The following is a 67,149-nucleotide window of genomic DNA, read 5'->3' as shown; positions in this document are numbered from 1 at the left end:
TCTCTGACCGTGAATTGTGCTGAGAGTCTAAAAATTTGAGTTTGTCCTTTTCATTCCTAAATGCTTCAATGTGCTCAGTAGTAGTCATCCCTCCCATTGACTAAACAAAGCTTGTGTTGCGGATATCATTGTTGTCACACAGGTAAGTGCCCCAGCCACTGGGTCCTCCAAGGCCCTTGCTTCAGTAGGTACTTCCTCACAATCAAACATAGGTAATAATGTGGTTAATATGCCGTGGATTATTGCATCCTGATTCATTACTGTCAAGGAATTCAGCACTACATTCAAGTCAAAGGACATAACCAAACCAACTCCCAAATCTCTTTTGAGTGTCATTTCTGTGGACCCTTTCTTGCACCAACTTCTGCATCGGTCAATGTCTAATCAGGAACTAGAAACCTGGGATCGTGCTCCCTCCTGGCACAGGCCTCTGAAAATATGGCAAGCCCGGCCAGTGTGGCTCAGTGGATTGAGCATCATCCCATGCACCAAGAGGTCACTGGTTCAATTCCTGGTCAGGACACATGCCCAGGTTGCCAGCTCAACCCCCAGTAGGGGGTGTTCAGGAGGCAGCCAACTGATGATTCCCTCTCATTGATGTTTCTATCTGTCCCTCTCCCTTCCTCTCTCTCTAAAAGCAATAAAAATATTTTAATCATTTTAAATTGTTGGTGAGGTATCAAAGACACTAAAAAGACCAGAAGAGATCACAAAATATCAGAGGTAGTAACTGCAGAAGGAACTACCACCTCCAGACAGAGCTGAAGAGACAAAGGAGAGAAACTGGGATTATTGAAGACATTTGCTGCAGCAATACTGACAGAAACAGGATTATTGAAGACATTTGCTGCAGCAATACTGATAGAAACAGGAACTAAACAGGAAGAAGCAAGCACCTTCTTTTCCTGGCTTCTGGATGGCTTTTCAGAGTCCCAGGCCCAGCATCAGAAAGCAGAGCATAAAAGAATGGGTTTGAGGTGGAGAGAAAATAATAATCAACCAGCATTTTTTAAACTCATCTAAATGCCACTCCCTCCATAAAGGCTTTCTTAATTTTACCTCAGGATAAATATGTGCCCTGTTTCCTTTGACTCGGTGTAACTTGGTCTCTATTGGTGTCACTTGGATTTTGACCTCTACTAGAGTTATACCTGTACTTGTCTTAATCTGTCCCATCACCCTCCTCCGTATATGGTCACATACCTCACTTATTTCCACATATCCTGCCACTTCTCAATACCCTGTCATTGAATTTACTCACTGCTGAATCCCCAGTGCCTACAACTGTACCTGGCTCATAGTAGGTATATATTCTATATATATATATATATATATATATAAGCCTAAGCAACTGGAACGACTGGTCAACCAGTCACTATGACATGCATTGACCACCAGGGAGCAGACATTCATTGCAGGAGCTGCCCCCTAGTGGTCAGTGCACTCCCACGGCCAACCTCCCGCAGCCCCTCCCCCCCAATAGGCCTTGATCACCAGCCAGGCTGAGGGATCTCACCCATGCACGAATTCATGCACCGGGCCTCTAATTTTGTAATAAATGGCTAAGTGAGTTAGTGAAGGAATTTAACTGAACTGAATATCAATCTTGGGACATCAGGCTTAGGAGACACCAGGGATTTTTTAACATGGGAATGCCTTGGTTAAAGGGCATGCTGTCTGGGGAGACAAAATGTCTTCTTTGTGAAGTGACTGACCTAATTTCAAACTCCAGAAGCTTCTCACTGCCTTCCCCCCTTCTCCCTTTAACCATGTCAGAAGCAAGATGTGTGCCCAAACCCCATGGACTTAAGTGGACCCACACCCTGAAGCTAGTTTCACATAACGCAACGAATGTAGAGTATGTGTTTTGCAACCTGTACTAATAAAAAAAAACGTATTTGGCATAGATTTGCCTGAAGAGATAAACATAGCATGTTAAATTCAAAACAAAGGAAGAATGACTCCGAACATTCCACTGGAAAGAGACACAGTCAGTCCCAAATCCCAGGGTACCAAAGAGCTTGCAATCCCCTGGCAGATGAATTAATCACTGTTCTGTATTACTTATAAGAAAACACTTAGAAAGGGGACGAGTTTTGTCAACATTTACTTATGGAGCTCCTGCTGAATACTCAACTCTTTATTGAGTGTTGGGGAGAGTTAAAGTAAAAGTATACATATTGGTCTCTGAGCAACCCAGCCCTGGAAGTCTACAATGTCAGGTAGTATGGAACATAGTACTCAATCTATGGGGACTCAGCAGCAATATATGCAGGTGTGAGGAAACCTTCTTGAGGAGAGTGACATGTGATAAGGGTCTTGAAGCATGCACAGGACTTGTATAGAAATAATAGGCGTGGAAAAGTCCTCCACCCCCGATTTCAGAGGCATGTGCCAGGAGGCAGCACGATCCCAATCAGAGATGAGAAGAAATATGGTGTGTGCGATAGGCATGAGGGTACCAGACATCCTGCAGACAGGGCACATCCAGAGAATTTGTGATATCAGTAAAATGAGGCAGAGTTGAATGCCAGGGGAAGCCACTTCAATCCCTTAAGGAAGGGCACAACATAGTGAGTGATTTAGGAAGAATAACTTCCAAAAGCATCTGAGGCCCCAGCTCCAGAAAGGAAGGGGACCTATTCTGACCCTTTTGCTTTCTGGATTGAACAGCTTGGCCTCCTCTTGGCTACCTGGACAGGTCACTACAAGGTCTTCTTTGTCTCCCTCCCTCTCTCCCTGGGATAAGACAGAACCAAACAGACATAAGCCCAGGCAAGGGAGTGAGAGAACATCTCTGTGATGACAGCAGGCCTGGAGAGGTGACAGAATGAAGCTCGGAGGTCTAGAAATCACAATAAACCTATAGATGTTTAAAAAAAAATTGTGTAACCGTATCATGTTATCTGGACTAAGGTAACAAGGCCCTGCCATAGGCATTTCCTGGAATTGTGAAAGAAATCCGTTTTAAGATATTTGGGTTCAAGAAACAGAGGTCAAATAAAAGATTGTCAATTCATTGCCCTTATACCTTTTATTTTTTTGTTTTACAAAATTAAGTGATATATGCTTGAAGAAAACGAAATCTTACTATACGGGTGCTTTGACATAAACTTCTTTCTGGCCCCATTCTGACAGATGCTTCCTCAGCAGCCACTCCTCACATTGGGGAACCCTTGTGCCCCCCAAGCAGCCCTATTGAACAGGAGCAAATATGACCTCATGTTAGCTCCCTAGGGTGCTTCACATCTGGCCTTTAGGAAAACATGCTTGGGCCGGACAGACTGGGAGTGCAGGCCAAACCCAACACAGAGCAGCTCTCCTTCACAGCTGGCCGGCCGAATCTCATCGTCAGATTTCTCAGGCAGCCTCTGGTAGATGAAGGTCCCTCGGCCCCCCTAACTTCTCTCCAAGTGGCCTAATTGAGCCCCTCGTCCTATTTTGTTGGCCATCAACAGGTCTTTTGATCCCATTTCTCTGATGGGAAAGGGACACACAGCACACCAGCAGCTTTTTCCGGAAAGATCCACTTCAAACACTCCAGCTCCACATTCTTGACCTGCTCATACTAAAACTTCCAATTTAACAAGAGGCTCTCAGCAGCCACGTTAAATTACCTTCTTGATGGTGGGAGACACACAGAATAAGGAAGGTCCTCCTAAGCAGTTTAAGCATATTTGTGTTGCCTTTGGCTTATATTTTCTATCTCCGAAAAGGTTTACTGAGGTTTACTCAATAAAGTCAGAGATTCACAGAATGTTGAAAGGACTATAGTAATTACCTACTTCAATTTGTTCATTTTACAGATCAGAGAGCTCACATCCGTAGGAGTTAACACAAAATACACAACCCATAGGATACATCATCCCTGAATATTTACTGTATTACTATTGGAAAAAAATAGGAATATGTTTAGGTATTCTGAGGATGTAGGACTGGCCTCCATTTAATGCCACATGACCCAGAGTGCTGGACACTGTCTAGTGACTCACCTCCCGTGGACTCCCTTCTGCATCGCAAGGACTGAAAGGCTAAAAACTATATTTTTAAGCGTTTTCAGTAAGATAGACATCTGATCTTGGAAAGCAAAGGGAAGCAGACACCAAATTTTTGAGGCTATTGATCGGCAAAAATGTTTGAACAGCTGTGTTTACATCAGCCAAACCCCATGGCCCACCCTTTGGAAGGGCCTCTGGTGATACATCCTAGTTTCTTCTCTCTAGACCTTCCATCTATGCAGACAACTAATTCCCTGTACTGTATGGCTTTCTTTGTGAAATAGATGGTCTCTGCTTCCTGTATGAAATCATGAATGGTATGCATAATAATCCTAACACAGACTATTAAAGATGGAAGGATCTTCTTTGAGGCATCAAATCCATATTCAGTCATCAAGTTTCCAAACATCTATAATCAGTCCCCAAAATACCTCCTAAATATCTCTTATGTCCAGTCTCCGAGCTCTATCCCCTGCACTGCTCTACTTTAAGTCTTTGGCTTCTCTGGCCTAGACTATTGAAATAAGCTCCTGGGTTTGGAGATCCCTGATTCTGCTTACTGTTCACTCTCACTATCATCTGAATCTGATCTTTTCTTGTCACTTTTTTGAAGAGATCACCATAACCTAGAAGACAGTATCCAATCCCCTGAAAGTGGCACTTCAATATCGTTTATCATCTGGGTTCTGCATGTTCAATTCTGCTGCTCCCGTCTGTGGAGGAGAGACATAACCACTGCCGGATCCCGAGCTAGACTCAGGCCAGAATAGAGGTTGCTTCTCATAAACCCCCTCTGAGGCTGTCTGATAATAATCAATACTCTCCTTGTGACATAAGCCAGTTCCTCTCCCCTGTATCTCATGGCGTGCTGGCTCCTAAACAGGGCAAGCATGTAAGGCATTTCCCATACTTGGGTCTGGTCACATACTCCCTACCCGCCCTGCTCTGTTCTATATAATTCCTTGGTGCCTGCTCAGCAGTATGGAGGATAAACAGTTCATCTTGCAGCTGCCTAGGATGTGCCTCCTACGGAAATGTCCCTTAATAATCTCTGTTCATTAACAGGCTGGAGTGGCCTGTCTTTGGCCTTTCCCTGCCTCTGTTCACAAAAGTAGATTCACAGTCTCAGGGCTTTTCCATGGGTCTGCGTGCACGAACACCCTATGGCTCAGCAACACAGAACTAACTGCAGCTTGCTCTATCATGTTCTTACTTCTCTGTGCATTTGCACATATTTTTCTTTTAGGCGGTTCTGTTTTCCTGGCCCACTGTCTACCTGGAAAGTGTCAATTCTTCCTTCAAGATTCAGCTCTCTTCTTACTGCCTTTGGAAGCCTCCCTTATTCCTAGATGTTTCTTCCTAACTGTGGGCCCTGCACTGATTCATACTTCCATTGCAATACTGATCATCTCTCCCTCCATGTGTTGTATGTTTCTAGAGGGAAAACACTGTCCGCTCATCGTTGAACCTCTGAGAGATTACTCTGATGCATGGCCTGTGGTAGGCACTCAGGGAAATGGACTGAAGGGAGGAAGGGAGCAGGGGGATGAGGGAGGTGTACAGAAATAGGATGAGCAGGTATAAGAGTGAGAGGGAGCCAGACAAGTGACTTCACAATCTTGTTCCTTGGGCTCGCTAGTTACACAAACTCATCATCTCCAAGAGTTCGCTCAGTTCCTCAAATCAGGTGCTCTTAAAGTTCCAGAAAATTGAGCTTTTCTTTTTAAACTGTTGGCACAAGAAAACCTTTCCCTGTAGTCCAGGTGCATAGCCTTTGTTATATATTCTATAATCCCAAAGCAAAAATAAACAAAAGAACCATTTTTCCTTTAATCTCCCAGGGGCTCACCTTACAGCTCCAGTGACCATATCCGTGACTGCTTTAATTTTGGGAGCCAGGACCAGGGATCTCATTCTTGCCCTTTCCCCACCCTTTTCTTCCTCTGCTCCCCATCCCTATCCCTGCTCTCTACCACACTCAGTGCTTCTCTTCCGGGTTTTATCAGGGCACTCTACCATAAAAAATTCAAAGACAAAGGAATTTTTACTTTAAGAATAAAGTAAAAGAGTGCCCTTTCCCAATCATTACATAAAAAGACATTCTCTTCTAAACTATGGCTGTACTCTAATAAGAGGTGGAGTGCCCTTGCTCCCAGCCACAGACTGGATTTACTGAACTGCGCAGTCAGCTTGAAAAAAAAACAAGAAAAGTATAGCTGGTTGGACATATTTTATCTAAGGATCACTGAAGAAACAACATAGAGACTGGTAAGAGCGGGGGAGTTGTGGAAAGGGGGAGTCGCCCTGAAGCCGGTGTTCGGCTGCAAGACCCAAGGGTTAGTGGCTGCAAGGCTTTCTCCCGTTGGGAGTGTGAACTGGCATCCAAACACAGGGATCTCAAACCCTGAGTGAGGGGGGTGAGAAGGAGAGCCTGTGAAGCGTTGGGCAGAGGGATCCAGGGAACAGTCTGCCTGCCGGGTAGCATCTGTACCTTCCAAGTGCAAGAACGTGCCTGATGGCAGCAGCCCGGGCAGGAGAGATTCACTCGGAACTCTGGCCGCAGGAAAGGCTGTGCCATGGTGTGTGGCTCCAGAATAGCAAGGGGCCTGAGGCTGCACCCAGCAGTGACCTAAAGGGATCCTCTGCTTTCCTGTAAGGCATTGTGCAGAGCCCCACAAAGCATCTAAATTGTGTGGCGTGGGAAGGAGAAAGAGGGCCCTCCTGGAGCTGCCAACAGGGCAGATGGGGTTTTGGGACCTGCACTGAAGTGAGCTTGGATTGTGAGTGGGGCTGGGAATCTTGGCCCCAGCTTTACTGAGATCGGCTGTGCAGGAGACCTGCCTCGAGCTGAGGGGCAAGGGTGGCGGGTTCTCTCAAGGCAGGTTGCTGCTTGTTTGTTTCTTTATGTTTTTGATTTTTGGATGGTGCACCTGGCATCCACTGGGAAGGTTTATGTTGGGGAGACAGACCAGCGAGAGCTGGGTTTGTGTCTGCTTTGTGGAGAGGCTGAGCCGAGCGCCCTGTGAGTTCAGCCGGCCAGAACTGAGAAAGGAGGGGTGGAGCTCTGTCTACCTCTCCTGCAGGCTCGGTGCACCACCTGCAACAGGAAAGGGGCTACATCAACTCTCTGAAGCCCCAGATACTCCAGCTGGGCACAGTTTGGTAGGCAAAGGGAGAACAGCTAAGAGGAAGACATTCCTAGAGTAAGACTATTGTTTTGTTTAGCTTGTTTGTTTGTTTCTTTTCCAATATTTTCTTGATATGCTCTGCTTTACTTACAAACATTAAGGACAAAGAGAGAATCTTAAGGGCCATAAGAAACTATCAGTGACCTAACCAGGAGCTCCCAAAAGGCTGTCAGGTGATTTCTCAACAGAAACACTACAGGCCAGAAGGGAATGGCATGAAGTATTCAAGGTAATGAAAAGCAAGAATCTGAAATCAAGACTACTCTGTCCAGCAAGGCTATCATTCAAAATAGATAGTGAAATAAAGAGTTTACCAGACCAAAAAAAAAAGGGTAAAGGGGTTTATTACCACCAAGTCAACATTGCAAGAAATGTTAAAGGGACTGCTGTACTAATAAGAAGAAATATATATAGAAACATAGGCATAAAGAATAAAAATGGCAATAAATAAGTACCTATCATTAATAACCTTAAATGTAATGGATTAAATGCTCCAATCAAAAGACATAGGACAGCTAAATGGATAAAAAAAAAAATATGACCCACATATATGGTGTCTACAAGAGACCCATTTCAGAATAAAAGACTCACACAGCATAAAAATGAAGGGAGAGAAAAAATTTTACATGCAAATGAAAAAAAAATCAGGGGTAGTAATACTTATATTTGACAAAATAGACCTCAAAGCAAAGACCATAACAAGAGACAAAAAAGGACACTACATAATACTGAAGGGATAGAGCCAACAAGTGGACGTAACCCTGGTAAACATATATGCATCCAAAATAGGAGCACCTAAATATATAAAAAAGCACTTAGAGATCTTTAAGGGAGAAATCAACAGCAATACAGTAATAGCAGGGGACTTTAACACTCCACTGACATCACTGGTTAGATCATCCAGACCAAAAAAAATCAACAAGGAAACAGAGACCTTAAATGACACACTAGATCATATATATTTACTTGACATTTACAGAACATTTCACTCCAAAGCTACAGAATATATATTCTTCTCAAATGCACACAGCACATTCTCACATGTTAGGACACAAATTAAGTCTCTACAAGTTCAAGAAGATTGAAAACATATCAAGCATCTTCTCATACCACAATGGCATGAAACTAGAATTCAGCCACAATAAAAACACTCAAAAACATTCAAACACATGGAGGCTAAATACTATGTTATTAAACAATGGATAGGTTGTCAATGAAATCAAGGAGGAAATTTAAAAACTTCATGGAAACAAATAAAAATGAACATACAACAACCCAAAATCCATGCAACACAGCAAAAGCAGTCCTGAGAGGAAGTTCATAGCATTACAGGCCTACCTCAAGAAGAAGAAAAAGCTTTAGTAAACTATCCAACACTACAACTAAAAGAATTAGAAAGACAAGAAAAATCCAACATATATAGAAGGAAGGAAATAATAAAGATCAGAGCAGAAATAAATGATATAGAGACTAAAAAAAAAATACAAAAGATCAATGAATCCAAGAGTTGGTTCTTTGAAAAAATATACAAGATTGATCACCCATTAGCCAGACTCATCAAGAAGCAAAGAGAGAGGGCCCAAATAAATAAAATCAGAAACGAAAGAGGTAACAACTGACACCACAGAAATACAAAGGAGTATAAGGAAATATTATTAACAGCTACATGCCAATAAGCAGGACAACCTGGACAAAATGGACAAATTCCTAGAAAAATACAATCTTCAAAATCTGAATTAGGAAGAACCAGAGCACCTGAATAGGTCCATAAAACTGACAAAAAAAATCAACAAGGAAACAGAGTTTTGTCAAACATTCAAAGAACTATCACCTCTCCTCCTCAAACTATTTCAAGAAATCCAAACACTTCCAAGCTCTTTTTATGAGACCAGCATTATAACAATTCCAAAACGAGATAAAGACAATACCAAAAAAAAGAGAATTACAGGCCAATATTCCTGATGAACATAGATGCTAAAATCCTCAACAAAATATTAGCAAATCGGATCCAGCAATATCTTAAAAAGATCATACCCCATGACCAAGTAGGATTTATTCCAGGGATTCAAGGCTGGTATAATGTTCACACTCAATAAATGTGATATATCACATAAACAAACTGAAAGACAAAAACCAGATGATCATATCAAGAGGCAGAGAAAAAGCATTTGACAAAATCCATCATCTATTTTTGATAAAAACTCCCAGCAAAGTGGGAATAGAGGGATCATACCTCAACATAATAAAGGCTATATATGACAAACCTACAGCCAACATCATACCCAATGAGCAAAAACTAAAAGCATTCCCCCTAAGAACAGAAACAAGGCAGGGATGTCCGCTTTCACCACTCTTATTCAACATAGTACGGAAAGGACAGTGATTAGACAAGAAGAAGAAATAAACGGCATCCAAATTGGAAAGCAGGAAGTAAAACTGTCCTTATTTGCAGATGACAGGATACTGTACATAGAAAACCCTAAAGACTCCACCAAATCACTACTAAATTTAATAAATGAATTCGGCAATGTAGCAGGATACAAAATTAACACCCAGAAACTGATGGCATTTTTTAAAAACATATTTTTATTGACTTCAGAGAGGAAGGGAGAGGTAGAGAGAGATAGAAACATCAACAATGAGAGAGAATCATTGATTGGCTACCTCCTGCACACCCCACACTGGGGATTGAGCCCACCACCTGACCATGTGCCATGACCTCCTAGTTCATAAGTCAACACTCAACCACTGAGCCACGCCAGTCAAAGTTATGGCATATAACACCAATAATGATATCTCAGGAAGAAACTAAAAAGACAACCCCATTTACCATTGCAAAAAAAAATTAAGATATTTGAGTATAAATTTAACCAAGGAGATAAAAGATGTATACTCGGAAAACAGGCTATTGAATAAAGAGACAGAAGAAGATATAAACAAGTGGAAGAATATACCATATTCATGGATTGGTATATCAACATTATAAAAATGGCCTACAATGAATCACAACAGAGAACCCAGAAATCAATCCAAGCCATTATGCTCAATTAATACTTGACAATGGAGACAAAAGTATACAATGGAATAAAAACAGTCTGTTCAATAAATGCTGTTGGGAAAATTGGACAGGTACATGCAATAAAATGAAACTAGACCACCTACTTACACCATACATAAGAATAAACTCAAAATGGATAAAAGGCTTAAATGTTAAGTCATGAAACCATAAAAATCCTAGGAGAAAACATAGGTAGCAAAATATCAGACATCTCATAAAGCAGAATTTTCACAGATACATTACCTAGAACAAGAGAAACAAGAAAAAAAATAAACAAATGGGACTGCATCAAACTAAAAAGCTTCTGTGCAGCAAAAGAAACCAGCATCAAATTGAAAAGAAAACCCACTGTATGGGAGAACATATTTTCCAATGATACATCTGATAAGGGGTTAATTTCTAAAATATATAAAGTACTCATACAACCCAACAAAAGGAAGACAACAATCCAATTAAAAAATGGGCAGAAGACCTAAATAGACACTTTTCCAAAGAGGACATACAAATGGCCAAGAGATATAGAAAATGCTCAACATCACTAATTATCAGAGAGATGCAAATTAAAATGACAATGAAGGCCCTAACCGGTTTGGCTCAGTGGATAGAGCGTTGGCCTGCGGACTGAAAGGTCCCAGGTTTGATTCCGATCAAGGGCATGTACCTTGGTTGCGGGCACATCCCCATTAGGAGGTGTGCAGGAGGCAGCTGATCGATGTTTCTCTCTCATCAATGTTTCTAACTTTCTATCCCTCTCCCTTCCTCTCTGTAAAAAATCAATAAAATATATTTTTAAAAAAATAAATAAAAAAGAAAAATAAAATGACAATGAGGTACCATCTCACACCTGCCAGAATGTCTACCATCAATAATTCAATAAACAAGTGCTGCGAGGATGTAGTACGCTGCTGGTGGAAATGCAGACTGGCACACCACTGTGAAAAACAGTGTGGAGCTTCCTCAAAAAATAAAAAATGGAACTGCCGTTTGACCCAGTGATCCCACTTCTAGGAATATATCCTAAGAAGCTTGAAACACAAATCAGAAAGAATGTATGCACCTCTATGTTCATAGCAATGTTATTTACAATAGCTAAGATCTAGAAACAGCCCAAGTGCCCATCAGTAGATGAATGGATTAAAAAAACTGTGGTATATTTACACAATGGAATATTATGCATCTGTAAAAAAGAATGATCTCTTACCCTTTGAGAAAGAATGGAGGGACCTGGAGAGTGTTATGCTAAGCAAAATAAGTCAGTCAGAGAAAGACAAGTATCATATGACCTCATTTATATGTGGAATCTAATGAACAAAATAAACTGATGGACAAAACAGATCCAGAGACACTGAAACATGCAACAGACTGACGTATTCCAAAGGGAAGGGGTGAAGTGGGGAGGGGAGAGATTAACCAAAAAAATTATATGCATAGCCCATGGGCAAACAATAGTGCGGGGAAAGCCTGTGGAGGGGGTGGAAGCTGGGTGGAGGGGGGTCAACAGGAGAAATAAGAGACATCTGTAATACTTCCAACAATAAAAACCATTTTCACAGACATTCTCTTCTACATTTAGAAAACTGTTGGTTCTCTGGGGGAAAGGAAGGCGTTGAAATAAGAGTAAGGTCCCTTTAAGCCAAGCATCCAAAGTGTGCAGGGGTGATGTGGTCCTATAGATTGCATGCAGAAGGCTTGAGTTTTCGTTCTGACACCTTTACTTGTTGGCTCTGAGACCTTGAAGAAGCAATTTCTAATCTTGGAGTGACCATTGCTTCATTTTTCATTGAGAGCACTGGATTGATGACCTTCAAGTCCTTCCTGCTCTAGCAATCACTGTCTCGGCTATGTTTGGCATCTTGAATAATTAGGAGAAGAAACCAGATTTAGAATCTTACTATCGCAAAAGTGGTTTAAAAAATAATAATAATGATGAGCCTAAACCAGGGGTCCTCAAACTACGGCCCGCGGGCCACATGCAAATACAAATATTGTATTTGTTCCCGTTTTGTTTTTTTACTTCAAAATAAGATATGTGCACCGTGCATAGGAATTTGTTCATAGTTTTTTTTTAAACTATAGTCCGCCCTCCAATGGTCTGAGGGACAGTGAACTGGCCCCCTGTTTAAAAAGTTTGAGGACCCCTGGAACTGTTAATGTGCTTCTCTAGTTTCTTCTGTTAAGGTGACGATCCTGACACTTAAACCTCGGCCTGCCATCCTCGGAGCAACAACAAAGGTAAGGATAACGGCTGGGGAAAAGCGCTGATAAGGAAAAGCTCAGCTCTCAACTCTAAGGCTCTCAACTGTAGTGCCTGGAGATCTGGCTCATCTCCCTAGTACCCTCACATTGAATCACTTGGCTTTGTGAAATGGGTTGCTTTCAAATGCCAAACCAAGACTTTGTATACAAGGCTTGCAGTAAAGTGCATGAGACTTTGGAACTTGACTACTGAAGCATTTTATTCTGCTAGTTATTGAATTACCACGGCTCTAGAGTTTGAAGCTAAAGACTCTTATCTTTTACCCCATTGAAGCAGCTCTGACTGATTAACCCTGTGGACAGGAAAGCATGGCAAAGAAGGTGGCAGTGATTGGAGCTGGTGTCAGTGGCTTGGCCTCCATACGGTGCTGTCTGGAAGAGGGGCTGGAGCCCACCTGCTTCGAAAGGAGCAATGATGTTGGAGGCCTGTGGAAATTCTCGGTGAGTGGCACACCACTGGAACACCAAGAGAAAGGAGATGGGTTATACAGTAAATTAAATCTAATCAGTTCTAATTCGGACTTGGAGGAAGGTCACAAAAGTTCCAGATCTGGAAAGTAAAATCTCATCTCTCTCATTTCACTAATGTCCAATCATTCAGAACTATTTCACACCAGCAGGGCTTATTGTGAAAAGACGTCTCCAGCTTATTAAACACTAGAGGCCCGATGCACGAAATTTATGCAAGAGTAGGCCTTCACAGCCACGATGGCTGCCTGGATCCCTCCCTCGCAGCCACGGCGGCTGCCTCGATCCAGCAGCTGCAGGCCCGGCTTCATCCGGAAGGTCGTCCGGAAGGACGTCCAGTCTAATTAGCACATTGCGCTTTTATTTTTATAGATTGTGACCGGTCTGACAAAGCCCAGCTCTCCAAGCTGCAAAGAGTGCTAATGTCAGTAATTAGACAAAAATCACCCCACTGCCTCCCCGTGTGACTGACAGGATTCTGAACCTATTGCTCTTAAATCCTAGGAACCTGGAAGAAAAGGAAAATAAAAACCTAGTTGGGGTCAGAAGTCCCAAGTTCTAGTCTCAACTCTTAGGTTTTCTGGGCAGATAGATTTTAGGCAAGTCACTTTTCTTTCTGGACCTCAAGTGCTCATTTGTCAAATGCAGAGGTTGGAAATTAAGTAATCTCTAGTGTATCTTCCAGTTCTAATGGGTTGATTCTATAATTAACTCATGTCTACTGGGAAAGCATTATAAGCTTTTATAAATGATTGTGTGTGTTGGTTGTGTGATTATTGAATACTCTGTGAATTCCAAATCCAGATTTCCTCTGCCATTCAGCCTCATTGTTGTAGAAATAATATAATAAGGAAATATTCATTATAAACACAATTTTTAAATTTCAAAAGCCAACTTTGGAAAAAAATCTAGCTTTTCTGTTGTGAATTCCCCAACCATTGTTATTGGATGTAGATGATATGTGTTTGGCTTAAAGACATTAATTATATCCACATCATTCACCTTGTAAATGTATTCTCCCCTGGTCTGTTATAACCCAACCTGCAACAACAGGTTGCTATAATAGAGCGTTATCAGTGCGAATTTAGAACACATTTGTATTCACCTCAAAAGCTTATATATAAAAAATTGGGGTCCTGGTCAGTGTGACTCAGGTGGTTGATTGTTGTCCCACGTACCAAAAGGTCACTGCTTCAATTCCTGGTCAGGGCACATGCCTAGGTTGCCGGCTCAATCCCTGGTAGGGGACATGTAGGAGGCAGCCGAATGATGTATCACTCTCACATCAATGTTTCTCTCTCTCCCTCTCTCTTTCTCCCTCTCTAAAATCAATAAAAACGTATTTTTTAAAAATTAGTGGTCCTATAATCCTGAAAATATTACATAAGTTATAAGATCATTAATTTTTATTTTTCATTGGGAAATCATCAAGAGGTTGTTATTGTCTTTTAAGGATTCGCTTTTCTGCCCTAGCCTGTTTTGCTCAGTGGGTAGAGTGTTGGCCTGGGGACCGAAGGATCCCAGGTTCAATTCTGGTCAAGGGCCCTGGGCACATGCAGGAGGCAACCAATCGATGTGTTTCTCTAAAAATCAATGGAAAAATATCCTCAGGTAAGGATTTAAAAAAAAAGAATTCCATTTTCTTATTTTTCTTTTTTCAATATATTTTTATTGATTTCAGAGAGAAAGGGAGAGGAAGCGAGAGACTGAAACATCAATGACAAGAGAGAACCACTGATTGGCTGCTGCCTGCACGCCCCACACTGGGGATTGAGCCCACAACCTGGGCCTGTGCTCTGACCATGATCTCCAGGTTCAAAGGTCGATGCTCGACCACTGAACCACGCCAGCTGGGCCAGTTTTCTTTATTTACATTTTCTCAGGGAGATATGGCCAGCTTTGCCTAAATCATGAAATGGTTCTCTGTTATCTCATTAGCAACAATTAAATGCTGCTTGAGCATCTATTTTGGCAGAGTTGTGTACTAGGTAGTAAGATGACTAATATAGGTGACATAGTCACTCTACATAAATAGTTTCTGCTCCATCTGGTGAAGTAAGCCATCATTTAGGTCCACAATCATTTTATCAAAAATGGGCAAAAAGCCCTGACTGGTTTGGCTCAGTGGATGGAGTGTTGGCCTGCGGACTGAAGGGTCCCAGGTTCGATTCCGGTCAAGGGCATGTACCTTGGTTGCGGGCACATCCCCAGTAGGGGGTGTGCAGGAGGCAGCTGATGGATGTTTCTAACTGTCTATCCCTCTCCCTTCCTCTCTGTAAAAAACCAATAAAATATATTTTAAAAAATGGGCAAAAGCTCCTTTGATAGCAAATGTGTCCTAAAGTCTTACAAAGCATGAGCTGAACCCACAAGGCTATTTATAGTCTTCACTTGTTCCACTTTGTGTTTCTTTGCAGAATTTATTGCATTTTATTTATAGGGTGCTCCGTCCACCCACCCAGATCTCAAAAGGAGTGTTATGGAAAATCATCCCCAAGTCTATAAATTCTAAAATATATGTGGCCACAAGAGTTTCAAATATGAGATTATGGAACCTTACAACAACTAGATTGTCAACGTGGTGACTGTTAACTTAATGAGCAAGTGCCTTGAGATTTAGAAGAGGGTGGACTACTGAAATCTCAGCAGGTTAGGGAAAACTTCCTGCACAGATGGCTGTTGGCTGAGACTTGAAGGATGTCCACTGTGTGGCACACTGCAGAGAGTGCCATTCCCACTGTAGCCTGTGAATGGCACCCTGCAGATGCCCAGTGTCCAACGGGGTGACAGTACCAGGTGGAAGAGGTTTCTAGATAGGGTAACCAGCACTCCAGAGAAGGCACTGAACATGGTGGACCCAGGGGTCCAAATTAACCAGTTGCAGCCAGATCAGATGATAGGTCGGTAAGATGCAAAGTCAGACTCTGTGCTATCCTTTCCATGAGGTCATGTGTATAAGCAAAATTATATCAAAGGCCCTATGTGGCTATACACATTACAAATACTGTAAACTTTAGCCCCCTCCGCATATCACAATCCTTCCTTCTTTTCAAAGAAAAGTGGCTTGGTACAATGTATGATCAGAGAGGGATTTTTGAAAAATGTATTATATAAGCTATCATGTTGCAAGTCCTGTTAGGCAAAGGTGTTCCAGAAGAAAGAAACCTGATCATTCTGAACTTTTCACTGTGTGCTTTTCCTATAAAATAAAAGCCAAATTGGGTTTACACACTAGCAGGTTGAGTATGAGCATGTTTTAAGTTTCACATACTCTCTAACAGGGCCTCCTGGCCTCAAACAATTTTAATCTGCTGAAATAAGAGCTTGATCAACAACCTGAGTACAATAGGTCAGAATATTTTGGCTGTAAAGGGGGGAAACAGAACTATCTGAACTTTTGTTCTATTTATCCATTCATTTATTCATTCAACAAATATACATATTTGTGTAATTATGTATATGGCACTGTGTTAAGTATAGCTGCAGATTAGAGGTATGGCAGGCAGCTAGTATTTCAAAAGCAGAGAGAAAAGAAGCATTAGGATAGCTATACACAAGTGAACATGTGAGGAGGGCAGTGAAGACCATCAGAGCATGGGGGAGGGAGATGATTTCCAGTTGGTGAGGGAGAGGGCAAGGAAAGGCATGAGGGAGGAGGCAATTTCTGAGCTGGACCTCAAGGATACATTTAGATCAAGAGAAATGAGACTGATAAGCAGAGATGGAAAACGAAAGGAGATCAAGGCAGACTACTAAAATGCACGTACAGCATTCTTGAACTTGCCTCTGACCTTGCCCTCAAGTTGCTTATGTTCTAGCAGCAAAGATGAGACATGGATGCAGTGATAACTCCAGGCAGGCGGTGAGAAATTGCCTGCAGCTGCTTGGATCTCTGGGTTTAGGGCAAGCTCTCTCAGCCAGAGGCGGAGTCTGAGCTTCATTTCTGCCTTACTGAACCACCCAACATATTGAAATAATGAAAATGGGAGCTTTCTGGAGCAACTGTCTGTTGTTATACAATACATCTATTTCCTTTTGTTTTGGAGAACAGCCTCTTAGGGGGGAAAAAATCCAAGGAGCTGTGGGACAAACATTCTTCTCCCTGTGTTCTGATTGGCTGGGGTCCAGGGGCCAAAGGGCATAGATTCATTCAACATGGAAATAATTCAAGAGCAGAAGCTTACATTTTTTTTAACTAGTCCCCAGCCTGCAGCTCAGCCCTCCCTGCCTTCAATGGGCAGCTGAGAAACCTCCTTCAACCCTTCTTCTCTTAACTGTCAATGAAAGGCACCAGCTGTGGGGAACAGGGAAGACAGACGTGAGAACATCCCAAGCATGAGCCTTCTCTTTCTGACCTTAGCAGAAACTTCCAACTGAGGTTTAAAAAGTTAAAATGTGAGCGTACAGCAGCCATGAGAAGACGAAGTGTTATTTCCAACTTCAGGGAAAACACTGAGGCCTCGGGCAGCCCCAAGAGACACAATCTTCCCAATTCTTTCCAGTACTTTTTGTCTCAATCTTCCCGACATCAGTTGGGGCTGGCAGGAGACAGACATCTTGAGTCCAACAGCAACATGACATTCCTTTCTTTTCCATCATTCCATGGGAGTTCCCTCAGGATTTGGGGAAGCTGGGGCTGCCAACTTTTGAAGGTACTTCTAAGGCAGCCTATTGTGTGAACTTCTGCCCTGTGCTTGCAACAGAGAGGAAATGTTGACTTTTCAATTAAGCCTTCAACCACTTCTCAAAAGAAGCTGCTTTTCCATTACACAGTGACTTTAAAGTGAAGTGCCCATGGAACACAAGTGCTATGGCTTCTGGTTTCCTATGTTGCCTGGTAAAGAGTGAAACCCGCTAATTGGTGAGCTAGGGAACTCCTCAAGCACAGAGTTCACTTCCAAAAAATGCGGTCCCTGGACGAGCCACATCAACAATTGCCTAACAGTTGGAAATGCAAATTCTCAGGCTCCATCCCAGACACACTGAGTCAGAAATTCTGGGGGTAGTACCAGGAATCTATGGTCTAAGGTGATTCTGATTTCACCCAAGTTGGGAAACCACTTCAACAGAGGGTTCTATTGCTGTTGAAGAGTTTGCTGAGCACCATATAGTCAATTAAGTAGGCTAAAAGCTGCAGCCTCCTTTGGATGAGAGAGAGAGAGAGAGAGAGAGAGAGAGAGAGAGAGAGAGAGAGAGAGAGTGTTTAACATAAGTGTCAGATCAGAATCACTGCTCTGATTGAAAAAAGAAAGAAAACCCTATGGGACTGAAAAAACAGAGCTGATACTGGGGGTTATTAGAATAAGAGGACTAAGGTTGACAGTGGCCCACTCTGAGCCAGGGGCTATGGCTTTCTTTCCAGATCTTACAGAGACCTGTTCATTTTTTTCATGGGTCTTTGGGAGGTTTTATTATTTTCTTTTACATATTAAAAAGCTTTCAGTCATCGGAGCACTGAATGTCCACTAAGGGCCACAGCATTCTTGTTTTCCTTTTGAAGCTTTGTTCTTCTTCCAGGAACATGTAGAAGAAGACAGAGCCAGCATTTACCCGTCTGTATTCACCAACTCTTCCAAGGAGATGATGTGCTTTCCGGACTTCCCGTACCCTGAGGATTACCCCAACTTCATGCACCATGGCAAGCTCCAGGAATACATAAGGACATTTGCTGAAAAGAAGAATCTTTTAAAATATATACAGTTTGAGGTATGAGCCTTGTAACTTGTGCTGTTGACATCAAAATGTGTATGGGTTAGAGAGAAAGCAAGGGCACAGCACTCACCTAGAGAAATCAGAGCCAAATGGTTGGACACCGCCCCCACTGGAGGTAAGCTGTGTTGGTGCAGACTGTAAAGTATTCATGCATTATTGATGTGTTTTGTTTTGTCCTTGTCCCTAAACATGTTCCCCATGAATCTCTGAGAGCTGTGAAAATGCCACAGGAAATGCTGTCACAGTGTGCATTCCACCCTCGTGCTCTCATATTTTAGCAGCAATCTCAAATTCTCTAGTTCTTATTTGTGTCAATACTTTGTGGCTCAAGAAAGCATGGCATTCATTAGAAATTCTTCCATTATGAAGAAAGTAGCAACTTAAATGAATGATTAATACAGTTTTTTCCAGCATTGTCCACCCACTTAGCTCCTTAGACCAGGAGCCTTGGGAATTATGGCACCGAGGCACTGACTCTGTAAGTAACATCAATGCTTTACCTGTGTTTAGAACTCTTAACCTCAGTTCTTTACTGTTAAATACAGAGCACAGATACATCAAAAAACAATCAGAAAAATTATGATGTTGGATTACATATATAATTTTATTTGTTGTGTCAAATAACAGTAAATAAAATTATATTATCTATTGTCCCAATTATGATTATTAATTATAATAAATGTTATAAATTAAAATTAATTAATTATAATAAACATGATTGCAATTGTATATAATATTTGATTTTTACATATACTTACATAATAATGATACTGTGAAAGTGGCTAATATTTCCAAAGGAAGAGTAGTATCTATTCAGAGCAAAGGAGAGACTGTCGTGAACCCTAAGACATTCTCGTACATATGGAACAGATGGGAAGTGAGAACAAAGAGGAAGAAGTCATGAACGTCGTGGAGGATGGCAGACTGCAAATGGCGTTTTCCTCCAGAATACCCACTGTTAGATATCCCAAATTTACTAACTTCTTGTCAAAAGAGTAAAGATACCCCAGTAAGGAATTCTCCCCGTGAGATTTGCAGATTCACTGTGACTCCTATTTGAATGTCTTCCCATATATGTCTCAATGACCAGGAGAGCTCACAACAGTTATTTCCTCCACAGAAACACGGCTAAAATGTTAAATACAGAATTAAAACTAGAATAAATTTCTTTCTGATTTTCTTTAAGACCCTGGTTACTAGTGTAAAGAAATGTCCCAGCTTCTTAGTTACTGGCCAATGGGAAGTTGTTTCAGAAAAGAACGGGAAGCAGGAATCAACTATTTTTGATGCTGTAATGGTTTGTTCCGGACATCACGTGTACCCCAATCTGCCAAATGATTCTCTTCCTGGTAAGTTTGGGAAATATGTAATAATTTTGGGACTTACACACAAACATCAATGTTGAAATAGATCTTTCCATAGATTGTATATTGATTATTCTTAAGGTCTCAAAGATTTCAAAACAGAATTTTTAAGTTTGATGTTATGTGAAATGTAGTAATAATTGGCCTCCTGGACCTCTATACTAAATGGATCAAGGACCTGTAAGTCAGAGTTAAGATGAAGACACAGGTCATATCTTAGACTCGAATGTAAGTCCTGACAGCACATGGGATCTCTGAGTGAAGTGATACATTCACAAAAATAGAGTCCAACTGCAAAATTGTTTGAAGAAAGTCATTTTCTTATTTATAACATAAACACACTTGTTATTTATAGAGGAAATTTGGGTTTGCTAATTTCATATATATCCACATTTTGCAAATTAACTTTAAAATTCTCAGTGTGCGTGCGTGTATGTGCGTGTGTGTGTGTGTGTGTTGGCACACTCCATTACTATACAAAAGTAGCAAATGTCAAATAATACAATACATAAACAGCCTTTCTTCCTTCCTTCCAACAGAAACACATGTCCACTCAAAAATATTAGAGTTCCCAACTCAAGGCATGATGTTCATAGGCCAAGATAATTAAAAGAGTAGAGATTCTGGGAAAATAGGTCAAAACCACTAATGTTAAGAGGCAGTATATATCCTTTAGGCTTACAATAGTGTAGGCTTAGAACACCTGGCCTCAACTCCTTATTCCACTGGTTCCTTACCACGTGAATTTAGTAAGCCACTTATTTGTCTCAATTTCCTTGTCTTTTAAAATTGAGATAATACCAATGGCTATCATTCAGAAATGTTATCAAGATTAAATGGTTAAAATATATAAAGCCTTTAGCAGAAGGCCCAGCCCACAGTAAGTTCTCAATAAATATTAGCTATTATCAAAATAGACGTCTCACCCTAGCCAGTTTGCTCAGTGGTTAAAGTGCCAGCCCACAGACTGAAGGGTCCCAGGTTCGATTCTGGTCAAGGGTGTATACCTCCATTGTAGGCTCGATCCCTGGGCCCGGTCTGGGTGCATGCAGGAGGCAACCAACTGATGTGTCTCTCTCACATCAATGTTTCTCTCTCTCCGCCTCCCTCCCACTCTCTCTAAAAAATCAATGTTGGGGGCGGGGGGATGTCCTTGGTGAGGATTACCAAAATAGAAGTTCTCTTATCTTAAGGGTTCCTTAAAGGCACTAATAGTAACTATTTGAAGGTTTCTTATCAAAAACCATCAAAAGGATAAATGCATTTCAAATAGGGACTGTTTTTAAAAATTAAGACTGCTAATAGGAGGTTTAAAAATAAAAAATATCAAAATATGTGAGTCTTTATAATTTCTTCTCAAATCAACTCAAACTATTCCCCATGTTCTACTTAGGCCTAGACCAGTTTCAGGGCCACTACCTCCACAGCCGGGAGTACAAGGGCCCAGAAGCCTTCAAGGGGAAGAGGGTCCTTGTGATTGGCCTGGGGAACTCGGGATGTGACATTGCTGTGGAGCTCAGTCGTCTGGCTACACAGGTAAACGAACAGAAAGGTTTGGGGAAAACACACCTGGAGTATGGCTGTGCTACTAAACCAAACACTGAGGATGGTGTTTGCCATGTCTTACCACAAGGAATCCCCCTGCTATATATGCCCATTAAATCAGGGGAGACTATAGACATTCTCCCTGTGAAGCAAGGTAATGCGGCCATGCTCATATGGAAGTGCATTCTGCTGGAACCAGAGGTAAGTGCGTGTGCTATACATATATGCAAGTGCGCATTTCTTACTAATTTTATCACCTCCAAGGAAACTGGTGGCTAGTCAAGCTCTACCTTTACTTATTTAATAATAATAATTCTTATCACTTACCACCCTGAAGGTCTGGAAGATGCACAAGGTATAGTTCTTACTACTGTTTATCTATTCAACAGCTACTGCTCAACCAATATCAGGCACTTTTTTAAAAATATATTTTATTGATTTTTTACAGAGAGGAGGGGAAAGGGATAGAGAGTTAGAAACATCGATGAAAGAGAAACATCCATCAGCTGCCTCTTGCACGCTCCCTACTGGGGATGTGCCCACAACCAAGGTACATGCCCTTGACCGGAATCGAACCTGGGACTCTTCAGTCCGCAAGCCGACGCTCTATCCGCTGAGCCAAACCGGTTAGGGCAGGCACTTTTTTTTTTAATGTAGGAGTTTCAGATTTGTTTTTTTGTTTATTTATTTTAGAGAGAAGAACGGAGAGGGAAAGAGAGATAGAAACAGCAATGATGAGAGAGAATCATTGATTGGCTGCCTCCTGCACACCCCTTACTGTGGATCGAGCCCATAACCTCGGCATGTGTCCTGACCAGGAATCGAACCGTGACTTCCTGGTTCATGGATTGATGCTCAAACACTGAGCCACACCGGCAGGGCACAGGCACTTTTTATAAACAAACACACAAACAAGTCAGACTACTGCCTGACTTCAAGGAGCAGGCAATGGGTGGAGTTGGGATGACAGGTATGCACACCATTGCAAAAGGAAATAATGAGACATCAGCGACATTAGCTGTGGCAGTGGCAGCACCATGAAAGCAGAACCTAACGTAGCCTGGATGGAGTCAAGGAAGGCTTCCCAGAGGACTCCAGGCTGCATCATACATGACCAGTAGACCCTGAAGAAACAGCATGTTTTTAAGGAAATAGGTGCTCAATAAATAAATTTGTAAATATATGGAAAGAAAAGCTTAGGATTTTTAAAGTCATTTTCCCTTGGGTTATTACAAAAGTGGTACAATAGGCAGACAGCCGGGCTTGACTCCAGGCTGAGGCAGCTGCCATGTTGTGGGCTGCCCCACAAGGTGCTGGGTAGGTGTGTAGAAAGAAATGGCAAAGGAAGCCAGGGACAGAGAACAGAATTCAATCCTTGGCATCTCCTCAGCCTCATTTCAGCTAGAGATTTAGCTACATTTCCCACACACAACCCAGCAACTCCACCACTGAGGTCCACTGTTCTACCAGACCTACCATCTTATTCTCTGAGTGTATGAAGATGAAACATGTTTGTGGGCTGAATATAGAGCCCTCTGGTTCTGAGATAGTAGGTTCTCATTCTTTCAACAACTATGCACTAGCCCTCTAGGGTGGAGGGGGGAGTAGGTCTGCCTCTACCTGGTTTCAATTATGAACCCACCTTTTTAGGGGTGCTCTTGCCTGGATAGTAAAGGAAATAAATACATGGATATGTCCATAGAATTCTGTTGTATCTGCTTACTTCTCACAGAATGATATTGAAATCAATGTTGCTTCCCCCACCAGGTCATGATCAGCACCAGAAGCGGTTCCTGGGTCATGAGCCGGGTTTGGGAGGACGGCTATCCTTGGGACATGGTGTACATTACCCGGTTTGCATCCTTTCTCCAGAATGCCCTTCCTTCATTCCTCTCTGACTGGCTATATGTGAAGAAGATGAACACAACATGCTTTAAGCATGAGAACTACGGCCTGATGCCTTTAAATGGGTACTGCAAATAACACATACTTATCATTCAAAAGAGTGGGGCTCTAGTTTAAGTGGAATTTTTCCTCTCTAGATCTTACTTTAGTTATTTCACTGAGGCTGGTGGGATTAAATGGAGGACTATATAGGAGACGCAGTAAACCCAGAGATCAGGTATGGGATAAAAATCTTACTGAAATTAGTCAAGTGGGGAAAGGCATATGGAAGAGTACAAAGGGGATGGAGCAGGCAGCTAGATCACCCTGATGTGCAGGATTTGGTTGTGGTAGCTACAATCTAGACAGAGGTTTGTGGACTGAGCCAACTCATAAACTCTGTTTGTGATTTTTTAAATATATTTTTATTGATTTCAGAGAGGAAGGGAGGGGAAGAGAGAGATAGAAACATCAATGATGAGAGAGAATCACTGACTGGCTGCCTCCTGCATGCCCCCTACTGGATCAAGCCCACAACCCAGGCACGTGCCCCGACCAGAAATCAAACCCTGACCTTTTGGTTCATAGGTCAATGCTCCACCACTGAGCAACACTGACTGGGCATAATTTGTGTGGGGGGTTTTTTTGTTTTTTTAATCCTTATCCGATATTCCATTGATTTTTAGAGACAGTGGAAGAGAGAAGGAAAGACAGAAACAACGATGTGAAAAAGACACATCAATTGGTTGCCTCCTGCACACACCTTGACCAGGGCCTGGGCCAGGGAGGAGCCTGTAACCAAAGTACATGCCCTTGACTGGAATCAAACCCAGGACCTTTTGCTCCACAGGCCAGCGCTCTATCCACTGAGCCAAACTGGCTAGGGCTAAATTGTGGTGTGTGTTTTTTTAAGGAATATCTTGTCTATGCTTATGGGTGAATGGGGATAGAAATAATAATACTTACTCCTCGAGACTGTTGTGGTATTCAGTAAGATTAAAAATATATACAACTTACTTTGTAAACTATAAAGCTTCACAAAATATTGGTTCTTAATAGCCTCAAATGTTTAATATGGTTCTATGGAGCAATTAACATGTCTTAGCAAGTAGGAAGTCTCAAAACAAAAGCACACACCGCCTCCTCCATGGAAGAGTTGGCATTTTTTCAGGATGGTCAGAGGGCATGGGACACACCAGGTATTTGAGATCCACGGAACTGATGAAGTCGATAAATGTAAAGAGATTCATGTATGTGTTTCTCTATGGAGACAGAGCCCAACCCCTTCTAATGAGAAAGGCATTCTAGGTAGAAGAATCACTGTATCAACAGGAAAAAAAATTAAATGGGTAAGAAAAGAGAGGATCCACAGAGAAATTTTATATTTGGCCCACGCTAGCAAACGTGTTTCATTGTGTTTAGAGAAACGGGTTAAGGAAAAATAAGAGGGAACTGGAAATTGAAATAGCAAATGCCAGGCTTGGGAGCCAGAGCCTCACTCCACAGCACGTATGCTACCTAGTCTGGCAGACCGCTAGGCCCCTAAAGAAAAAAGAAAAGGTGATTTCATGCATTTAAAATTATGTTTAATGTAATAGAACTTCTAACGCTCGAGCTAGTTAAGATTTTTTTTTGTCCTGTAACAGTAACTGCAAATTGTATTTTGCCTTTGTTCTTGAGACAACTGAAACACAGTTTTGGAAGTCTACTACTAAGAACTAAGCTCCTTCCTAGAAAGGGTTCCAAATAGCCTAAGGTATTGACATACTCTCACTCCTGCCTTGGAGAGCAGAGGTGGAAAAGGGGAGAGAAAAATAGGTTTCACTGACCTACTTGTTGTCACCTTATAAGGTAAAAGAAGAGATTGCAGGTTTAGAGAGGTGGAGAACAGTGTGGAAGTATAGGGACAAATTCTAAGATTTAAAAAGTTACTTAGGATTTGAGATAGAAGAAATTCCCAAATCCCTGAAAGTTAACTCAAAATGAAGAAGATCATAAAAAAAAAGGCCTAGAATTTTGGCAACAGAAGTCCAGTATCCAAGTTGTTATACTTTCTTCTGTGACCACAGTTGATGAAAGGCATGGCAATAAAACATCCCACCACAAAAAATCTGATTTCCTCACGTATGATGAGACCTCAGCTACAGTAATAGTTCACTTATAATAATGATGCTCTCGTGTGCCAGGCACTCTTTTAAGTGCATTATAGAACATTGTTTCATTCTCAGAGCTACCTCATGAGGTAGATTCTATGTTATCTCCATTTTACACTGAAGAAAACAAGTGCAGAGAAGTAGCAACCAGAAAGAGATGGAGCTAGGTTATACATTTAGGTCATCTAGTTCCAGAGTCAACACTCAACCACTTTATTATGCCTCCAAATTAGTGTTATTCTAACCCATTTGATGAGTTTCCAAATAGCGTACATACCCATAAGAGCATTTTCAAGTTTCCAGGCACCAAAAGAGGCAGCTCAGACAGAAATTCTTAGGAACTGCTTTAGGCAACAGGAAAGGATTTACCCAAAAGTAGAGAGTTCCGTTGTCCTCATGCTGATGTTCACCTGCTCAAATTTGGTTGCAATACTAAGGGCTGTTGTAGATATCTCTTGGAAATGATGTACTTTACAGCAGAGGCCTTGTCTCTTGTTTCTGCACAGTGCCCTGAGGAAAGAGCCTGTGTTCAATGATGAGCTCCCATCACGCATCCTGTGTGGCACACTGTCCATCAAGCCTGGTGTGAAGGAGTTCACAGAGACCTCAGCCGTGTTTGAGGATGGGACCGTGTTTGAGGCCATTGACTCTGTCATCTTTGCGACAGGCTATGCATACGCCTACCCCTTCCTTGATGACTCCATCATCAAGAGCAGAAACAATGAGGTCACCTTGTTTAAAGGCATCTTCCCCCCAATGATGGAGAAGCCAACCTTGGCCGTGATTGGCTTTGTCCAGTCCCTTGGGGCTGCCATCCCCACAGCGGACCAGCAAGCCCGCTGGGCTGCTAAAGTGTTTGCAAGTAGGTGGGCCATTCTTTCATTCAGTCAGTCAGCAAACGTTTACTGAGATACCAAGCTAGGTGCTAGAGATATACGTAAAGGGGACCAGATAGACATGCTGCTTGACCTCAGAGAATTTAAAGTAGGGTGAGGGAAATGCCACAATAGGGGAAACCTTAGGGTTTTCCGGTGAGGGGAGCTAGTCAGTGAGTTATTCCATGAAGAGGGAAAGGCATAAATGTGAGAACAGCATAAAGTGTGTGAGGATCCAGAAACATTTTGGTGGGAGGCAATATAAAGCAGAGGCAGGGAGTGGCAAGAAATGGAGGAAAGAACCAGGGTGCGGAAGGCCCATATAAGCTGTGTTAAAGAGCTTAGACTTCTAGTGGGAGAATTGGAAGGACTTTGAAAGGCTGTAAGCAAGAGAAGGATAGCAGTGGGTCACTGAAATGTCAAAGGACATGGCAAAGGTTGGAAAGGACATGTCAAGTACATGCTGGAGGTCTTCTTGCTATCCATGTGTGTCAGAATAACAATGTCAGCTCACTCCTACTCTATGAACAATCTTCTCCCCTTTGGGCTACAAGTGAAAAAATCAAGAATACAAGAATTACATGGGAAAAGGCAATGTCTCAAATATATTGATTTAATTTATTCCAATTATATTGATCATCACTGTCATTAAGAGTAGTAGCCTTTCATTCAAGGGTTCAAGAATCTTGGCCAAGCCGAAACCGGTTTGGCTCAGTGGATGGAGCGTCGGCCTGCGGACTGAAGGGTTCCAGGTTCGATTCCGGTCAAGGGCATGTACCTGGGTTGCGGGCACATCCCCAGTAGGAGATGTGCGGGAGGCAGCTGATCGATGTTTCTCTCTCATCGATGTTTCTAACTCTCTATCTCTCTCCCTTCCTCTCTGTAAAAAATTAATAAAATATATTTAAAAAAAAAAGAATCTTGGCCAATATAGGAATACCTTACTTAACATACTATTCATAAAAGCTTAGACTACAGGTAATGAAGAAAGCGTTATAATCATAGAGTGTATATATATGTTTTCTAAAAATGTTGTGGATAAATTAGCTTTTCTTTTATGTGTACCTCGAAGGAGAATTACCGCTAAAAGCCCTGTCATGTGATCTTTTGTAACATTGCTCCCCTATAAAATACTCCTATTGTCTTTTCTCTTGAAAGGCACAACAGTGCCTCATGCCTGAGGTATTGTAGGAAGATTGGACACAGTATATAACACCCCCCCAAAATTTATAAGAAACAAAGGGTATTATTTATTCATTCAGCAAATATTACTTGAGCACCAACTATGTGCCAGGCTCTATCTTGGCACTTAGGACACAACATCAAACAACATGATTAAAATTCTAATAGAAGTACAGCGAATATCTGACCACAGTGCACCACTACGCTGAGATAATATGCTAACAGGGACTGGGATGTGTTTGTACGCTGTGAATGTCACAATAACTTCTTGCCATTGTTACAAAGGCCAACGAGCTACCATCAGCAATTGGAAAAAACCTCGGATGATGTGGTGAAAATCACAAAAAAAATAAAAAAGATTTTGCTGCCCCCTTTTAAAAATGTTTTATTTTTCAATTACAGTTGACATACAATAACATATTAGTTTTGGGTGTACAACATAGTGATTAGATATTTATAGACCTTACAATATCCTCGTTGGCTGCAGGCTGATTCTGAAAAAAACCATGCTTCTGTCTACTGTCCCATTTTCATTGCCATGTACCTGAAGAGTAAACTATTTCACCAGATTATTTCTTGAAAGAATCCTTAATAAGAGGAGGTAGACAAGAAATTTGAAGAAACTCTTCTAGCTATTATGTGCATGAAGGTTCCTGAGTATATTGAGGATGAGGCCCTCCATAAGGCCACAGGAATATGAGATTGGGTGATTTAAAGCTACGAACCCTTCCGCTGTCACTATCTCAATGCAGACCAGCTTTGTGATTCCCAAAGCAGGTTTCACTTGCTTCTCAAATCTTCTTTCTATGAATTTTTATTCTACTAAAGATACTGAATAAAATTCATCATGTGTCAATTATACATTTCTGATTTGCCTTTTTCAATATTTCTCTCTTCATTTCTTCTCTAGACTCATGTACCCTGCCAACTACAAAGGAAATGATGGATGATATTGATATGAAAATGGGGAAGAAACTCAAGTGGTAAGAAGTTGTACTTGCTAATGAAACAATTAGAAGACTATAATCAAACAATATTAGGTGGGAAAATAATAGTCATTACATTTCTCCTGTATAAGACTAAGTTCTCAAATGGGTGATTTTGCCCCCCAGGAGACATGTGGCAAAGTCCAAAGAAGTGTCCAGTTCAAAATGCCAGTAGTGCTGAGGTTGAGAAATGATTATAACACTTTCCCGAAGAGCTTCTTTCTCATTAGCCACATGTCTGTCCTAGACACAGTGATCGACAAGAAAAAGAAATAAAAGGTATCCAGATTGAAAAGGAAGAAGAAAAACTGTCACTATTTGCAGATAATGTAATACTCTGTATAGAAAACCCTAATGATTTCACCAAAAAACTATTCAAATAAGTGAATTCAGTGAAGTTGCAGGATATAAAATTAATATTCAGAAATCTGTTGCATTTCTACATGCAAATAACACACAATCAGAAAGAGAAATTAAGAAAACAATTCCACGTACAACTGCATCAAAAATAATAAAATACCTAGGGATAAATTTGACCAAGGAAGCGAAAGACCTGTACTTAGAAAGCTATAAGATACTGATGAAAGAAATTGAAGAAGGCACAAATAAATGGAATTATATACAGTGTTCATAAATTGGAAGAATTAATATTAAAATGTCCATACTACCCAAAGTAATCTACAGATTTAATACAACCCCTATAAAAATATCAATGGTGTTTTTCACAGAACTAGAACAAATAATCTTAAATTTTATATGGAACCACAAAAAAACCCTGAATAGCCAAAGAAATCTTGAGAAATAAGAACAAAGTTGGAGGTATTACCCTCTGTGACTTCAAATTGTACTCCACATCAGTAGGGTACTGACACAAAAACAAATACCTAAATCAATGGAACAGAATACAGAGCCCAGAAATAAACCCATGCTTATGGTCAATTAATCTACAACAAAGGAGGAAAGAATATATAATGGGGGAAAAGACAGTCTCAATAATAAATGATGTTGGCAAAACAAGACAAATGCAAGAAAACCTGAAACTAGGCCATTTTCTTACACTATATACAAAAATAAACTTATCTACAATAAGATTAAAGACTTAAATGTAAGTCCTAAAACCATAAAACTCCTAGAAGAAAACAAAGGCAGTAAATGCTTTTACATCAGTCTTTGCAATGTTTTTTTAACATTTTTCCTTGGGTAAAGGCAACAAAAGGAAAAATAAACAGATGGGACTAGATCAAAGTAAAAAGCTTTTGCAACAAACAAAAAACTCATAGATACAGACAACAGAATGTTGGTTACCAGAGAGGAAGGGGGTTGCTGGAAAGATGAAAAAGGTAAACAAGATAATGGAAGGAGATTAGATTTGGGATGTTGAGCACACAATAGAGTATACAGATGTTATATTATAAAGCTGTACACCTAAAATTTGTGTTATTAACCAAAGTTACCCCAATAAATTTAAGAAAAATAAAGCTTTTGCACAGTGAAAGAAACCATCAATAAAACAAAAATGCAACCTACTGAATGGGAGAAGATATTTGTAAATGATATGTCCAATAAGAGGTTACTATCCAAAATATATAAAGAACTCATATAATTCAATAGCAAAAACAAAAAAATCTGATTCAATAATGGGCAGAGGTCCTGAACAGACATGTCTGCAAAGATATGCAGATGGCCAATGGACTCATGGAAGATACTCAACATCACTAATCATCAGGGAAATGCAAACCAAAACAACAATGAGATATCACCTTATACCTGTCAAAATGGCTATTACCAAAATGACAGCAAGTAACAAGTGTAGGCGAGGAATATCAGTAGATATTCCTCAAAAAATTAACAATGGAACTACAGTACGACCCAGCAGTTCCACTTTGAGGTATTTATCTGAAGAGAATGAAAACAATAATCTTAAAAGATATATGCACCCCTATGTTCATTGCAGCATTGTTTAAAATAGTCAAGATATGGCGGCATCGTAAGTGTCCATCAATAGATGAAGAGATAAAGAAGATGTGGTACATTTATACAATGGAATTCTACTCAGCCACAAAAGAATAATAAAATCTTGCCATTTGCAACATGGATGAATCCAGAGTATTCAATCATATGTCAACTAGAGTTAAAAATAAATTTTAAAAACAGAAGAGTCATGTATTAAAGAGAAAACTAAATTAATCAGCCAAATTGGGAACCCAGTTCACTTCAGGCCACATGGCCAGAGGCAAAAGCCTAAAATGACATCAAAGTTGAGTAGAAATTAGGAAGGAAAGAAAAGTAAAAGCTTATTTATAGCCAAAGAACAAATAATAAATTTAATGTTGTGGCAAAAGAGAGGCGTGTGGGTGTTACTAGAGGTGCTAAAATTTGAGTTTTTCTGAGATAGAAAATAAGAAATCGGTGCTTCTGTTTACAACTCATTCCTATATGCTCTTTTCTTTCCTCAGGTTTGGACAAAGCCAGACTTTGCAGACAGATTACGTCACATACATGGACGAGCTGGGCTCCTTCATAGGGGCCAAGCCTAACATACCATGGCTCTTCCTGACTGACCCCCAGCTGGCGCTGCAGGTGTTCTTTGGTCCTTGTAGCCCATATCAGTTTCGACTTATGGGACCAGGAAAGTGGGAGGGGGCCAGAAAGGCCATCTTGACCCAATGGGACCGGACAGTAAAGCCAATCAGGACAAGAGCCGTCAGTGAAGCTCACAGACCACAACCTTTTTACAACTTGTTTAAAAGTCTTTTATTTCCACTGCTTCTTCTACCTCTTTTGCTTGCACTTTATTAATGAGAGAGTTCTTGGGTCTCAAAGTTCAGCCTAGAAGTTCAATTACTGATATGCCTATACATGTACACGTATAAAATCTCATACCTGTTCTTTCCCTTCCCGTAGATGTAAAAATGAATTCTGGCCCATTTGACTCTAAGTCCAAATAATGAAAAATACTCAGCATCTCCTTTTTCATGAGAATCTAGACTCTAAAAGGCTGAATTGGCAAGTTTAGAGATGCTCGAGGTAAAGAAGATGGGACAGTAAATGGGAGGACAGCTTTGTAGGCTGGACAAACTTTAATAAACGTTTTAAAGGGTGTTTTGTCATGGGGAGAATTGACATCACAACTATGTTGAGTCTTCCAACCTATGACACACTATATATTTCCATTTATTTAGATCTTCTTTAATTTCTCAGTAGTATTTTATAGTTTTTAGTGTATAAGTCTTACCCATCCTGTTTCAGATTTATCCTAAGTATATCATGGGATGTTATTATAAATAGCAGTTTAACTTTTTAATTTGCTACTGTTTATTGCTAACATATAGAAATGCAATTATCTGTTCTATGAACTTTTATGTAGATTCCATAATACTTTCTACATAGATGATCATCTCTAAAAATAAAGATACCTTTTGTTCCCTCCCATTCCAATTTGGGTGTTTTTTTATTTCTTTTTCTTGCCTTATTGCACAGGATAGAAACTCAAGTATAATGTTGAATAGAAGTGATGAGATCAGACAACCTTGCCTTATTCCTGATCTCAAAAATAAAGCATTCATTCAGTCTTCTATCATTAAGTACAATGTTAACTATAAATTTTTTCATAAATGACTTTTACGTTGAGGAAGTTTCCTTTAATTCCTAGTTTGCTGATAATTTATATCAAGAATAGATGTTGGATTTTTTGTCTAATGCTTTTTTTCTGCATCATTGAGATGATAGTATCATTTATAATTTTTAGTTTATAAATATAGTGAATTCATTGACTATTAATCCAACCTTGCATTCCTGAAATGCACCTTACTTGGTCATGATATATTATCTATCCACCTATACATATAAAAGCTTAAGCGACCGAATGACCCAACGACCCAACAACCGATCGACTGGTTGCTATGACACACACTGACCACCAGGAGGCAGACGCTCAACTCAGAAGCTGCCCCCTAGTGGTCAGTGCACTCCCACAGCCAACCTCCTGTGGCCCCTCCCCCTGGCCAGCCAGTCCTGGTGCTAAACCATTCATAGAGACCTGCTTCTGGGTCGGGGTTTCATACGTAGCAGAGCAGCTCCCTCACTGTGATCTATTGGAAATCAGCCCTTGAGCCCTGACCAGTTTGGCTCAGTGGATAGAGCGTCAACCTGCAGACTGAAGGGTCCCAGGTTCGATTCTGGTCAAGGGCATGTACCTTGGTTGCGGGCACATCCCCAGTGGGTGATGTGCAGGAGGCAGCTGATCGATATTTCTCTTTCACTGATGTTTCTAACTCTCTATTCCTCTCCCTTCCTCTCTGTAAAAAATCAATAAAATATATATATATTTTTTAAAGTTGGCCCTCGACACAAGGGTTTGTCTTGCTCCCGGCCTTTCCCTTCCTGGGGGGCTGCCCGCCCGCTGCGGTGGTGGCATGGCAGCGAGGGAAGGGGGGGGGAAGGTGGGGAACTGCCTTCTCCTCTCTCTTCCCCAAGGGCCGCCTGCCCGCAGCTGGTGAGGGAAGGAAGGGGGCAGGCAGGGAACCGCGTGGTGGCGGAGCACCAACGGCAGCTTCCGCGTCTGGTGTCCGTTCCTTCCGTACCCGCCCCGCGACCGTCACCTCTTCTCCTGACCCTGCTGGGGCCTTCAGGCCCGGGCTGAAACAGGGAACCTGGGGTGAATGGTAGCAGACATGGCCCCTTTCCCAGGGGGGGCCAAGGGCCAGCTCCCTCCTAGGGGCTGGCAGCAACCTCCTGTGGTCCCTCCCCCTCCAGCTGGCCAACCTCCTGCCATGGTCCCTCCCCCCTGGTCAGCCAACCTCCCGCTGCGGTCCCTCCCCCAGCCGGCCAACCTCCCACGGTCCCTCCCCACCCCAGCACACCCCCCCCCCGCCCCTGTGCACAAATTTGTGCACTGGGCCTCTAGTTTTTTAATAAAAGAACACTGAGGACTAACAAGGGGCTAGGGAGCATGCTAAGCCAAAGGGCACTTCATTCTTGTCAGTGAGTACTTAGCTGGAAAAACCAGTGAAATCCTTGTTTTGTACATGTGACTGTGTATAGTATGTGGGTGTGTGTATATGTTTGTGATTGAATCTAGTGTAAGGACTATAGGAGGCAAGCTCATCAACAAATTGAATAAATAAAATCTTTTTTACCAGTTCATTATCAATGATAGTAACTGATTTCAAATCAGATTGGTAGAAAGGCTAACAGTTAAGAAATTGTTCTGTTTCAAGTTATCAGACACAAAAGAAACGATATATTTTTTTAATTTTAAAGTGCAGTTGGTAAACAGTATTCTATCCGTTTAAGGTATGCAACATAGTAATTCAACATTTATATACTTTATGATATGATCAACACAATAAGACTAGTAACCACCTGTCACCATGCAAAGTTATTACAATATTACTGGCTATATTCCCTGTCATGTATACTACATCCTGTGACTTATTTATTTTATAACTGAAAGTTCGTTCCTCGTATTCCCCTTCATCTTTTTCACCCATCCTCCTCCTACCTTCCCTCTGGCAACCATCCATTTGTTCTCTAAACTCATAAGCCTGTGTCTGTTTTGTTTTGTTTGTTCTGGGGTTGTTGTTGTTTTTTCAGATTCCCATATAAGTGAAATCATGGTATTTGTCTTTCTCTGAGTTATTTTACCTAGCATAATACACTCTAGGTCCATCCACATTGCAAATAGCAAAATATAATTGCTGAATAGTGAAATTTCTTTATTGTTGAATATTAATCCAGTGTGTGTGTGTGTGTGTGTGTGTGTGTGTGTGTGTGTGTGTGATCTTATTTATCCATTAGTCTATTAATGGACACTTAGGTTGCTTCCATATTTTGGCTATTGTAAATAATACTGCAATAAACACAGGCATGCATATATTTTTTGAATTAGTGTTTTCATTTCTTCAGATAGACAGCTGGAAGTGGAATTACTGGATCATATGGTAGTTCCTTTTTTGTGTGAGAAACCTCTCTATTGTTTTCCACAGTGGCTGTACCAATTTGAAATCTCACCTACAATGCAAAAGGGTTCCCTTTTCTTGACATCTTTGCCAATGCCTGTTACTGTTTGGTGTTTTTATAAGAGCCAATGTGACAGGTGTGAGGTGATATCTCACTGTGGTTTTGAGTTAAATTTCTCTGATGATTGTGATGTCTTTTCATGTGTCTGTTGGCCATCTCTATGTCTTCTTTAGAAAAAAAATGTCTATTCAGGTTGTCTGCCATTTTTTTAATCTAATTGTTTGGGTTTTTGATATTTAATTGTATGAGTTCTTTATATATTTTGGATATTAACCCCTTATCAGGTATATCATTTGCAAATATTTCTAATTCAGTGGGTTGCCTTTTTGTTTTGTGGATGGGTTCATTCACTATCAAAGCTTTTTAGTTTTATATAATCCTATTTGTTTATTTTTGCTTTTGTTGCTCTTGCCTGGGGAGACATGTCCAAAAATATATTTCTAAGACCAGTGTCAAAGAGTTTATGCCTATGTTTTCTTCTAGGAATTTTAGAGTTTCTGATCTTACATTTAAGTCTTTAATCCATTTTGAGGTGGGGTGTTTTTTAATGTGGTGTAAGAAAGTGGTCCAGTTTCATTTTTTTGCATGTAGTTATGCAGTTTTCCCAACACCATTTATTGAAGAGACTGTCTTTTCCCCCTTGTATATTCTTGCTTCCTTTGTTGCAAATAAGGTAAGTCTTCTTAATTAATGGTAGTGCTAATAACAGATTGTAAAAAGATTATCCAGTTCTATATTAATCCAGAAAGAGGGCAATGGACAGGAAGATCTTAGAAGGACCACTAGATTCATCCAAGCCAGTGTACCCACAAGCAGACAGATCAAGATGAGATATGAATCTAGTCAGGGTAAGCAGTCTAGGAAGAGATAAACATGGTATACTAGGACCTGGAAGTTGTCAAGTCTAAGAAAGCCAAGCCAAAAGGAAGTATGTCATTTCTGAGAAATCCAGGGACACAATCTGTTTTATTCATCTAGACACAATGATATGCCAGAAATATTACCTAATACACAGAACTGAGTATTTGTGAGATGGATAAATAATCTATCAACTAAATGGAATTCATATAGCCATTAAAAATGCAGCTATGGATATAAAGGTACTGAGATACTGGAAAGTGAAAAATCAAATTGGAAATCATACTTAGATTGTGATTTCATTTTTGTTTGTGTGTGCATAGGTGTATGTATATAAATATCTGGAAAGATATAGCAAACTGTCAACAGTGGCTAAATTTATCTCTGTATGACAGAGTTAAGGGTAATTTCAACTTCTTTTCATTTATCCATATTTGCATATTTGCTAATTTGCAAATGAACATTGTCTACATCCACTACAAAAATGGTTTTTAATCTATCTGTATGATATGTTTGTAAGTGTATATATAGTGTTGGTACTATAAAGGCATTTTACCACTACCCGGGACCTCAAAATATGGGCTCCTTGCTTGATTTCATAACTAACGAAGTCCTTTGAGTTTCCACTGGCAGAATGCTGGGGTAAGAAGCTCCTCCCATTTCTCACTGCCTCCTCCAACTCTTAAAACCCTTCTGACTGCCTAGGAGCACACAACCGACAACGCAAACCATTGTGTGTGAGAGACAGCGACAAAAAGGTAACAACAAAGGTAAGGGTAACAGCTGGGGGAAGAAGCTGACAAGGAAACGCTCAGCTCTAAACTCTAAGGCTCTCGAATGCAGTGAACAGAACTGCAGATCTGGCTCATCTCCCTAGAACTTGGTCATTGAATCACTTGGCTTTGTTAAGTGGGTTGCTTTTAAATGTTGAACCAAGACTTTGTAAACAAGGCTTGCAATAAAGCCCATGAGACTTTGGAATTTGACTACTGAGGTATTTTATTCCATTCCAGCTGGTTATTAAATTACCACTACTATAGCGTTTAAAGCCCGTTACCTGACCACAACCTTACAACTCTCTTATCTTTTGCCCCACTGAGAGCCACTGACTGACCAACTCTGTGACAGGAGACCATGGCAAAGAAGGTGGCAGTGATTGGAGCTGGTGTCAGTGGACTGATCTCTCTGAAGTGCTGTGTGGATGAGGGACTCGAGCCCACCTGCTTTGAGAGGACCGAAGATATTGGAGGACTGTGGAGGTTCAAAGTATGTGAGATCTTCTTGTTTCTTGCACAGGTTGTGCTGCTATTACAGGGGGAAGCATAGCTACTGATGAGCCTTATGGAGGAATTCCCTAAGCAACTTTTATCAGACTTACTTCATGCAGCTATACAGGAGCTGAAGAAATAGGCTAGCATCTCTCCCAGGTCATTACTATTCTAACACATACGTGGCAAAGCCAGGCATGTGAAGGTTCTCTTCTTATGCCTCTGTCTTGCAGCCCATTATTTTGGCCATTCTCAAAGTAATATGCTCGTATTAGAGAACTTACAAAATAGAAGTGACAGGAATTCTTTTCAAGACACCACTTCTATTCCAATCATTGAGCAAATGCTTTTTTAGAAAGTGTGCTCTTATTACTAATGATTTTTACTTTTCTCTGACAAAGAGACCTTGTTTGCTTAGCTTTACTGATGACACTCTCGTATTACTGCTGGGAAACTCTTTAACTATACTGTTAATATACTCTATTCATTCAATTCATGCTATTAGCCAAATATAAATATTGGTAATGCTAGCTGTCCTTCAGAATTTGTATAAAAATTAGAAAAATACATAGAGAGCTATAAAGATTTATAATTATTCCTCCCCAATTTTTTTTTGAATGAGTACTAGCTTACCACCTTCTAGGTGTGAGATCTTCGGCAAGTTATTTATATCCCTGTGTCTTAGTTTTCTCAGCTGTAGGATAAAGATATTAACAGAAAAATGTAATTATCTCAGTGCTATTTTAAAGATTAAGGGAGATCATTCATATCAAAAACTTATAATAGAGTACAATAAGTGTAGCTACCATAACTATGTCTGTATTTTATAGACAAGCAAATAGAAACAGAGAGGGTAAATGATGTGGTCACGGTCACATAGCTGGAGGAACGGGCATTCAAACCTGGGTCTCCGTGACTCCTAAGCAGCTAAATCCCTACTTATACCTACGTCCTAATTTGCACTCTTGCTCAAACAAAACCTCAGCTCAGAACTGGAATGACAAGCTGAGGATTATGTATCAGGCACATTAAAACGAGGGAGTAAAATAGGTGGGAACATCCCAAACAGGAGCAAACGGATTGAGAGCATGAAAAACAGACTTCCATATCGGCAAAGACCATCTGAAGTGCTCTTTCTGCAAACGGACCGATTAAGGGGATGGGGAGGACATCCAGCAAACTGGACATCCAGTTCAAACTGAATTTTATGCCAAAGGGGATTTTTTTCCACATTGGGTTTCTCAAAGGGATCTGACTATAGGACATACCTGGGGGTTTCTTAAAATACTAAATTTTGAACACCAGCCCAGACTTCCTTAATCAAAATCTTCTGAGCGGGGAGGACCCTATTCTTAACAAGAGTCTCTAATGAATCCCATGATGAGACAAGTTTGGCAAATACTGCACAAATGCTAAATTTTTTAAATCTGTTCAATTCAGTGATCCATGCACAGCCAGAACTAAGATGGAAAGATTGATACTTATGACAGAACAGGTAACTTTGCAGAGAGGAAACTGGAAAAACAGCTGAATCACATTCATTTTTTATGAGCATCTGCTCATTAAAATCAATGTAGCTTTTCTTGAGCAGGTGAACATTCCTGTTTTAACCAAAGATGTGCTATTTTTGCCCACTCTCAGTTCACGTGGAGATCTCATTTGAGGTTCTACCCCCCAGGTAGATTTTTTTACCCTAAGGAAGAATGCGAAATTATAACAAATTTCTATTTAATAATAAATTTGTCATTGTTTTGTTTTATTACCTGACTTGGGATTTAAAATCAAAGAGTCAATGTCCCTTACTTAATTATCATTAGTTTGGCAGCAGAAAAATCAGAGTTTTTTTTAGTGATCTGTCAAAAAATATGACTTGGTGAACTCTAGGAAGGTGCCCCAAAATATTTATCCTGCTTTCCTATTCTGGTAGTAGAGATAACTTCCTATCAATTAAAAAAGTTAGACTAAAATTTAAATTAATTAAGTCTTTTCCTATATAATAAAAGCCTAATATGCAAATCGACTGAACGGCAGAACAACCAGTGGAACGACCAGTCACTATGACATGCACTGACCACCAGGGGGCAGACACTCAATGCAGGACCTGCCCCCAGGCTGCAGGCCCCAGGCCAGCCAAGATGGGTGCCAGTGAGGGCCCCCAATCACCCCGCCAGTCACCCCACAGATTGGCCCTGATCGCCAGCCAGGCCTAGGGACCCTACCCATGCAGGAATTTCATGCACCAGGCCTCTAGTTAGGTATAAGATAGTTAAGTACATAAATCCATGGGAGCTGTAATAATGTCACATTTCAAACCTGGCTTACAACTATATTCAATATAGAAATGTAAACAATTTTCTCTAACCAAAGAAGACAAGGAATCTCTCTGCAGAGTGAAACATACAATGGACAAAATTTCAGAAGCCAGTGAGGCTCTTGATTACCAGGAGACTGGACTGCCAAAGGGAGGAGGTACTGAAAAGGAGGCTGAGGCCTCCACACCACTCCAAGACACTCCTCCATCCAAAATCAATTCTGAAAACAGATTATTCTTTAATTTCCATAATTACACAATCCTTCTACAATTACATACTACATTTAGTGGTGACAAGTTAAAACAAAATTTAAGAATCCTTGTCCCACCAGGTCAGCGTGGCTCAGGGGTTAAGTGTTGACCCATGAACCAAGAAGTCACACTTTGATTCCCAGTCAGAGCACATGCCCCCGTTGCAGACTCCATCCTCAGTAAGGGGTGTGCAGGAGGCAGCCAATAGTTGATTCTCTCTTGACACTGCCATTTCTAACTCCCTCTCCCTCTCCCTTCCTCTCTCTGAAATCAATAAAAACATATTTTTAAAAAAGAATCCTTGTCCCATGCCTTGCTCAGAGGGTGCTGAAGCTTCTAAAACAGTGGTTCTCAACCTGTGGGTCACGACCCCTTTGGGGATCGAACGATCCTTTCACAAGGGTCGCCTAAGACCATCGGAAAACACATATATAATTACATATTGTTTTTGTGATTAATCACTATGCTTTCATTATGTTCAATTTGTAACAATGAAATTGGGGGTCACCACAACATGAAGAACTGTATCAAAGGGTTGCGGCATTAGGAAGGTTGAGAACCACTGTTCTAAAAGGTTCTTCAATACCCCCTAGTGGCAGCTTTGGAACATGTAGAAGATGGGTAAATAATATATTTCTAGCACTTTTTCCAACAAGGGGAAGCACTCATCCCATGCAGCATCTCATTTTTCTCCACAATACTTCTAAGAAGTAGGTATTACGATTATTTTCACATGGGAAGAAGAAACTGAGATTTAGGATACGCAACTTGCCCAGAAGAACACTGGTGGTGGGAAAACAACAAAAGTGAAGGTCTGTAAGATTCCTGACCCCCTCACACTTAGTAATCTTACTGAGGTATTAAAAGACGAAAGCATAATCGTCCTTCAGCCATTAACCTGCTCTGCCTCCTTTATTGTTCCTAATAATTGTGCTCACAAGGAAGTTAGCAATATAGTACATTACTTTTGTGCATGTGTGTTTTTTAACATTTGGATATAATTATCATTTCCCGGTTACATATACAGCATAAGGATGAGGAGTACCAATCCCCATGCAGTCAAAAATTCACATATAAGTTTTTACTACCCCAAAACTTACTTTCTAATAGCCTACTGTTGACCGGAAAGCTTTGCCAGTAACATAAACAGTCAATTAATACATATTTTATATATGTATGCATTGTGTGCTGTATTCTTATAATAAACTAGAGAAAAGCAAATGTTATTAAGAAAATCATAAGGAAGAGAAAACACATTTACAGTACTGAATGTATTTATTGAAAACATTGACGTATAAATGGATGCCACCTGAAACATCACTGTTAGGTCTGATCAAATAATTGAATCGATGCCCCCTCGTTCTTTAGGCCACTTCACAACGGACATTCCACTTGCTAAAACCATTATCTCTCCCCTCCGGACTTTCCCAGAATCCAGACCTGCACAGAGAATTCTCCACCCAGAAAAAGCCCGCCTACAGTCCTTTAAAAACCTCTGACTCCCTGTCTTTGGATGCTGGTGCCATTTGGGGGCTCAGCCCAGCTGGTATCCAGCTGACCTAATAAATTCATAATTCTTTACCCCTTTTGGCCACGTGTGTTCCTTCTTTGGTGACCCTAACAATCACTTTCTATCTTAAAATGTGACTCCCTCAAGATCCAATATGCCAAGAAGACTAGGAAACCCAGGGAATTTTTAAATGCATGATTATCACTTTTATTTGATCCTTTAGGAAAATGTGGAAGATGGCCGAGCGAGTATCTACCAATCTGTCATCACCAACACCAGCAAAGAAATGTCCTGTTTCAGTGACTTCCCAATGCCTGAAGATTTCCCAAACTTCCTGCACAATTCTAAGCTCCTGGAGTATTTCAGAATCTTTGCCAAAAAGTTTGATCTTCTAAAATATATTCAGTTCCAGGTATTGTATTTTGGGGGGAATTGATTTCTCTACATTAGTTCACATCACATTTAAATAGAGAAGTTACTCTGATAATGAAAGAGATTGTGGATAAAACAAAGTATTGCAATCCAATTATTTGCTGAAAGATGAGAGCATGATAGAAAATCCAAAAAGAATGTCATTACCCTGATGCTATAAATTGTACACATTAACAGAAGAGAAAAATCATCTGTTAAAAGTAAAGGTTTGGCCCTAACAGGTTTGGCTCAGTGGATAGAGCGTCGGCCTGCGGACTAAAGGGTCCCAGGTTCGATTCCGGTCAAGGGCATGTACCTTGGTTGCGGGCACATCCCCAGTAGGGAGTGTGCAGGAGGCAGCTGATAGATGTTTCTCTCTCATTGATGTTTCTAACTCTCTATCCCTCTCCCTTCTTCTCTGTAAAAAAAATCAAAAAAATATATATTTTTTTAAAAAGTAAAGGTTTGAATGATGATGATAATGATAAGGAAACTGCATTTAAACTAATATTTGTAACCACTGAAGAATCCTATCCTCATTTCCCTTTAAAAAAACATACGGAAAAAAAATTATCAACAATAAAAACACCAATATCTCACTTAACATGCTGAATTTTTATCAATAACCTACACTCTGAGAACTACTAACTGTGCTTAGGAAATAAAGTTTAAATTACATCTCTGAATACATAACTCCTAATGGAGCTTAGGGTTTTTTTTAACACATCTCAGTTTCTCAGTAATTTTAGTTTTGCTCCAGGTTTGTATTATATTAATTTATAATAGTTGACTTTGGTGAAAATCTTTAATTGTATTTGTAAGCACAATTAAAATGTCCATGCCAGGCTGGTGTGGCTCAGTGGTTGAATGCTGACCTATGAACTAGGAGGTCACAGTTCAATTCCCAGTCAAGGCACATGCCTGGATTGCAAGCTCAATCCCCAGTGTGGGGCGTACAGGAGGCAGCCAATCAATGCTTCTCTCTCATCATTGATGTTTCCATATCTCTCTCTCCCTCTCCCTTCCTCTCTGAAATCAATAAAAATATATTTTTTTAAAATATCCAGTCCCATCTAATGTAGTTTTTCCCAAATTCCTGGTAACCCATCCTATAAATGACAGACCTTTATATCAGAGATTTATAGATCTTTGTCTACTTAGCTACCAATCTATTTAATAGATGTATTGCCCTTTCATGACATGTAATTTATAGTCTCTTTTTGTTGTTGTTGTTAATCCTCACCTGAGGCTATTTTTTTTCATTGATTTTTAGAGAGTAGAAGGAGGGAGGGAGGGAAGGAAGGAGGGAGGGATGGAGGGAAAGGAGGGGAGGGAGGGGGAGAGAGAGAGAGAGAGAGAGAGAGAGAGAGAGAGAGAGAGAGAAACATTGATGTAAGAGAGACACATTCATCAGTTGCCTCCTGCACTCGCCCCAACTGGGGCTGGGGATCAAACCTCCAACCCAGGTACATGCCCTTGACTGAGAATCAAATCCGTGACCCTCTGGTGTGTGGGCCAACACTCTAACCTTTAGCACACCGGCCAGAACAATAGTCTCTATTCTTTTAAAGATCATGTTAGAGTTGCAAGGAAACTAATTTTCTTGTTCACTGTGTCACCGCTGCAATTGTTTTCTGGAGGCTGGAGAGGGGTTAGGAAAATGCATTTCCGTGTATTGGTCTCTGAGTTGGTATAAGCCCTAAGAAGTTAGGGCTCAACTCAAAATGTAAATGACTCTGTGGCATGTCTAATCACCTTCCGAGGGATACTGAAGGTGTTGGTCCTCAAACCACATTTTGAATAGCAAGAATCCACAGGACTTTAGCTAGTATACTACTCTGGACTACAAATCTGAAATCTTTACTCTCTGCTGAAAATGCCCAGACGTTTTATAGTACTTTTGTAAGCTTTATACTAATATTCCATATACATTTTTAAAATTTGAACAGTCTCAAAAATTAGCAATGCTACATTTTGAAAAATATCTGAAAATGTGAAAAGCATGCATACGAAACTCAAATACTTACAAAGAGAAGTATGCCACTACTCTGAAAGTGAGAAAAGCTTTGCTTCCATTTGACATTGTTCTTAAATACATCAGACACACGACCTTCATGTGTACTTTTAAAAACTCACAGACCTCCAGACAGTAAGCTACATTTTAAGAAATCAATGAACCAATAAATTATTTCATCCAAATGAGATCATGAACAGTATTGCTATCGTGATTTTCCCTGTTCTAAAAATATAAAATATCCCATTCACAGAGTGCTGACAATATGCCAGTCGCTATGCAAATCGCTTCTCATGAAACATCTTCTCTAGCACAGTGTCTGCACAGAAGTGAACACATGAAAGGTTCTTGATAAATATTATGTGATCACTTGAATGATAAACATGGATTTTGCCCAGAGCTTACCAGCCACGCCTGCATCTCGCTCCAGTTCTCATTCAGTCAGCTCAGTGGGGGCTCTCGCACAAAGCAGCACGTCCTCAGTTGGTATCTCCCTGCCAAAGAAGAATGAGAAGGCTGAGCTTAGCAGTCTTTGCCTTAACTGGCTTGAAATGGATTCAAATGGAACCTAAATTGTATCAAACATTGCATTCTACTCATCCCCACTCCTCAGGGCACTGGACAAGGCCCCTATATGCCAGATTAATTCTCAAGGATGCCTTCTCTATGTTCGTTTAAGACAACCGTCCTCAGCGTGAAAAGATGCCCGGATTTCTCATCCTCTGGCCAGTGGGAGGTTTTCACCGAGAGCAAAGGCAAGGAGCAAAGTGCCATCTTCGATGCAATTATGGTTTGCAGTGGCCATCACATCCTCCCTCGCATCCCACTGGAGTCATTTCCAGGTGAGGCCTAGGGGATGCCCAGCTTTTCAGAGCAGGTGTCCAGGTACTTCCTATGCAGTTTGGAATGATCATCTTTGTTTCTGTTACACAGGAATCCAGCTAACCTCCTCCAAAGTCAAGATGTCAGAGAATTCATATCCACATTGCCTCCGTGTTGGAAAGGCCCGTTTAGCCATGTGCCTGCTTTGGCCTTTTTCTATCCTGCCAAACAGCTGTGACTTTGTTCTGTCCCTGGAGCCTTTTCTGCAGAACCATGCCCATGGACAGAGTTAGTGGGGAAAGTTCCTGGAAACTCTTTTGGTCCTGGACCATATGCTTAACCTAACATTTCTTATATGCTTTCTACTTTGAGTTTATCCATTGGCCTTGCTATTATAACTCCCCTAAGAGAGGAAGAGGCAAAAGAAATGATTAACCCCAGGAAGGAAAAGTTGACAATGCAGTTTTCTTGAAATTAATTTGACATAGTTGACAGGCTTCTCTCTTTTTCCTCCTGAAGGTATAGAGAGGTTCAAAGGCCAGTATTTTCACAGCCGCCAATACAAGAACCCAGATGGACTTGAGGGGAAGCAAGTCCTGGTGATTGGAATAGGAAACTCGGCCTCAGATATTGCCGTTGAGCTGAGCAAGAAGGCTTCTCAGGTGCAAAGCTCTCTGCTTACCTTGTACCTTGGAGGAAAGGAAAGGGGAGGGGGCACATTGACAAATCTGAGCCGTGTAATCAAGGCTCCATTACTCCTTAACTGGTTGGTTGGTTGGTTGGTTGGTTGGTTGGTTGGTTTCTCCATTGATTCATGTGGCATCAGAAAATCTGTATGTCAAGAAGCCAGAGTTTACCTCCCAGCTCTGCCACTATCAGCTGTGTATAGGCTGAGTCATTTCACTTCTCTGGGCTACAGTTCTCTCACTTTGTAAATGGGAAGTTTTGACCAGATGACTTTCAGCCTAAGAAGCCTTGTTTCCACCCAGGGGCCTTAGTGAAAAGCTGACCTGTTCATATCTGGGGCGGGGGGAGCAGGGGCATTTAGAAATTTAGTGCACAGTTGAATTATATTTGAAATGTAAATAATCCTCAGTTATCCAAAGATTATGAAAAGAAAGATTAAATAGTCAGTAAGACTCCCAACCAAGATCATAGATATGTAGGTGCACACTGAGCCCTTCCAACCACTTTCATCTTTGTACCTGCTCAGGAATGACACAACCGAGCTGTGAAGGAGTCAGACATTACAAGATGTAGATAATGCTGACATCGATGATTGGGAATAACAGAAAATAAACCCCTTCCAGTAGGACAGTCCTAGGCAAAGATGGGAAAATAGCTAGGGTTCCTCTCCCCAAAGCATTCCCTCCCAACAGGGCCTGGGCCCAGGAGCCCTATCACCTGTACACTAGCCTCCTCAGCTTGGCTTCTTCTGGCTACACAGGACTTACATACCTATGTCCACAACTAGCAAAACTGTCCTGTTCTGAGTCTCATACTTTCAGGGCTTGAGATGCCAGGTAGCAAACATGATAAACAAACATGGTGTATCCCCAGATGAATGAAGGGTTTACACTGGAACCTATAAAAGTCACCTATCCAGTGCCAAGGAAGAAGGGGAGACAGTAAGTATTGGGAAAAGACACTCATGGAAATATTTCACAAGCTAAGGAGTTGAGGTCCTTCCCAGCAAAATCGGTCTCCAAATTCTTGTTTACTCCAGACATGTGGCACTACACGAAACTCCTCTCCTCCAGCCTAAATTTGCAAAGTAATAATAGCTAGCAGACAATAGTTTAAGTACTTTCTTTATACCACCTGATTTAACCTGCATAATAATCCCATGAGGCAGGTACTATTAATATCCCCATTTTGCAGAAAGAGAAACTGAGGCACGGAGAGGTTGAAATAACTTGCCCAAGGCAACACAGCCTGTACGTGGTGGGGCTGGGATTCAAACCTAGGGAGTCTAGATGCAGAGTCCTGGAGTCCATGATCATAAACACTTAAGTGAACTGGTTTTCTTACACATGAATCATAGTTAACTGTTTATCTGGGACCACCTTATACCTCAGAATTCAGAGAATGTCAGGTAAAATTTTGAAAGCAATTCAAATATGCATTTGGGCAATTGGGGGGGGGGGGTAACAGTAAGCAAGGTAAACCACCTATCTGGAAATATGTATATATAATTTCAAAATGAGAGATATCTGAGTAAGCAAGGTAAAGAACATACCAGAAAGAAGACTCAGATGTGTATTTCAAAAGAATGGAAATCACAATACACATTCAGATTTTAACACTTAAAATATATAACTGTTCTTTTAAGTGTGGGAGGAAGCTGACACCCCTTGGTATTCCCACTCCAGGGAAGTACAGATCTATGCATGTATGCCTATATAGTCATTGGGTTGTCTTGGTACCTTTCCTAGGATTTTAATTACTTTCCTTTACTATAAAAGAAATGTGGGTAGGTGGGAAGGTGAGAAGAGGGTAGGAGCACCAAACCACAACTGTAAACGTGGTAAAGACCTGTGGATTTTATGATGGGTATTAGCCCAAAGATTTTCTCATGTTTTCAGGAAAGTTCTCAAGACTGTTGTAGTCTTCCTCCATCAATGTGAACACCACTGGGTACTTCTTCTATGACAAAGTTGCCACAGAGCAGTGAAAACAAAATGGTACTTCACTTGGAAGTCAATCATCTTTAAGATAAAGCATTGCAGGAAATTCAGGGGCCATACATGTGATATATCACCTAGATAGCAGATTCCTCCCAAAAGGGACGATGCCCTAACATAAACTGTCTTTCTTTTTGCTTGCCAGGTGTTTATCAGCACCAGGCAAGGTTCCTGGGTCCTCAGCCGTATCTCTGACTGTGGCTACCCCTGGGACATGGTGTTCCACACCCGGTTTCGCTCCATGCTCCGAAATGTCCTGCCACGAGCAGTTCAAAAATGGATGTTGGAACGGCAGATGAATCAGTGGTTCCACCATGAAAATTATGGCCTGGAGCCTCAAAACAAGTAGAGTTATTTTGCTTTTTTTATGGTATACTCATTGGTAAGCAAGGTTGTTAGAGGTGCCTCTCTTCACCAAGGCCCAAATTGCTAACATGGTAGCTCAAGCTTCAACCCAACAGTATGGGTATGGTATAGGTTTTGGAGTTTGAATTCCAAAAGTTGTTCTGTATGCATTTTAAAAGTGAATACTTAAGAAGATCAAGTAGAATTGGTATGAGCTGCTCCAAAAAAAAGCAAAAGTAGGTCATGAAGAGAACTTTCTATTACCCAGAGCTGTCCGTCACAAAGGCTGCTTAATGAGATTGTGACCTTCTTTTCAGAGGGTTGTGGTAGGAAACGTGTATCAGAGTCTCCATTCGATGATTTATGTTCTGCTAACTCTGTGTATCATGGGGGTTCTTCCCATGGGCAGCTTTGAGAACATAATCACTGTCTCTTTGCAAAAAAATTTAAAAAATCTCTGTTCATCTCAAAGTTATACATCACCGAACTTAAAAACTCAAGCAAACATTATAGATGTTTATTTTTCTTTAGTTGATAACAGGCTCCTCCCCTTAAAAGGCAACACAGAAGAGCTTTAGAATCTTTCAACAAATGCCATGTGACTGCTGTATGCTGAGATCTGAGATCTGTAGCATGTATTGCCTTAAACCTACAAGAAAGAGAATTTAAGAAATATAAGCAGACTTTGCTTCACTGCCCATGCTATCACATATGGAGATTTCATGGATACTTGAGATTAGCAACTATCCCCAATATAATTCTATGCATTAATTTTCATACTGATTCCTTACTAATTTTTTATTTTTCACTTTTTTTCCTCTCATGATTCCTTACTAATTTTTAAAACTAATGGGAATTTAATATGTTTTCCTTTTCTTACTTATGATCAGATAGAGATTAAATGGAACAGCAAGATAATTAAAGGTAGATAACATAAAAGAATGTTAGAGCCCTAGCCGGTTTGGCTCAGGGGCACATGCCTGGGTTGTGGGCTTGATCCCCAGTGGGGGGCATGCAGGAGGCAGCTGATCAATGATTCTCTCTCATCATTAATGTTTCTATCTCTATCCCTCTCCCTTCCTCTCTGAAATCAATAAAAATATATTTTTTCAAAAAAGAATGTTAGAGGAACAGCAACTTTGGTGTTGAATTTACTTGAATGGATTAAAATTGCATTGTTACAGAGATAGAAAAAAATTTAAGTATGAAAAATAATAGCCTTATACTAAGTACAAGTAATACTTTAAAAGCATGTGAAGATGTGATCATTTGTGATGTTACTTGTAAAAAAAACTATATATAAATATCTTTTGAAGTGTTGAAAGGAAAATAGTACTTTATATTCTTTATCATATCACTTTTTGTAAGTGTTGCATATATTCCTGTTTATTTTTCTATGTTCTGTTTTGTAGCCTTAAGAAGTGTTTCAAACATATCTGAATGTATCAGAGTAAATGCCCTACATGGTGTGATGCTGCATTATATATGAAACTGTGTGCATATATTAAATTTTGTCTGTTGGAAAAAAAAAGAATGTTAGAAACATCCATGGGCTAATAACCACTGGAATACTCAGCGAATGACCATAGGCACCTGCATTTTGTATAAGCCCTTGGGGATGCTTTCATTTTTTGAAATATCTTTTACCTCTATTACCCATATGTTTCCCCTTTGTTAAGGGAGAAATTTGTGACATGAAAATAAAGTCAGTTAGTAAATTCGGGGTCAAGCCAACTAATCAAGTTAGAAAGTTTTATGGATATTTGAGAAACCTCTTTATTTTCAGAGCCGCACCCACAAAATATCAAGACAGTTCAAGACTCCTCATTAAATGCTCCTTCTGAGTGTTTTCTTCTGTGTGTTTCAGATACCTTATGAAAGAACCTGTACTAAATGATGACCTTCCGAGTCGTATACTCTACGGAGCCATCAAGGTGAAATCAAGAGTGACAGAGCTCACGGAAACTTCTGCCATCTTTGAGGATGGGACAGTGGAAGAGGACATTGATGTCATTGTCTTTGCAACAGGATATACATTCTCTTTTCCCTTCCTGGAAGACTCACTTGTGAAAGTAGAGGATAATATGGTCTCGCTATATAAATACATGTTTCCTCCTCACCTGGAGAAGGCAACCCTTGCCTGCATTGGTCTCATCCAGCCCCTTGGTTCCATTTTCCCAACTGTCGAACTTCAAGCTCGTTGGGTGACGAGAGTTTTCAAAGGTAAGTTTTCAAAGGCTGAGGTCTCACACCTGGTAGAGTCTGCTCAATAATGAGTTTAGACAAGAAGATCGCCAATCTTGGCTGCTCTCTTAAGATTTACATCCTAAAAAGTTAGTGGAGACGTCATAAAATAACAAATACAAAGATATAATAACAAACATCTGTAATCATTCCTTTAATATATTAGAAAGTTCTGTGAATTTTGGATGTGAGGGTGATCTGGCTGCGACATCTGTTACCTCATTGATCGCCAGGGTTAATTCCGCTGATCTGGCTGGCTAGGAGGGTGTCCCCCTCCTCCCTCACTGATGTATGTGCGTCCCTACGAAGCTGCGTGATGGGTCAAAGAGGACGACCTTCCCCCCAAAGGAGAGGACCGGTCTTCGGTCAAGGGTATAGGAGTTGCTGAGCTCCCCTGCTAGAACCTCCAAACCAACCCACTACTTAAACCAGCCTTTTGTATTCTAGGCTTGTGTACCTTGCCCTCAGAGAGGGCTATGATGGAAGACATTATCAAGAGGAACAAAAACAGAATTGACCTGTAAGGATGTTTTTTTAATCTTTACCTAGAACAGTGTTTCTCAAAGCACAGTGAGTACTCTACCCACCTGTGAGAACTAACTAGCTGTTCATTAAAAATGCAAATTCTAAGGCCACAGCCCAGACCAACTGAATCGAAATCTCTGGATGAGACTGGACGTTTGTATTTTTTGAGTTCTTCCTAGGCGATTCTTATATATAGTAGTTGAACTACTAACTACTTAAAGATAGGAATTTTACCAAATCAGAACATTTTCCCTTGACTGAATTTCATTTGTTTTGTATGATGCGCATATTCAATTCCATGTCTTCACTCCCACTCTGTGTTTAGAAAGGGGAATGGTGTTAATGTAAGAAACATTCAAACCTTTGGAGAATTTTTGTGAGTTTATTTGAGCTCAACTATTGACAATTGCCCAGGAAGCAGAATCTCAACAGATTGAGATACTGCTTGGGAGAATGGCAGTTTTGTACCTTGTTTTATACATTACAATCAAAAGAGGAGACAATAAAAAATGTATGTGAGTTACATGAAATCTATTGGTGATAGATTAAGGAGGTGGGAGAAAGCAAAGGGGGGATTTCTGTGATTGGATAAAAAGTAAAATGATAGACACATACATGTGTGAAATGAAGGTTCGAGGATTACTACTTCGTGACTGAAGTGAAACGAGGTTCAAGTGGGTTAAGTCCCCTTGGAAAGTTGACTTGGAGCCTTATATGACATGAAGGGGTCATCTCATGTCCAAATGCTCATTCACCTAACATTTATTGAGCATCATATGCCAGCCAGAGTGTCAGGGACTCTACTAATTTTACAAGCAAATATTAAATGTCTCCTCTGTGCTTGCACTGGGCTAGGCTTTCATCTGTGTTATCTCATCGGTCTTGACAACAATCCTGACTAGTTGGTACTTTGCTTAGTAAATACCAAATAATCATCATGATTGTAAATGCTGTCACATTCCTTGAAGTCCCATGTATTTTACAGTCTATGGTCAATCTGAAATACAGGCTCTTTATTTTACAGTCTATGCAGTGATGGCGAACCTATGACACGCGTGTCAGAGGTGACACTCGAACTCATTTTTTTGGGTTGATTTTTCTTTGTTAAATGGCATTTAAATATATAAAATAAATATCAAAAATATAAATCTTTGTTTTACTATGATTGCAAATATCAAAAAATTTCTATATGTGACACGGCACCAGAGTTAAGTTAGGATTTTTCAAAATGCTGACACGCCGAGCTCAAAAGGTTCGTCATCAGTGGTCTACAGTCAATCTGAAAAACAGGCCTCCTGATGGGATAAACCGACACTTTCCATTTATTTGTTCACTCATTCCTTCACCCTGTCGATAGCTATCGAATGCCTTCTGTTCTTATATAACTTTGAACATCTTGTGAATCTGCCCTTCTCACTTTCTTCATTCAGGTTTGGAGAGAGCCCGAGCCAGATTCTGCAGACCAATTACATCGATTACTTGGATGAGCTTGCCGCGGAGATAGGTGCGAAGCCAGACCTCCTCTCTCTCCTGTTCAAAGATCCTAAACTGGCTGTGAAACTCTATTTTGGACCCTGCAACTCCTATCAGTATCGCTTGGTGGGGCCTGGACGATGGGAAGGAGCCAAGAGTGCCATCCTCTCCCAGAAACAGAGGATGCTGACGCCTCTAAAGACACGCACTCTAGAGCCGGCTTCCAACTTCCCAGTTTCGCTCCTGCTGAAAATCCTGGGGCTTCTTGCTGTTGCTTTGGCCTTTTTTTTCTGACTTCATGGTACTAACCCACCAGCTTGTGGCTTTATTATCAGTCAGTACCACTTAAAGGGAAAAAAAAGACAGAAAGAAAAAATATTAAGCATATATTCTAAAGTTTAGAGTTGAGAGGGAAAGAGTAAGAGAGGTACCTGTGGAGAATTAGCAGGATTAGGACTATGTATGAAACTAAAATAGTGTCATAAAATGTCTTTGCCATTTCACTCTTCCCTCAAGTTATCTAGACTCTCCAAAAAGGACAATCAAATAACACGGGCTAAATAGTGTCGCCAGCCCTGATATAGGCCAGCTGTGCAGAAAATAGCAGAATTACACAGAATGAAGAGCAGGCCCCACTGTTTAAATCACTGGAAATTTTAAGTTACAGGTACATATTTAAACGCCTGTGTGATGCTCTGAACAGTCTTCCTATCCAGACTATTTGGTGACAAAGTCCTCAGACATTAGGTCACACTCCATTTGCTTGGTGGGGAATCACTCAAAAATACTGGAGAAAAAAATGAAAATAGACTTTAAAGCCATGGCAATGCTCAGGCGGCTCTAAGAATCTCATGTCAAAAGCCAAGCATTTCTTATAATTCTTGTATTTTCTTATATTTTTTATATTTTTCTTATATGTTGACAGAAGCACTGCTGTAAAATAAAAATAAACATCCCATGATAGTTACATACTATATACTTAGTACTTATTATAGACTAGACATTGTGCTCTGTGCACATTATGTGTATTATATCATTTAATTCTCACAACAATTCCGGGAGATGGGTGCAGCTATTATACCGATTTAGCAGATATGAAATTGAGATTCATAGCAATTGAGTGACATGCACAAGACCATACAGATGGTTTTACGATGGAGCTGGGATTAGAACCCAGATTTGCTTGACTTCAGAACTAAAGACATAACCTTTCCCTATAATATACTTAATTACAAAAATCCCTAGTATTGATAAAGTACTGAGCAGTGTATATTATTTACGATTATATATATATACTTTTGGAGGACAGCACTCCTTGTAAATATAATCCGATTATATTTGGTTTATAATTCAGCTAAACCTAAGAAGCATTTGAAGTAATTTTACAGTGAAAGGTACCTATACAATAACATTTAAGATCATCATTGACATTTTGGAAAAACAATCATCAAGGAGGAAAAGTATATTTCCCAAGTAAAGGAAAAGCATTATGAAACCTGAGCCTTGTATTTAGTTCTAACCTTACAGATAACCTAGGCAAAAAGCTAAATCATATGTAATATTCATCATCTGATCAAAGGAAGCATACCAGTTTGTCAGGAGAGACAAACATTTTCTTGAAACTGAAGTCCAAAAAAGACCCAAGCAATTCAATGTCAATAGACATTGAGCAATAAACATCTGGTTATGAAACATGCACTACACACCCACTGAGCTTTGGGAGATAAACTCGGCCATAGGCCCAGACCAAGGCCTTCAAAAAGAGGTAAAAGGTCAGAGGTTAAAGGATTTAGGCAAATTTCTGCTCTTCCTCCTTCAAAGCCTCTGCTGACATTGTTCTTCACTTTGCCTGCATTTCTCTGTCAAAAGCCTAGAACAACACACTGGCGATCTCTATCTGCTGAAACTTTTCCTTAAAGTCCATTGAAAATATCAGCATTTAAATGCAAGTTTGTTTAGTCATTGCTCCTGTCAGCAAATTCCTTTGGGGGGGGAAAATTTGCAGACAGTGTATATACTTAGTTCTTGATGAAAAACTGATTCCTTTACTAATTCTTAAAGATTATTTGCAAGCCATTACATTAAGAAGAAGAATAATAATGTATCAACCCTTTCTAGCAAGAGTAGTAAATCCAGCCTACCCCCTATTTCTGTATATAAAGTGTTATTGGAGCACAGCCACAGCTATTCATTTATTATCTGTGGCTGCTTTCAAGCTATAATGGCCGAGTTGAGTAGTTGCAATAGAAAAAGTATGTCACATAAAGCCTAAAATATTTACTATCTGACCCTTTGCAGAAAACGTTCGCCAATCCCTGTTTTGTGATGTGCCAAATATTATCCTAATTGTCATAGCCTCATTCATCATTACCAGTACCCAGTAACTATGGATACCATCCTTCTTCTAGTGGAAGAGATTGAGAAACAATGGCCAGATCAATGCTGAATCAATGGAGGAAAACAGCTCCATTAGGGACAGAATTGTTATTAAATTTATATCCTTGAAATTTTTAGAAAGAGGATGATCTCTTGAAATCTTTCCAAATATTGTTACCTTTTTAAAACAATAAATAGTTCATTTCCAGAGTCTGAGATTGACTAAGGGAGACTCATCCAATCTCTTATTTTGCCTCCATACATCCTGAAACGTGAAACTATCCCAAACAAACAGTCTGGGATAGCTTGTTCCAAACTATGACCCATAAACTACCTGCATTAGAACAGCCCAGGGAGCTTACAGAAGGGCAGGTTCCTGGATTTAAATGTAACAGTAATTCAAACCAGCTGAATTGGAATTTCGGATGGAATCTCCAGTCTTGATAAGCTCCCTAGAAGATTCTTGGGCACATTAAATTTAGGAACCATTCGTTTGAGTTCTCTCCAAAAATAAATAAATAAATAAAGTTGCTTTTAGAGATTAGCCCATGACGTTTTCCATACATCAGGGCCAAATTCCTCCTGAGGTTCAGCCCTGGTGCCTTTTGCTATAGTCTACGATGTTAGCTGGTTATCACCCTCTTCCCAAATCTCTCCCTGTGGTCCCCTTACTAACTGGTCCCCTTACTAACCTTTCACTTTAATTCTCCTCCATATGGTATCTCCTTGATTTTCCTATCTAAACCCAATCACATTTGTTCTTTACAGAAAAATAAAGATATTTTTCAAATAAAACTCTTGGACCATGATTTGTGACAAATTTTCAAATAAAGAACATTTCTAACACTAAACCCAGACAGAATCCAGCATTCACATTATAAGGATGGCAAAGGTAGATTCTTCCTGCTCACTGGTCTTTCATCCTGAAAGCTACTGTTGCTGACCCACACCCCCCAGTGCAGAGCTGTTGGCTATTTCCCAGGAGGCAGATGTTTACATAGAACACAACTCACTTTCTTGTCCAGTCTGCCTTAGGAGCAGATCACAAACCCATGAGGTATAAAATAAAATTAAATTAAATTAAAAATAAATTAAAAATAGAGAAGAACATACCATGTTCATGGATTGGTAGAATCAACATCATCAAAATGTCCATACTACCCAAAGCAATCTATAGATTCAATGCACTCCCCATTAAAATACCAACAGCATATTTCACAGATCTAGAAAAGAACGCTCCAAAACTTCATCTGGAATTAAAAAAAAAAAAAAAAACCCGAATAGCTGCTGCAATCCTGAGAAAGAAGAACATAGTAAGAGGGATCTCAATACCAGATATCAAGCTGTATTACAAAGCCACTGTTCTCAAAACTGGCTGGTACTGGCACAAGAACAGACATATAGACCTCCATATAGAGAACCCAGAAATTGAATAGAATAGAGAACCCAGAAATCGACCCAAACCACTATCCTCAATTAATATTTGACAAAGGAGGCAAGAACATACAATGGAGTCAAGACAGTCTCTTCAATAAATGGTGCTGGAAAATTTGGTCAGACACATGCAAAAAAATGAAACTAGACCACCAACTTACACCATACACAAAAACAAACTCAAAATGGATAAAGGACTTAAACGTAAGACGGGAAACCATAATAATATTAGAGGAATCCTCAGGTAGCAAAATCTCAGATATATGCCGAAGGTATTTCTTCTCTGACACAGCTCCTAGGGCAATGGAAACTAAAGGGAAAATAAACAAATGGGACTATATCAAAATAAAAAGCTTCTGCACAGCAAAAGAAACCATCAACAAAACAACAAGAAAACCTACTGCATCGGAGAACATATTTGCCAATGTTATCTCTCCAATAAAGGTTTAATCTCCAACATTTATAGGGAACTCATACAACTTAACAAAAGGAAGATAAACAACCCAATAAAAAAATGGGCAACAGACCTAAATAGACACTTTTTGAAAAAGGACATACATAAGGCTGAGAGACATATGAAAACATGCTCCAAGTAACTAATCATCCAAGAGATGCAAATCAAAACGACAATGAGGTACCATCTCACACCTGTCAGAATTGCTATCATCAAAAAATCAACAAATGACAAATGCTGGCGAGTATGCGGAGAAAAAGGAACCCTCGTTCAGTGCTGATGGGAATGCAAACTGGTGCAGCCACTGTGGAGAACAGTATGGAGTTTCCTCAAAAAACTAAAAATGGAACTTCCATTTGACCCAGGGATCCCACTTCTAGGAATATATCCCAAGAAACCAGAAACACCAATCAGAAAGGATATATGCACCCAGATGTTCATAGCAGCACAATTTACAATAGCTAAGATTTGGAATCAGCCCAAGTGCCCATCAGCAGATGAATGGATTAAAAAACTTAGGCACATCTACACAATGGAATACTATGCAGCTGTAAAAAGGAAGGAACTCCTACCATTTGCAACAGCATGGATGAAGCTGGAGAGCATTATGCTAAGTGAAATAAGTCAGTCAGAGAAAGATAAATATCACATGCTCTCACTCATTTGTGGATTATAATGAACAACAAAAACTGATGAACAAAAACAGATATAGAGACAGAGAAGCATTGATCAGATGCTCAAAACTCAGAGGGAAGATAGGGGAGGGTGGGGGTGAGAGGGAGAGATCAACCAAAGGACTTGTATGCATACATATAGGCATAAGTGATGGATGTGGACAACAGGGGGTGAGGGCAGGATTGGGGGGAAGAGAGGACATTGGGGGGATAAGGACACATTTGTAATATCTTAATCAATAAAGGGGGGGAAAGTCAAAGTATGAAAAAAAATTTTATTTTTATTTTTATTTTATTTTTTATTTGTATTTTATTTTTATTTTATTTTTTTATTTTTATTTTAAATTTTTTAAATTAAATAAAATAGAAATAAAATAAAAAATTAAATTAAAATAAAATAAAAATAAAATAGAAATAAAATAAAATAAAATAAAATAAAAGTAATAATAAAATAAAATAGGCTCCTGGCCCTGGCCAGTGTTGCTCAGTTGGTTGAGCATCATCTCTTGCACCAAAAGGTCACTGGTTCAATTCCCCATTAGGCCACATGCCTGGGTTGTGGGCTTGATCTCCAGTAGGGGGCATGTGGAAGGCAGCTGGTTGATGCTTCTCCCTCTCCCTTTCTCTCACTCTAAAAATCAATGAAAACGTTTTTTAAAGGCTCCTGAGATAAGACTCCACTTAGTCCAAGTCAGATGCCACAATGAGATTAAACATACAAGGGTTTTATTAAGGAAAATGCCTTAATAATGAGGGAAAATAGAGAGAGTGCAGGCAGATGCTGGAAGAGTCATCAGACAGCAATGCATGTCTGACCCTGAGTGAAGGAGAGAGGAAAGAAGCATTAAGTAGAAACACCCTAGTTGAGGCTGTGTAGTCTGGGGAACTTGCAAAAGAGTCCTCACGCCACCGGAGAAGTCCTGACTCTCCTATGAATGGTCTGCTTCAGTCCCTCTGCCGTATCAATCACCGCGGGAAGGAGTTCATATGAAAAGGGGTCATAGCACCAGCACAGCAATGTACTTGAGTGCAGCAGCTCAAGCCTTGGTCAAGTAGCATCCTGTGATGAGACATCCATGCAGCACATTCTCATGGCTCCCACGGGTTCAAAACATCATTTTTGTATTTTTTAATTCATTGATTTGTAGCCTTTAAATTAAGTTACCTAGTTAGTTACCTGCTGTGGCTGTCATTCACAGCCAACTCTAAGACCCCCTCCCCTTGCAAAATAGAAATTAAGTTAGGGTGCCATCGTGGCATCTGCACATGTTCATGAATTCTCATGTTTACTTTTGCAAATATGGGAACAACTCAAATGAGACCTTGGTGACGCACCAAGCAGATTTGAAGCAAAAAAAATTTTTAAAGAAAAAAGAAAGAACTCTTCAGGGTGCTTTGAAACCTATTTTGTGCTCTCCCTTTTTTCTTTTTCTCTCTCTTTCCCTTTGTCATCAATCATCATTCTTATATTTCCCTATTCATTTCCTTCACTTGCTGAAAGACAACCTTTAGCTATAGATTTCTAGTTTTCCCCAGTGGCTCTGATTCCAAAGATTCTGTCACTTTGTCTCTCTAAATAAACCCAAAATTGCCAGGGCAGATATCTACAAAAATATCAAATTAAGGAAAGCCTCCTGAAGATGTGAAAATAACCTAGCAACATCTATTGGGGGCCTAGCATGTCCCAGGACTGTGCTAAATGCTTTTCATACATCAGTTGACTCATTCTTACAACAGGTTCTACTTCTAGCTTCATTATCTGGAGAAGGAACCTGAGACGAAAAACAATGTGTGTGCCTAAAGTCACACGGCTGGTAATTAGCCAACACTGAACTCCAAGCCTGGCCCTCTGACCTGGCAGCTTCCCTGCTGTCCCTTGCAAAGCCACAGGGAGATCTACTGCTCCAGATGGCTGGCTGCATCCGGTCCAGGCTGAGTTACAGTGGTGGCCTGGGGAGGTGCTTATTTTTAATCCTCACCTGAGGATATGTTTTTGTAATGATTTTAGAGAGGAAGGGAGAAAGAAAGAGAGAGAAAGATCTATCAGTTGCTTCCCACCCTGACCAAGGATCAAATCCCCAACCTGCGTATGTGCCCTGACCAGGAATCGAACCCGCAACTGTCTGGGTGCATGGGTTGATGCTCCAACCAACTGAACCATCCAGCAGGGTGGGAGAGGCTTTTTATTTATTATACATTTGGTAGGAGGTCATTTTGAAGAAGGGTTCTCTGACCCAGGATATTAGCTCCTGGGGTGGGGAGGGAGCGATAATTTCTCTTCCTATCTTTTAAAGTTCTGCTGGCGGGGGTAATAATCAAATTAACATGAGACAGATTAACAAACAAAAATGTCTAAATTCATTACATATGTACATATGGGGTTCCATAAGAACATGAGACCACAGGACAGATCAGGCAGTTGAGGCTTCTAAGCCATCTTGAGCTAAGGAGAAGGGGTTGTGGGTTGTGGTTTGGGACTTCAAAGGGCAGGAAGGCAATTCACATAGAGACAGAAAAGCAAATGTTTGCTGGGCCATCTTTAACAACAGGACACAGAGAGGACTTTGATCAAAGGACCCTTGCAACACCAGTTCATATTACACTTACCTGTGATGACATCTTTTCCCAGAACAAGTCCTCTATCTAGCTTCTTTTTAAGCAGTTAGGGGGAAAGTCAAAGGTTTTTACTGAGTCTTTCCTTTCTTAAAAAGAAGCCACTTAAAATAATCAGCATCCCAAAGAGGCATATTTTGGGGTAGCAAACTCTGCTCCCCCTCATCCCAAGAAAATATTTGCTCAATTATTTTTTTCATTGAAAAGGAGATTATATATGTGTGTGTGTGTGTGTGTGTGTGTGTGTGTGTGTGTGTGAATTAATTAATTTAGCCATTAGGATATCAACCTCTCGGCAAGTATTTATGCAACAACTATTACAGACCAAATGTGCTGTTAGGAGCTGTGAGAAAACAAGAAACAAGTCAAGAAAATGCCCAGCTTTGGGGAAACATACAGTTTTATGCAGAGAGACTAGTAGGTAGAAAGTGAATCAACACTATAATGCAGTCCCCTCTTGTAGAGTCAGGAGCAGGGGTCCTCAAACTTTTTAAACAGGGGGCCAGTTCACTGTCCCTCAGACCGTTGGAGGGCCGGACTATAGTTTAAAAAAAAACTATGAACAAATTCCTATGCACACTGCACATATCTTATTTTGAAGTAAAAAAACAAAACGGGAACAAATACAATATTTGTATTTGCATGTGGCCCGAGGGCCGTAGTTTGAGGACCCCTGGTCAGGAGAGTGGCAAGCTCCACAGGGAGTCAAGGTAATAGATGCCTCCACAGACCATCTCTGGCCATTACTCTCATGCTCCCCGTCTCTGGAGTCCACTCCTCCCCGCCTCTGCCTGTTGGAGTCCTATGCATCCACAGTGTCTTGACTCCTAGTCCCAACTCCACTCCACCAGCTGTTGTGTGGCCGCATGTCATGTCACCACACTTATCTGAGTTTTCGTTTCAAGATGATCCGTGCCTGCTCTGACAGAATTTACAGTCCCAGCAACGACTATACTGACATTTGGCACCAGGTCTGAGTGCGGGGGAGGGGGGAAAGGGTCAAACCAGTGACCTGACCATCTCTCTCCTCACATTCACAAACACTGGAGACCAGCTGCAGATCATTCAACAGGAGCAAATCCCTTCATTGCCCCAAACCTTTTTTCTCATTTGCTAGAGCAGCCAAGAACGGGGTGGGGCTTCCACCTATGAAAAGTAGAAAGCTCGGCCGCATTTCCCCCACACAGGAGAACATGGCCAAGCGCGTTGCAATTGTGGGAGCCGGGGTCAGCGGCCTGGCCTCCATCAGGTGCTGCCTGGAGGGAGGTCTGGAGCCCACCTGCTTTGAGAGAAGCGATGACCTTGGGGGCCTGTGGAGATTCACAGTAAGTGGGGTTTCAACCACTTTGTTGCGTCCTATTTAGAAAAGAACTTGACCGATGCAAAAAGAGATTGAATTTCTTCCACAAGGGCCAGCTGCTCTGGGGACGGACTAGAAATAACTGCTGAACCAGGAAGGGCCACTGAAAGAAAAAAGCAGGGCACAGCCTGAGCTTAAGTGGAAGGCGTCAGCCGCCTTACAAACTTTATCCAGAGCCAAGAGGAAGAACGTGCCCCTGAAGGGCTGCGGAAGAGGTTGGAGTGGCTGGGACGGGCCAGGAAAGCCCAGGACCAGGGGAGCAGGCTGAGGCAAGACTAGAGACCGCAGTGTTTGTGGCAAAGGTATAAACACAGCGCAGGAAGCGCAGCCCCTGCCTGCAAGACTGAGCTGCATGTGCCTGCTTCTTTTTCTAGCCCGGCTCTATCTGAAATTAAACAGCACAGGGCTCAGTGTACAATGGGTTCTATCCTCAAGGTCCTGCTTTCCAGGCAATCTCAGTCCATGCCAAGAATAATCAGAAGTCAAGAATGCGGGTTTGGAGATTTTTTCGTTCCCTGAGCAAAAGAAATACTCTCAAATCTCAGCAGGGCTACAGTCTGGACTGGAGATAGGGTTGAGGTGAGGAAGGAGGACAGGGGACTATACAGGCCAGCGGTGACTGGTTTGGGGTCCAGGAGGATATAGGGGCCCTGCTGGAGGCACCTGAAACCCTATGAGCTCCATGGCTCAGCCTGGGAAATATTAGCATTAGATCTCCCCAAACCTCCGATTTTCCCTCCTTCTCAGGAGGGCAAGAACACTTCCCCTGAGCCTGAAATGTGCTGTGGAGGAATAGTGAAAGGGAACAAGGTGTCAGGTATCCTGGCCTCAGAGTCCCTGAAGGGCTAGAGAAAGAGAACATTCCTCTATTACAGAGGGTAGTATTTGGAACTGGAATAAAGTAATTGTTTTCTAACTCAGTGAGCAAAGCTCCAGAGGCCAAGGTTGCATAGGCCAGCTGGGCTCACATAGAGAAGAACTGTGTATCTTGAAATGTGTCCAACCACTGAACATGACCATCATTGCGTACAGACCTCCGAAAGAGAACTGATGAAAGAGCACAGCTGTTCCCACGATTCAAACTGCCTATGTTCCAATAGGATAGCAGAAACCCAATACTCAGGTCATTGTAAACCCCACCCCCCCACCACCGCCACCCCATGTCCATTGAAGACACTGTTAATCAAGCATGATACTCCTCCTCTGATGAGCCTCAGAATCCTTCTTAACACAGCACTCTAGAGAAGCACCACTAATCTATCAGAGTGGGGACTGAAACTACACAATTAAGGGCACTTCTAGTGGTGTTTCACCATACACACGGTTGTCAAACCTGGAAACCTTTTACCTGCTTCCTCTCCAAAGTCCTAAATCCCATAAATTGCACCTTACTGCTGCTTATCAATCCCACCTCTCTTGGTTTCAACTATCATTGCCTCTGCTCAAGCCCTCATTAGCAAGCACATGGATTTGTGTCTTAGGCTCTTAATTAGCCTCCTTCCTTTTCAGATCCCTCTAATTCACCTTTTTTTTAATTGCTTAAAATATTACAAAGAGTAGTACATTTGTCTCCTTTTTTTCCCCCCTTGACCTTCCCCCTAATTCACCTTTTAAAGAACCAGAATTATCTTTCCAAAATTCCACATTCAAACATTAGGAAGATTTCCATAACCTTCCTATAAAATCCAAATTCCTTACCTTTAGATATGAAATCTTTCATAATCTGAACCCCGTTTCTCCATAATCAACAGCACCCCATGAAACCAAAGAACCTAGGAATTGCCCATCATTCAGATACTACCACTTCCTGGCTTCCATCTATTTCCATATTCTCTTGTACTTCGCTGTGATACTGTGTGAATCTGGACAGGTGAGTTCATCCCAGGTTTATTTGTTAGCACGTGATGGAGTGAAATTATAATTCTGATCATAAAATTCATAGTGGGGTCCACTGTTCATCATCTCTCAAGGGCAGGATAGCAAATCCCACTGGAAGGTGACAGGTGACATATATCGTCTGGATCACCTTAATATTGGTCAATGTGTGGTTGTCTAATCATTAGCATCCATTTCATGGGTGTGCCCTCACATGCACAAACACATCCACGCTCATGTGCACACACTGTCTGTACAGGAACATGTTGAAGAAGGCAGAGCCAGCCTCTACAAGTCCGTGGTTTCCAACAGCTGCAAGGAGATGTCCTGTTACTCAGACTTTCCATTCCCAGAAGATTATCCAAACTATGTGCCCAATTCTCAATTCCTGGAATATCTCAGAATGTATGCAAACCAGTTCAACCTTCTGAAATGCATTCAATTCAAGGTAAGACACAGCATCAATCAATAGTCAGGAAGTACTTTTTAACCTATTTTTTGTGCTCTCTCTATATCCTAGTCTTGGAAAATGAACTGGCAAGACTGATGTGACCTGGCTAGATTTCTTTTTCCCTTGTACTTAACCACACCCCAAGTGAATCTGAGGTTGGAGGTAGCTACTGTGTGTAAAGGTTCACATGCGTTACATTTTAATTTGTAATACTTATATACAAATATCCTAAGGGGCCTTAAATATATCTAACTACATTTTCAACTCGGGCCAAATGCCTGCACAGAGGGGAACTGAGAACTATCAGGGCCTGGGTACTCTCTTCTTTACTATCCTTTGATCGGGATTGGCATGTACAATGGCCCATACACATGAGAACCTCACTATTTGAGGGGAAACTTTTCTCAGTATCCTTGGGAATAGAAAAATCTTTAAATATTATTCTTCTCACTGACCCTACCAATCTCCCTTCCCATTTTGGAGGACAGAGAGGGAGGAAGGTAGAAGGACATGAATAAGTGAATATATCATCTTTCTCTTTCTTGTCTCCTTTTCCCATTCCTCTCCAAAAAAAGAAAATTAAAATCCATGTGTTTCCCTTCTCCTGTTTCCCTCCCTATTGAAGATGGGTATGTTGAGGAACCCATAAGGAACTACACAGAGAAAGCAACATAAATGGGAAGATTGATGGAAACAAGTAACAAAAAATATTTATATTCACAACCTTTAAAGTACTCCTGCTCAAAACAAACTCAAAGACATATCTCCACCTCCATGTTCACTGCAGCATTATTTACAATGGCCAAGACATGGAACCAACCTAAGAGTCCCCTGATGGATGAATGGATAAAGAGAATGTGTGTGTGTGTGTGTGTGTGTGTGTATGAATGTACTTCAGCCATTTTTTGAATAGTAGAAGGAAACCCTGCCATTTGCAACAACATGGATAGACCTTGAGGGTATTATGCTAAGTGAAATAAATCATACAGAGAAAGACAAATATTATATGACCTTACTTAAATATGGAATCTAAAAATCTGAACTCATAGAAGCAGAGAATGGGTTGGTAGTTGCCAGAGATAGCCCAATTCAATTTATAGGGTTATGCTTATTAATGATGTAGAATCTGTGCTCTAGAATGTTTGAAATGTCAACTGGCACATCAGCCTTTACCGGAACCTTGACAACTACTTATCACATCTGTGATTCTTTCTTCAGACTGAAGTGTGCAGGGTAACTAAACGTCCAGATTTTACTGTCACCGGCCAATGGGAGGTGGTCACCCTGCATGAAGGGAAGCAAGAGTCCGCCATCTTTGATGCCATCATGGTCTGCACCGGTTTCCTCACTAACCCACATCTGCCACTGGACTCCTTTCCAGGTATAACGTTTTCTGCAGTTGACCTTAATTTGTCTCATGGAGCTATCCTGCTACTTGGTTTGTCTGGGAGTGAATGCCTATGGCTCCTCCATTAAGTAGTTAAAGTTGTTAGGTAATAGGTCTTTTTCCTAGTCTGCACTTCCTAACCAGTTTTTGGCTTTCATGTGTTCCAAACAACCTATGAGTACCAAAGAATAGAATGAATAACTAACAAGCAGTTTTACGCTTCACTGAGGTTCAATGTCCCTCCTTAAGACATGGGATGCCTAGACAAGTTGGTAGCCTACGCACATTGCCAAAGTTGAGTTTAGAGGCCACCAAAAGTCAATCAGTGACTAAAGGAAAAAGCAGTTTGATTTTTTCGGGGGTTTTTTATTATATGAGTCATAGCAATTACCATGGCACTGTTACAATCACTCATCAATAAGTCTTGGGAGGCAAGTGAAGACATCTTTTTCTGTCTTTTGCAACTAAGATTCATGTTAATTGCCATCAAATATCAATTGGGTTACAATTCAGAGGGACTAGAAAATGCAATAGTTGGTTTATTTCCTCTGCAGTAAGTATTCAAAAAGTTAGGAAATTTTTCCCTAAATATGACCTGTAGTGATCTCAAGGTTCATCTTCCAATAAATTCACGTTTCCACTGGTTCTCAGTCTGCCCTCAGAGGTTACTCAAGTCAGGTCAGGTTAAGATAAAGCATATCCTGAAAACTGCCACAGGACAGATTCATTGAAGGAAAGCAACAAGTTCAGTCTTCTTCCCGATGCAGGAAACTGCTACATTATCCCTGAGAGAGGCTCACCACCTCTGCTTGAACACATTCAACAATGGACTCTCACCACCCCACATGACAACCCAATTCTTCGTCAGTTGTTGCCTACAGAGAAAATTACTGAGCAGTGAGCTACTCCAAACTCCTAAGGAGTGCCTATTATGGGATCACTCCAAGAATCAAGAAAGTTCCATAGCATTGAGAATGCACTGCATTTATTTAGCACCTATAGTATATTGCACAAGGTGCTAAGAATGTAAAAGTGAATAAGAGACCATGCAGCCTGTATGGAATGAGTGGATTTTTATAGGAGTCCAGTAGAGAAATGACAATCCACAAATAACCTGGAGTGAAAACAATACTCATTTTACAATAAACTCATATATATACCTTCAATGGTCCTGGATCTGCTCACCAGATGTCACTCAAGTCAGATCAGATTAGGAGAAAGCATACTCTGAAAGCAACTGAGTCAATATACTCAATTTGACTAGGATAAGCTTGAAGCCCAGGAGATATAGATTCAATTAACAAGCTAAATTATCTTGGGCCTTGCACTTAACCTTCCTAACCCTTTGTTTCCTCACCCATAAGTGAGGGGCTCTTGTTCCTTGCTTGTGAAAATTCTATATAAATCAAATTTTACATATATTTGATGTTCTGTCAAATATAGGATGTTCTGTCAACCTTTAAATGGTAATGACTCCTTACACTTTTCTTTATAAATCTTTTTGCCATGATATTTCAATTTAATAGTTAATTATCCAGTAAATAAAACTAGAGGCCTATTTAGTGAAATGAAGTACCTCCATTGAAATAATCACTCACTAATTTCTGCAGATCGAAAAGTCATGTATTCATATTTCAGATTTTCTTAAAATTGAGTATGCTGTTATAAACAACCTAGAACATGTGTCTAAAGGATGTCATTGATTGAACAATACTTATGTTTTACTCACTGATTCTGTAAAGTCTCTATTTTACGTCTTATTTTTTTTTCTACAGGTATAAATACATTTGAAGGTCAATACTTTCATAGCCGACAGTATAAACATCCAGATATATTTAAGGACAAGAAAGTTCTTGTGATTGGAGTGGGAAATTCTGGCACAGACATTGCTGTGGAGGCCAGCCATGTGGCAAAAAAGGTACTATATTATATATATATATATATAAAGTTCTTTGGTTTTCTTAGTTTTAAAGGTTTTTTATTTCAATTATGATTGCTATTGAACCCATGAATAATTTTTTAGTTCTGTATTTTTCAATTAGAGTTGGCATTCAATATTATATTAGTTTCAGGTATTCAGCATAGTGATTAGACTTTATATAACTTATGAAGTGTTCCCGCTGATAAGTCTAGTGCCCCTCTAGTGCCATATGTAGTTGTTACAGTATTATTGACTATATTCCCTATGCTGTACTTTACATCCCCATGACTATTTTTACAACAGCCAAGAAGGTATCATTCTCGATGTGATTTAATGAAGAACTTCATCTTAAGACACATGTCTCGGGCAAACAGTGTTGGACACCATGATAAATGATGAAAGGAATAAAAATGCCTAAAACGCATATACAACATGAATGTTTAAAGTATTTTTTCCTCAATGATTATAAATTTTACCGCAAATTCCAGGTGGCATCTTTCCTCCAAAACCTACTCTTCAGAGTTCCTATTTTTGTTGTTTTCCCAGTCATCCCATGAGACCTACCAGAGGCGTCTGTTTCTTACCCAGTTCCATAGGTCAGACAATCCTGGCAGTTTCTCCTTGCTAAGCTCTCCCATTTGCTCCCTCCTTTTTGGATTACTTGCCACCACCATCATCAGATCCATACCACCTCACACCACAGCTGTGGCATTGTCCTCCCAATAATAATTGTAGAAATAGTTAATATTTGTTGGGGTTTACTCTGTGCCAAGTGCTTCACACTTATGTGCCAAGTGCTTCACTAAGTGCATTGCCCCAACCAATCACTGATGCAGGTACTGTTAGTACCCTGGCTACAGATAAAGAAACTGAGGCGTAGAGAGGTTAAGAAACCTGCCTAAGATCATACCCCTACCAGGTGGTAGAGCCAGTCTTCAAATCTAAGTCTCTTTCATTCAAAGCCTCTGTCCCTAATTCTACCCTGCACCCACCCCGTCCATCCCCCGAGATGCCCAACCACCAACAAACAAATCCTCTGAAAAGCCTGCTCTTGTTATGACACTCTTATGTTAAAAAATAAATAAATAAAACATCTAATAACTCCCCTATCTAAAATAATAGTAATAAATTGTAGGTGTAGTAGCTCTGTGTTATAGGGTTCTCCATAATCTGGTCCAAATCTGCCATTTTAACTTT

At 40.6% G+C, this 67,149-nt stretch overlaps 3 protein-coding genes across 5 annotated transcripts in view; all 3 read left to right on the top strand.

The window, feature by feature from the left end:
• The first annotated feature begins 17,912 nt into the window (after positions 1–17,912).
• Positions 17,913–32,101, top strand: FMO3 (flavin containing monooxygenase 3). Of its 2 annotated transcripts, XM_023761640.1 has the most exons (8): positions 17,913–17,996; positions 18,486–18,674; positions 19,867–20,029; positions 21,438–21,580; positions 23,357–23,559; positions 26,133–26,488; positions 28,594–28,666; positions 31,126–32,101. In XM_023761640.1, exons 2-8 carry the CDS (start codon positions 18,549–18,551, stop codon positions 31,466–31,468), a joined length of 1,407 nt encoding a protein of 468 aa, XP_023617408.1. In that variant the 5' UTR covers positions 17,913–17,996; positions 18,486–18,548; the 3' UTR covers positions 31,469–32,101. The 2 variants fall into 2 exon arrangements, with proteins under 2 accessions (XP_023617408.1, XP_023617409.1); XM_023761641.1 differs by lacking the exon at positions 17,913–17,996 and having other exon boundaries at positions 18,047–18,795.
• A 4,153-nt stretch (positions 32,102–36,254) lies between these two features.
• On the top strand, positions 36,255–51,750 carry FMO2 (flavin containing monooxygenase 2). 2 transcript variants are annotated; one of them, XM_023761633.1, is made up of 9 exons: positions 36,255–36,306; positions 36,677–36,814; positions 41,113–41,301; positions 43,994–44,156; positions 44,656–44,798; positions 46,966–47,165; positions 49,033–49,388; positions 49,857–49,929; positions 51,365–51,750. In XM_023761633.1, the coding sequence occupies exons 2-9, from the start codon at positions 36,683–36,685 to the stop codon at positions 51,699–51,701; spliced, it is 1,593 nt and encodes a 530-aa protein (XP_023617401.1). In that variant the 5' UTR covers positions 36,255–36,306; positions 36,677–36,682; the 3' UTR covers positions 51,702–51,750. The 2 variants fall into 2 exon arrangements, with proteins under 2 accessions (XP_023617401.1, XP_023617400.1); XM_023761632.1 differs by having other exon boundaries at positions 36,266–36,318.
• An 8,397-nt stretch (positions 51,751–60,147) lies between these two features.
• FMO1 (flavin containing monooxygenase 1) overlaps positions 60,148–67,149 on the top strand; it is a 19,123-nt gene continuing 12,121 nt past the window's right edge. Inside the window, exons 1-4 of the mRNA XM_006097748.3 lie at positions 60,148–60,283; positions 62,453–62,641; positions 63,863–64,025; positions 65,807–65,949. Coding sequence (XP_006097810.1) covers positions 60,152–60,283; positions 62,453–62,641; positions 63,863–64,025; positions 65,807–65,949 — 627 coding nt within the window. The 5' untranslated portion in view covers positions 60,148–60,151. The remainder of the gene's footprint in view (positions 60,284–62,452; positions 62,642–63,862; positions 64,026–65,806; positions 65,950–67,149) is intronic.

Source organism: Myotis lucifugus, unplaced genomic scaffold (genome assembly GCF_000147115.1).
Source record: "Myotis lucifugus unplaced genomic scaffold, Myoluc2.0 scaffold_211, whole genome shotgun sequence".
In the NCBI taxonomy this organism is placed as follows: Eukaryota; Metazoa; Chordata; class Mammalia; order Chiroptera; family Vespertilionidae; genus Myotis; species Myotis lucifugus.
The sequence above is the reverse complement of the archived record's forward strand: the minus strand, read 5'-3'. Positions and strand labels throughout refer to the sequence as shown.

Excerpts from the sequence above, each read along its gene's own strand:
- FMO3 (XM_023761640.1), top strand. The coding sequence starts at position 18,549 with ATGATGTGCTTTCCGGACTTCCCGTACCCTGAGGATTACCCCAACTTC. Across the intron at positions 18,675-19,866 it reads TAAAATATATACAGTTTGAG|ACCCTGGTTACTAGTGTAAA; the intron begins GTATGAGCCTTG and ends ATTTTCTTTAAG. Across the intron at positions 23,560-26,132 it reads GGCCTGATGCCTTTAAATGG|TGCCCTGAGGAAAGAGCCTG; the intron begins GTACTGCAAATA and ends GTTTCTGCACAG.
- FMO2 (XM_023761633.1), top strand. The coding sequence starts at position 36,683 with ATGGCAAAGAAGGTGGCAGTGATTGGAGCTGGTGTCAGTGGACTGATC. Across the intron at positions 41,302-43,993 it reads TAAAATATATTCAGTTCCAG|ACAACCGTCCTCAGCGTGAA; the intron begins GTATTGTATTTT and ends TGTTCGTTTAAG. Across the intron at positions 47,166-49,032 it reads GGCCTGGAGCCTCAAAACAA|ATACCTTATGAAAGAACCTG; the intron begins GTAGAGTTATTT and ends TGTGTGTTTCAG.